Genomic DNA, 67646 nt, shown 5'->3' on the forward strand with positions numbered 1-67646 from the left:
GCATATTAACATTACTGTGCCAGTTCCGATGAGGGAGAAAGAGTGTGGTGTCATTTAGAGTCTTCTCCTTGCCTCACCTCCTCTCTTGGGGGTCTGGGAGGTACCCTCTGATCTTTAATCCATCCAGGAAGGGGCAGAGTGGAATGGAGCAGTCTTCTCTCGAAGCTGTTGTGGGCCTTGCTTTATGGTCCCAAAGCAAATGCCATTCTCACGGTAGGGCAGAATCTGGAAGCAGAACAGGGTGCTCAAAGGGGCTTCCCAGAGATAGAGGGTGTGGGAACCTCACTTTTGCCCTGGAGATGCTCAGGCCTCAAATAGATGGGGCCCAGGGGGGCAGAGAGAGCAGCTATGCTGTGGCCAGCACTTCCCTGGAGGCATATGTGGACATGGAGGGGCAGTGGTTGTCAAGAGACTATGTTGGAGGGAAGACACCTGCTGCCCAGTATATATCAGCTTGTTCCAGACACTTTTATTTCCCTTATAACAGGCTCTTCACACTCTGCTGCCCACAGTTTGCATGGGAGGAAATTGCAGCTCAGAATGGTTAAGAGACCTGCTCAAAGTCACACAGTGGCAGAGCAGAAACTACTTAGGATTGTCTTACTGCAGTCTGCAGTTCTTCCATTAACCTAGTTCCTAGAAAGGTTTCTAACTTCACTTTCAAAGCAAGTTCCTATCAGCTCCTCAGTGGGCAGGGTGGGGCTGCTACCCATTCTACAGATGGAGCCTCCAAGGCCCCAAGGGGTGGGTGACAGGAGTTACATAGTAAGTCTAAGTGGAGCTGGGGCCGAGTCCCAGGCATCTGCTGCTCAGCAAATCAGCTCTGAGTTTTCTGAAAGTAGAGACTAGGGCACACCCCTGGGGAATCAAAATCCAGGCCCGGTTTTGCATCAGGCCCTCCTGAGAAGGTGTTTCCTCCTCCCAGCAGGGCAGCTACTCACTCTGCAGAGCTGCGGGTTGAGTCAGCCTTAGTCCCTCGCTGCTTTTCTCCCGGTCCCTGAAACTGAGCTGCCAGGGAAGCCAGGGCCGCCCTACGAAGGTGTCCCCTCCGTATTGGACCCCTACAGGTAACATGCCTCAGGTCGAAGGTCCCCTGCCAGTGTCCCGAGAGGCAGGTACTGCCACCTGGTATCCTGAGCGCTCTCCGGGACCTTGGGATGGGGGAGGCAGGAGTGTGTCTGGGACTGCAACAATCAGACAGATGGCTAGACCCTTGTATTGATCAATGGGTCTGTCCCATAGTGTTGAAACAGAGCAGGGAAGACCAGATACTTGATTCTGCCTCTGGAATGAGAGGGGACTACAGGAAGGCCCGTGCTGTTGAGGACTCTGGGCTTAGGTGCCCACAGCCCAGCCCTAGGCAAACCCTGCAGGACAAGATTATGGTCAGTTTTATTGACTGTCCCCCACCTACACACACACACACACACACATGCACAAAAACACACCCCTGGTGACCCTTGGGTAACAGAGTACACGGCACAAGACACATACAGCACATAGGAAATGCACAGCACATACACCAGACAACAGTGTCACCCAGAAAGGCACTGAATACATCATACAGACAAGTCACTCATTCAGTATCACACAGTGACATGACGCACAGACACACATGCAGTGATATGATATTCATGCTGGCAAAATGTACAGGCTCATAGATCTTCGGTACGCAGTTGTACCTGCTGGACCAACTCTCAAAATAGCACAACTCAAAAGAGACATCACCATGGGCTTGCACCTACAGGAGAGCCCCAAGCTGCAGTACCAGGACCCTGAACACAGTAGGTGTGCAGGAACTGGTGTTAATATGGAGCATGTGGGCATTCCCGCAGGTGATACACAATGCCTGGTGGACATATGCAGGAACCCCAGGCTCCCAGGTGAGGGTGGGCCAGCAGGGGAGGGGCTTGCTTGGGCTTGGACGCTGACTCAGCAGGGAGGACACAGCGCAGGCAGCGGGCACAAGCCAGGACCTGCCTTCCCATGCAGCCCTGCCCAGTGTCCTGGCATGGGAGGCACAGGAGGGACGGGGAGGAGAGACCGCCCAGTGGGCTCAAGCCATGGCTCTGCCCTGCCCGTGGCCCAGTCATGGGCCCCTTGCCACGTCCACACACCCACACGCCCCTCAGGGCTGGGCAAATGTTTTGCTTCCGGTGTCACCATGGTACCTGAGTGGCCGGAGCTGCCTTGTCAGCACTTGGCCTCCACCACCGGGACCCCAGCCAGATCCTGGGTCAGGAATGTAGGGGACTGATGTGGCTCAAGTAAAAGGCCCAGGGCATCTGGGCAAGAGGGCAGGGCTGGCAGCCAGGGCACCCCCAGTCTGGAGGCCTGTGGGAGTGGGTGTGACAGTTACCTCAGGGGTGGGGGGTGGGAGGAAGTTAGGAGTGTGGGCTGGGGAGGAGGTTGCCTCAGACAGGAAGGCCAAATGGGCCAGGGCAGGGTGGAGGTGAACGATGGAGGGAGGGGAAGTTCCAGGGCAGGAGGGTGAGCAGATATGGGTGTGTGCCTGTATGTCTGGGTGCATGTTTATGTGTGTGTTCCTTCCCCAGGTATGTGCAGATGTATTTCTGCCTTTAATTAATCAAGCTTTTACCCACCATCTATTGTGTGCAAAGTACTGACTTTGGGAGTAAGGGCCTGTCTCTACCTTCAAGGAGCTCACAATCCAGTTGGATGGGGCGGGGGGGGGGGGTGGCACTGTATGTGTGCAAAAGTCTGTGTGATTTGAGTATATCTAGGGTTTTGTCCCAGCACTTACTCTTGTACTGGTGAACCCACCCTGGGGGTCCTGCCTCCCTTTGTGTGCATGGGTCTGTGTGCAGGTTTAAGAATATGTTAGGTCCATCTCTTGGTTTGGGCAACGGTCTGGGCCTATGATTGCATAGTGCCGTTCATGGAGAAACAGGTGTGCTTGTCCTTGTCTGTATACAGGTATCAGTGTGCATATGTGACTGGGTATACATCTGTGGGTAGTTGTGTTTACACCTATCAGTGTGTGTGCATGTGTGTCTCTGTTTATGCCTTTAAGTGTGTCCCTGAGTGTGTCCATGGGCACATCTCATGCCACCTTGACCTCAGCCTTCCTGGGGTTGTACCCTGCCCACTACCTAGCATATATTTGGGCAGAAAGGGGCAGTCAACTCCAAGATGTGCCCTATATTTGTGCAGGGCTTGACCTGACCTGCAGTCTGCCCCCAGGGAGTCATGTGTGTCCAGTGGGGGCGCTATCCCAGATGATGCCCCAGAGCGGCCACCCATCTCAAGAGGGGTTCTGGGCCCCACCTTGCCCCCTCATGGCACATGAGCCAGAGCCCAAGGCCAATGCCAATGAGCTATTGGACCTCAGCTTCCTGACGGAGGAGGAGAAGGAGGCCATTGCTGAAGTCCTGAAGCGAGATACCTGCCTGCGCCAGCTGGAGGAGGGGCGGGTCAGGTGAGGCAGGGCCGGAAGCCCAGAAGAAGGGGACCTCAGTCACTGAGGGGCTGGGTGGCCCCACCCTGCCCCCACCAACATTCAGCCTGTTAGATATCTGAGTAGTTCTTGTTTTTGCTTTTTGGTTCCCTGTACCCCTGGCCAGCTCAGCTTATCACCTCTCCCAGGGAGGCTGCATCAGCTCCCTGCCAGCCTCCCCCACTCCAGGCTTGCCCGCTCTGGCCAACCAACCACACAGCAGCTGGAGCTCCTCAGATCTGTCCTCAATATGCCTTCCTGATCCCTCTCATCACTCCTCAGCATCTGTGCCAGGGGCAAAACCCTAAGCATGGTCACAAGGCCTCCCTGATTGGTCCCTGCCAACCTCCCACATCTCATCTTCCACCAGTAACCACTACCCCTCACACCCACACACCGAGTGTCCACTACAACTGTTTAGGTACTCCAGTTCCTGAATACATGCCCCTTTCACTTCTAGGCCATTCCTTATTCTTAAAAGAGCACAGTGGCAGATGAGCATGGGACTTATAAGTAGTGCTTGGGGACAGACACCTCCTAGTAACCTTGGGCAATTTACTTGACCTACCCAGCAACACTCCTCATCTGCAAAGTGAGGCTAAGGAACCCTTCCTCATAATACTAGGAGAGATTATGCAGAGTAGTCACCTTAATAAATAATAAGTCTCCTTCTCTACCTGGAGAACTCCAATTTGTCTTTTAAGAAGCAATTCAAATGCCACCTCCTCTGGGAAGTCCTCCTGGATTCCCACAGGCAAAGCTGACCCTCCCCCTTTTAATAGGCAATTCAGGATTATAACAATTTATTGTAGAGTAAGTTACTTACAAGAAGACTGAATCAGACTGGAAGGTGACCCCACAGTCTGCAGAGATAATACCTGCCACTAGACAGTAGTTACAGTAAATGTTCTATGGTATAGCTGAACTACTAATGATCGACAAGACAAAGGAACCATCATACCTCCTGGTGGTCTTATAATGGGTAATTGCTTACAACTGACACTAACACCTACTTTGATATTTATCTCAAAGTTGGCCCTTCTTACATCCATCATGGCACCTACCTCCCTATAGTGTACTTGTCTACTCCAGACTCAGTCTCCCCACCAGCCTGAGCTCCTCCAGAGTAGGGATCAAGTCTGATTTGCTGTTCTGTCCCTGGCCCCAGATCCAGGGCCTGCCACAGAGTGGGTGTCAGGAATGTTGGTTGAGTGAATGGTAACAGCCATGACCTCCCCTATCCTCTAGGAAGCTCCGGGCCTCATTGGCAGACCCTGGGCAGCTGAAAATCCTGACAGGGGACTGGTTCCAGGAAGCACGTGCCCAACGGCACCACCATGCCCACCTTGGCTCTGACCTTGTCCGAGCCTCTATCCGAAGGAAAAAGAGCTCCAGGGGTAAGAGGTGATCCTTAGGGCAGGGCAGGCTTTGAGCAGGCCGGGGTACTCAGTATATGTGGACAGGTAGAGGGCTCCAGGGTTCCAGTCCCAGCTGCCCCATGGTACTGTGCCTTTGGCTGGGTACCACCCCTCAGTGGGCCAGACTTCCCATGGAGGGGGTTTCACAGAACTTCTCACCTGAACACAGGTGACCAGGCTCTGGATAGCAATAGGGAAGCTGAGGCTGCTGGGAAAGAGACTGAAGAGGAGTTGGAGCCCAGGTGAGTAGGGCTGGCAAGGAGGGGAGGGTGCCTACAAGTCATCTGGGTCCCATCCCTGACAACCACCTCTCCCTACTCCTAGTCTCCTCATAGACAAGACCCCCCAGGAGAGGCTCAGTGAGGCTGAGGTAAGTAATGAGGGAGCGAATGAATGAATGTATAGTGACATGGAGGTGGGATGTGTTGGGGAAAAGACCCAACATGAGAATTGGGAGACCCTGGCCTGTGCCTTCTGTCAAATGGGAGTATGGACCTCTAAGGAAATCTCTGAATCTGGCTATTACAGGGCGAGGTCCCGGACTCAGATATTACTGTGGCCCACTAATGGGACCTGGGAGTCAGGCAGCGCGGGCACTGGAGCATGAAGGGGTGTGAGGTGCAGGCCCAACTGGTCCTGCAGCTGGTTGCTGGCCCTGCCCCAATGGCTGTGCTAAATGTAAAGCTGGAGCAGCCAGCTGGAGCCTCTGACCTATGACCCCATCATAACTTTTTAATCCCTTCATCGCTAGTCCCCGCTGTGACTTCTACCCCTTGCTTCCTTCAGGGACCTGACTTCCCCTCACCATATGTCCCCCCAAAGGCTTCAGATCATGAGGAGGAGTCCCAGCCCCTGGAAGGTAAGTGGGAGGGTGCGTGTTTGAGGAGCACAGAGAGGTTGTGGGGATCAGAGGCAACTCTAAGTGGCTCCAGCCACCTGTGTTGACTTTGCTCTTCCAGCATTGGGGTTGGGGGGAGGCCTGTGGTCTCTATGGACGACCCCAGGGCAGCACTGGGGCCCCCATCTTCAGATCATGGGGGTTGTAAACCAGTCCCGCCAAATTAGCTCTGGGCGGGCTGAGAGGGGCTGGCTCTGCAGCTTACGCCCCACCTTAGCCCCTGGCCCAGGGGGTACACAGGTCTACGAGGAGGAGGCGGGCCCAGAGCCAGAGCCACCACCCGGCGGAGAGGAGGCACCGCAGCGCAGCCCAGCCCAGGTAGGCGGGAGCGGCCCGTAGCTGCTCTCAAGACCCGGAGCGGATTGAGGGCGGGGAGCGAGCCGTTGGGACCCAGCGTGGTCCGGGAAGGGGCCGGGAATAGCGGAGTCCCGTCACTTCCCCCCTCCCCAGATCCAGGCGGTGTCCGAGATCCTGGAGAACGGGGAGGAGGCCCCGGGCTCCGGCCCCTCACTCGACCGCATGCTCAGCAGCAGCTCCTCCGTGTCCAGCCTCAACTCCTCCACGGTGAGGGGGAGAAGGGGGCGCCTCTCCTCCCCACATCCCTCATGCCACCCCCAACCCCCGGCCCCGACACTTCATCCCCTAGGAAAGCTACTTCCCAATGCCCTTTACTTTGTCACCTCGCTGTGCCCCCATATCCCCCATCTGAACCCTCCGGTCCCCCCAGCCCCTACGCGAGCCTGCACCCCGCCCTGACCTCCCGACCCCCTCTACCTGCCCCCAGCTGAGCGGCAGTCAGATGAGCCTGTCGGGGGAGGCGGAGGCGGGTGCGGTGCAGGTGTGCGGCTCTGTGCACTTCGCGCTGCGCTACGAGCTGGCCGTCGCCGAGTTGCGCGTACACGTGATCCAGTGCCAGAACCTGGCCGCTGCGCGGCGCCGCCGTTCCGACCCGTGAGTGCCCCACCCTGGCGGCCGGGGGGCCAGGGAGCCGCTCCCTCTCCCCGCCCAGTCCCACCACCTGGTCTTCGAAATGGGGTTCTTGGGAGGCGTGGGGTTGAGTGCGATGACTGCTATAAAGCGCTACGCGAGGCCTGGCACGTGAAGCTGTGTCCCAAGCTGGGGCTGGGGAAGCCCCCGGCGGGGCAGGAGGTGCGGAAGGGCCTCCCCTGCCACACTTTGCTTACCTGGTCCTATCCTCTCTCGCTCCAGCTACGTCAAAAGCTACCTCCTCCCGGATAAGCAGAGCAAGCGCAAGACGGCTGTGAAGAAACGGAATCTGAACCCCGTCTTCAACGAGACTCTCCGGGTAAGGCTGCGACGACGGGGCAGCCCCCCATTCATGAATCGGACGTCCCTTCCTATGGGCCATTAGGATCGTCCTTGCCTGTCGCTCCAGCCCTACATTATGCCGAAAGAACGGCAGGGAGTCTAGTGGTGGGCACGGCGTTCCGACTCCAATTAATGCCCTTCGGGGCTTCCCAGGAGTCCGTCCTGCAAGGAGCGTGGTAGGACAAGCCCCAGCCAACACTCCCGCCGCACTGAAGCCGGGACGTCAGCGGTGCTCCACTAAAGCGCCCCTCCTGTCCCCCAGTACTCCGTCCCGCAGGCCGAGCTCCCGGGCCGCGTGCTGAGCCTGTCTGTGTGGCACCGCGAAAGCTTGGGTCGCAACATCTTTCTGGGCGAAGTTGAAGTGGCCCTGGATACGTGGGACTGGGACTCCGAGGCCATCTGGCTCCCCCTGCAGCCTCGGGTGAGGCAGCTGACCCGTGTGGAGGGAGGACCCCGCTGCACAGATCTCCGGTTTTCACCCCACCGAGCTTTCCCCTAGACCCTCCGACTCCGCCCGGGAACCTTACGCTTGGCCCCCCGCCCCCTGTTAACCGAGCCCACCGGCGTCTGGAGACTCCACCCCGTGCGGCCTCTTTGCGTGGGACCCTGTCCCCGCAGCTCCTTGACAAACCACCTCTCGCAGGTCCTGCCCTCTCCTGATGACCTTCCCAGCCGCGGGCGGCTCTCTCTGTCCCTGAAGTACGTCCCCGCAGGCTCTGAGGGTGAGTGGCCGCCCACAAGAGATCGAACTGGACGGGCCCCAGGGGGACGGGGGACTCCTGTCCCACAAGAAGGCGGGCTCTGTCCACGGGGCAAAGCCTGAGCCGAGGCTTTCCGCAGGCGCAGGACTACCCCCGAGCGGGGAGCTGCACTTCTGGGTGAAGGAAGCTCAGGCCCTTGTGCCTCTTCGTTCAGGATCCCTGGATACTTACATACAATGGTGAGGGATACTGGGACCTCCCCACTTTCCTCCCTGTTGTCTGGAGTGGAGCTCCCCGCTCCCTTCTAGTCACCCACCCTTGATCCCCTCAGTCTGGGCTTTGACCATTGAGCAGGGGTAAACGGGACAGCTTGAGTTCGGAGAGTTGAGGACACCTTTGAGGAGCTGCATTTCAGTGACTGGCACCTTTAAGACTTGGAGAGTTGAGGCTGGGACCTAGGAAGTCGCGGGGGCCCTTCCATGGAGGAGCTGCAAGGCCAGGCTAGGGGTCCTGCAGTTCAGTGGTTTTCAAAGTAAGCTCCAGGGGAACACCTGATGGTGCCCCATGTTCTGCCCCACCCTCAGAGAGTGAAGTGGAGGTAGGCCTAACAGATTCTGAGATCCCAGCCCTGATTCAACCAGACATTGTTTTTCTCTTACGTTTTGCACTTCTGAGCAATATTTTATCTTGCAGAAGGGGCTCCAAAACTTTAAAACGTTTTGAAAATACTCTGGCGGACAGCAGGGAATCAGTGAAGGTCACTGAGCTGGGAGTAGCAAAATTCCATTTCAGAGCCATCACTCTGGCAGGAGACCTGGGTAGTGAGGGTTTAAGGCCAGGTCTCAGGCAGGAGCCAGAGGACATGGTCATTATGAGGGAGTATAGGTAGAACTCAATGACTGGTTGGTTCTGGGGAGTGTGAGAGAGTAGCCACTTGATGCCAGCCCACCTATCCCATAGCTCAGTGCTGCCTGATGACAGTCGGGCCAGTCGCCAGCGGACAAGGGTCGTGCGAAGGAGCCTCAGCCCCGTGTTCAACCACACCATGGTTTATGACGGCTTTGGGCCTGCTGACCTGCGCCAGGCCTGTGCTGAGCTCTCCCTCTGGGACCATGGGGCCCTGGCCAGCCGCCAGCTGGGGGGCACACGCCTCAGCCTGGGCACTGGTGAGTGGGGCAGGACCCTAGGGGCAGCCAGTGTTGGGAGGCAGGGGCTTACTGTGTAGCCTTGGGTACTTCTCTGCCCTTTTGTGAGCTTTGGTGTCCACAGAGAACTGGGATATAAGTGCATAATCTGGGATCAGGCAGGTATTCCTTGGGACCTGTGGTGTCCAATGTGATCATGCCCTCTACTCTTGCCCAGGTAGCAGCTATGGGCTCCAGGTGCCCTGGATGGATTCCACACCTGAAGAGAAGCAGCTGTGGCAGACACTCCTGGAGCGACCATGTGAATGGGTGGATGGTCTTCTGCCCCTCAGAACCAATCTGGCCCCCAGGACATAGCTGCCTGACAAGCCTTACCAAATCCCTCTCTGGACCCCCATCTCAGGGCCTGCCCTTGAAGAAAGTCAATAAAGTCTATTCTAAGGGCAATAAGGGGCTAATGTCTGCTTGAGGTTGGCGGAATGGAGTGAAAGCAGGAAAGAACCAGGATAGTGGGGGCAGAGAGGAGGGCAGGTGAAGGCACTTTAGATTCAGACATAAAGATCTTAGCGAGCTGGTCCCAGGACCCTCCCATACCTCAGAAGTTGTCAAGGACCAAAGGTACAAAAGTGTCCTGTTTAATAGTCTTTGGTGGTGACCAGTGAGCTTGGGGCACCTCTGTGGTTGGACTGCCTCCCGCCCACTCCTGGCCTCCTCCAGTTGACCCTGAGTTCTGGGGTAGGTGTTTCATAAGCTGCTTGTGTCTTCTCCATTCACCCATCCTTGGATCTGGCCTCTTGCCTCTGATGCCATCCTTCAGCCTCCTGGGAGCCAGAGGTAACAGCCGTGGATCCTGCTCGCTGTGCCAAGATGGCTCTCCAGATGCGGCATACCATCCCTCCCCTGGGGGTAGCAGGCTCAATGTGGCTCAGCCCTGGGCATTCTGTGGTACTCGCTGTCTGCCTAATGCCCCCTCTGTCCCCAAGGGACCCTGGAGTCCCTATAGTTTCCAGAGAGGAAACTAGGCAAGCCTGTAGCTGGGGGTCAGGATCTGGCCAGCATGATCCCATATGCATGGGTCATCCTGGAGGGCCCGACATACCTGATGCATGTGTAGGTGAGGTCATCTCTAGTGGCACAGGTCAGTAGGGAATGGAGGGTGAAGCTGTGGTTCAGCAACTGGTTGCAAACGAAGACCACACACAGAAACAAAGAGAGATTAAAAGCAGAGGATGTGTCCAGAGAATCTAGTTCTCTTTTACTACCAACATGCTAGGGCAGTCCCACCCCTTTTGGGGCCTCAGTTTTTTCATCTGCACAATGGGGTGGCTATACTGAGTGCTTCTCTAATGTTGAAATTCCCTGCAGCAGAAGAAAAAAGTGAGAAGAGCTGAAAGATGGGCAGAGATGGAGTCTTGGTTGGTAGAAGTCAGGGGTAGCCAGCACTGCCCCCCCCCCGACCCCACTTACTGTCTGGATAGTGCCTGAATCCACGTGCAGTTCATGTAGCCACTGCACCAGGGCCTGGTCCACTGTTTGAGCACCTGTCCAGGAGGAGTCAGGTAAATCTAGGGGTGCCTCCTGCCAGAAGCTGTCTCACACCACCATTAGTGTTCTCCAGCCAGGTCCCGCTCACCTAGGGGCTCTGAGGTCCTGGCCTCCTCATTCAGCCGCTGTAGAGCTTGCTGCATCAGGGCTTGGCACTCCCGTTCCTTCTCAGCCAGGATCTCTCGAAGTCTGTTGGATGGCAGAAGGCCAGTAGAAGGGAGCACAGAGTGGGGGTGAAGCTCACACAGAGGCCATAGATGGGTCCCAGGGGCCTTACCTATCAGTCTCTGCTCGCAAGAGGCCCAGCTGCACCATCAGAGGTGGTGCGCCCTGCTCAGGTTCCCTTGGGAGCAGGCTTGGCTGAACCGGGGTCTCCTGCTGCTTCTGCTGGGACTCCTCTTTACTGGACTCTTGTGACCTCGGTGGGACTGCATCCTTCTTCACTTCTGCCAATCAGAGTGAGGTGAGCTCAGGCAGGGCAAGAGCGCCCATTTGGAACCCCCAGACACTGGCGGAGGATGCACAGGGCTCTTCTCAGTGGCAAGGCAGTGTCAGTCTGGCACCTATTTGGTCCCGCCCCCACCCACTCCTTCCTGGTCAAGCCTGGTGACCACAGCGCCTTTAGTGTTCGCCACCCCTCCAAGGGCCACACCCTCGCCCGCAGGCAGGCAGGCGGGCTGGCTCCACTCCCGGCCTACCTGGGCTCAGCACTGCCAGGGCTACCCCTACCGCACGGCCCAGCAGCGAGTCTAACACGAACATCCAGTGTGGGCGGATCTGGCGCCGGCGGAGAATCTGCTTCACCTGGAGAGGGAGAAGGGCGCAGCTGAGGCTGCTAAGCCTCAAATAGAGGTCGGGTTTGAGTTGGAAAGGCCTAGAAAGTTTTCTGCCTGCAGCAAGTGGGAAGGGCAGACTTGGAGTGGAGGGAGGGGCTGGCTAAGAATCTAAAACTGGGCAGATATTCCTTCCCTAATAGCTCTATCTTCACTGAGAAGACACAGAATCGTTCAACATCAAGTCCTTGCACATTTCCAAGCACGGGGAGTTCATTAGCTCCTCTTGGGCAGCTCTGTGAGAAAGCTCCCTTACCGCATCGGAGAAAACAAAGAGCGGTCCATGCAGAAGCGCAGGTTCAAGGCCTTGGGCCCGCAGGTGCTCTTGCAGCGCTCGCAGCTCCTGGGCCAGCTGCCGGCGGTTAGGAGTGTGGATGTGCTCCCTGAGGCAGCGCAGTAGTTGTTCCACAAGATTCCTGCCCAGACAGGGACTCTGAGAAGGAAGAGCGGGGTCGTCAACGGGTATTCCCGCTTCAGCCAAGATATGCGGTGTGGGCTGCGGTTGGCGGAGGCCAGCAGTAGAAATGCAGTCGGTGCTTGACCACCAGGGGGCGCTGGGGCGGGCCGCCCACCTGTTCTTGCTCCAGGCACAGACTCTCCACCAGTGTGGGCAGCTCCTGCTCCAGCACTGCGGCCAGCATGGCCCGGCGCTTGCTTTCCTGGTGCAGCAGGCTCAGCCCCGAACTCTCCTCAGGGGACGTGGGCTCCTCGGCCCCAGGCTCCTCGGGCACCCTGGATGCAAAGGGGAGCGGCCATTAGAGTGCGAGCAGCAACACCATCCAGCCACCGCTACCCCGGGTTTGAACGCTGGCTCTCTCTTTGATTTTCAGGCCTATTGCACAGGGATAAAAGAGAGAAACCTGCCACAGAGGGGACACCCTAACTAAATACAAGGAAGAGCATTTGGGAGGTAGACACCAAATGCCATCCTTGCGGGTGGTGAAGGTGCCCAGATTCCCAAAGAGGGTTTATTCTGGAGGGAGTACAAAGGCAAAACCAGATAAACTGAACCCCCCCCCAGGACCCTAGGCTCTCACCGAAGCTGGCTGGTGTCCCCATAACTGAGGCAGCGCTTCGGAGGACTGGGAAGGTGTTGAGAGGGTGCCTGAGGACATGGGAATGTCTGGGACTGAGTGGTTGAGTCAGCCGAAAGAGGAGGGCTGGATGAAGGGGCGTCTGAGGGAGGACAAGGCTGTCAGCCTGGGCCCCCGTCAGCCCTCACAGCTCCACAGCTCCTCTGCCCTCAGCCCGCTGTGCTCACTGTCTTCACCTGCACAGTACCTGAAGGCTGTGGAGCATGTCGGGGGGAGCCCGGGCTTCGGCTCCTCTTCCCAGGCTGCAGGAAGGGGTCCCCAAGCAGTGCTTGTGCACTGGCTCGGAGGCGGGGATCTGGCTCAAAAGTTCGCAGGAGGAAGGCTTGGGCCTCGGCTGACAGAGAACTGGGCATCGGTGGATGGACCTTATACATGCCCACCTGGGAGGGGGCAAGGAGGGTAAACAAAGATTAAGTTTAGAGGTGTTAGGGCCATGTATGTCCCCATACCACCTCATGAACCGGGGCCTAAGTGGTCTCACCTGAAACATGGCAGCCTGCGGGTTCCCTAGCTCGTGGAAGGGTGGGCGACCTGTGGCCATTTCAATTACAGTGCAGCCCAATGACCAGATGTCAGCCGCCTTTCCATACCCTCGTGGGCCCTGGTCAATGATTTCTGGGGCCATATACTGTAGGGTCCCTAGGACAAGAGCAGTAGCAATAACACTCATCTAGGCTTTATCACAACAAAAGCAGCAGGGGCTCTATCATGCACCTACCCTGAAAGCTTTCATCCAAAACAGTTCCCATCACCTATCCTGGTCGTCAAACATCTGAATTTCCTCCCTCATTTTAGGCTCCATCTCACTCATGGACTCTATCATCTGCAGTAGGTCCCATTCTATATCCTGGATTACATGATCCGCTCAGAATTTTATCACCCACTTTCGTGGGAGAAACACAATAAAAACTCCAGGACACAGGACTTTAGCAGTGACGGAGGCAGCTGTTTGTTTACCAATCTGCAGTTCTGGGTGCAGCCAAATCAAAGGTGCACACTGACAAACGGAGCAGGCTGTTTTTATCCTAATGCAAGTAAACCTCACTCTTCCCCCCTCCCCTTCCTCTTACTCCTCCTCCTCCGTTTTTCCATGCTGGATACTCTGGAGTTACAATCTAACATGATTAGCTAAATTAACTGAGGGTGATAATTAACTAAGGATGATCTGGTTATAGGTCTGTCTCCAGCTCTCCTTTGAAGTTTCCCTAACTGGTTTGCTGGGCTGTCTAGCTACATTTTCCCATTTCCCTGTGTTTAGTGATGAATATCTTTCCCCTTTGATCTTAGAGGCAGGCATTTGTGTTGAGCTGTGGAATGTCCCTTCCTGACTTGTAAGTGTGCTAATACTGTTAACTCTGGCTTGGAGAGCCCCTAATTCAAGATTACATTTGTCCTTTGCTGCTAATTATTTTCTACTGGTTTGAGAGTCACCAGTTTCCTTGCCTCATACAGGTCCAACACTTCTGGGTTCCATTTCAGGCACGAAACTCTATGTCCTCAGCTATCCAAGCCCCAATTCCAGATTCCATCACCTCACCCCAGCTCAATCACCTGCCCTTGGCTCTATCCCCCATTAGGACCCTTAACTCCATGCCCAGGAGAAGCTCCATTCCCTAGAAGGCTCCAAAAGTTCTCTCTTAGGTCAGCATCCACACTCACCACCGACACCCCATTACCTGTGAAGGTCTCAGTGCAAGGTGTGATGCCTGCCAGCCGCTTGGAGGTGCCAAAGTCAGAAATCTTGAGTAGCCCACTGAAGGTGTTGATCAACACGTTGTCCCCCTGAGTAGAGCATACATTACAGTGAACATCAGGATGTTCCTGATGACAGAACAGACCCTATCCCGGGATCCCATCTCCTGGGAATCCCAGTCTGACCCTGCCTCCATCAGCCTCCTCACCTTGCCATCCCACTATGCCCCTCTGGGAGCCAACACCTGGTTTGGCTTCAGATCTGAACTTCTCTCCTTCTCTAGGGAAACTTTTTGATGAATTCCCCACCCTTTGCAAAGGGTCTGCCCACTAAGTCTAAACTGCCATCTTCTATCTGGGGCCATATGTCCTCCTTCCCCCCTTACCAACAAGCCAGAGTGGGCCGGCTACAGGGCTTACCTTGATGTCGCGATGCACAATTCGGTTGTCATGTAGGTAGCTGAGTCCCTGCAAGATCTGACGGGTATAGAAACTGATGGTGCTCTCGTTGTCCTGCAGGGGTCCCCACACTGACCGCAGCAAGGAGGACAGGCTGCCTGGACAGGTACAGTCCAAGGTCATCATTGCAACCCACTTACTCCAACCCACAGTTCTCTGCCCAGACACACCCATGCTATGGCCCAGACTCCACCACTCAACTGCAGTGTGTCAGCTAATTCTGGGCTACACCACCCACACACGCTAGGATTCATTTTCCCCGAGGGTTCTCCGGCCCTGCCTGGCTCCACCCCATGATCCACACCTCCAGTTCCATTCCCATCCCAGCAGAGCAGGTACCTCCAGGCACTTCCTCCATGAAGATCTTGAGGTAGCCGCCCTGGCTGGCTGAGCCCAGATAGCGCACGATGTTCTTGTGGCGCAGGCGTTTGTGCAGAGCGATCTCTTCATGCAGGGGCTGAGAGAACCTACGAGCAGTTAGGGAGACAGGTATAGGCCAGATTTGGACAGAGGTGCTTAGCGAACTCCAGCACCAGCCAGGCCACGCCCCCAGGATCTGCTCCGCTCACAGTTCCCTCTCTGACCTTTCCCCCCTTATCACCCAGCCCACAGGCCCCTCCAGGTTGTAGCCCCACCCCCTGGTCTCTGCCTTCTGCTTACAGGCCTGGGCCCACTGGGCTCGGACTCTCACATCCATGAGCTCGCGCATCTGGGTCCAACCAGTTGAGCATCAGTGTTCCTGCTGCCACGCTCACCTCCTCGCCCACATGGCCCTCTCAACTGTGGTCCCATCCAGTTGACCCGTCTACCGGACCCCTGAGGCATTGGCCCCGCCCACACGCCCTGCCCAGCACACCTGCTGTCGCGTTCTGGGATCTCCTTGATGGCGATGCGTACCCGCGTGTGCCGGTCGCGGCCTGCATACACGACCCCATATGTACCCTTGCCCAGTACCAATCTCTCTCCCGTCTCCGTGTACTCGTAATCAAACTGCGGGGGCAGGTGAAAAGGGGGTTCAGTAGGCTCTTAGCCTTTTCCCCTCCCCATCTCCAATCTCCCAGGTCCTCCTCACCTCCAGCACCTCACCCACGCCCTCCGCCTCCTCCACTGGTGCTATGGAATCCGGATTTGTCACCAAGGCCTGGATTAGGCCGCAGAACCTGAGGGCAGCAGAGGTCAGACCGGTCAGAGGGATACCTTGGGCATAGTGTTCCCCTTCTTCGCCAAAAGCAGCTCTGTGCCACATCCCTTCCTTCCCCTCACTCCCCTGGGCATCGCAGCTCTCAGAGTACCCTGACCCAGAGAGGCTGCGCTCACCACTGGCAGTGCCCTACGCTGGGGAAGCACAGCTGGATGTCCTGAGCCGGGGGGAGCGCATAGAGGAAGCAGCAGCGCTCGTCCTGTTTGGAGGTGCTGGGAAGAGATGAAGAACACAGTGAGCGCCAGGCCAGCTGGCAGTGCTGCCCCAGCCGGAATGCCCCACGCCTTGCATTGTACCTGACACCGCAGATGGAGGAGACTGAGAAGGTCCAGCTGGAGGGACCATCCTGTGAGACGAAAGTGAGTCAGAGGAGGGAGCCAGGGAGCAAGAGGGGGTCTGGGGATGGAAGAAAGGCTAGAGAGGAGGGGTGCTTAGCAGTGAGTTGGGGGACTCAGTGGCTACTTCACCTGGGTCTCAGGCTCCAGCAGGCTCAGAGTCACTGCGCTCACTGGGTTTATACCCTGAACCTCCAGCCTTGCGGGCAGCAGCACTTGGTTCATCTCCAGGACCAGAACCTGCAGATGACAAGGGAGTGTAGGGGCATCGGTTAGAAGGGGGCTGCCCTTCTCCCAGGTGCCGCACCACCACGGGCCTCACCAAACACTGGTCCCCTTGGGGACTGGCAGTTTTGAGCAGCTGGCAGGACTGTAGTAAGAAGTTGAGCCAGAAGTGGGCACGGCATGGGGGTCCTCCAAGGGGCTCTGGTGTGGGTCTGAAGTGCTGGTACAGCAGGAAGGTTTCCATCATGGACACCAGGTACCTGCAGGCACAGCATTATCTTTCACTCAGCCCAGGCACCATTTAGCCAGGGAAAGCAGACTGAACATGGGCATGGGGTGCAATGGGCACGGGGAGGGGCCAGGTCATTGACTCAGGGCTCAGTGGATGTAGGTGCAGGAGATGACAGCACAAGCCAGGCCAAGACTGAAGAGGAAGCCACATACCATATGGGGGCATTAAGCTTGTATAGCTTCTCTGCAGCCAGTGCCACCTGGGTGGGATCATTAGCAAGGATCTGAGCTCCCAGATAGAAGCCTACATCCCAATAATATTGCATCTTCTCCACACAGCCTTTTCGGGCCAGCAGGCAGCCCAGCTTCATACCTGGGAGAGAGCAGCATGAGCCCTAATCAGTGTGGTCGTGGTTGTGGGCAGAGCCCAGGTGAGGGCCACAACATTCATGTAGGCTGGGACACAGATGCGGGTGAAAATGTAGGTGTGACATGATCTCAGGTGGGAGTAGGAGCTCTGGGAACAGCGTATGTGGGAGGAATGCAAGTGTGAGCTTAGAAACAAAGAATCAGGAGCAGCCCTGGCTGGTGTAGCTCAGTGAATGGAGTGCCAGCCTGCAAACGAAAGGATTCAGTTCCCAGTCCGGGCACATGCCTGGGTTGTGGGCCGGCCAGGTCCCCAGCTGGGGGTGAGCGAGAGGCAACCACACATTGATGTTTCTCTCCCTCTCTTTCTCTCTCCCTTCCCCTCACTCTAAAAATAAATAAATAAAATGTTAAAAAAAAATATTGAGGGCTTAAGGGTTCATGAGGGCCTAGGATAGGTATGAGGACCCAGGTGTGGGTTCAGGCAGAATAGGTCCAAAAGGGGATGAACCTAGTCCCAGCTCAAACCCAGTGTTTTCTCTCCCTGACCTGAGCCCCTACAGGGGGAACAATGGTACAGGACTGGGGCTCACCGATGAGCTGGAGCTCGTTGGAGTCCTCAAAGCGCTGCCCAGCAGCAATGAGGAGCACAGCAGCATTGATGCCTGAGTGGAGGCTGGGCTCGGTATCAAAAGCCTTCCGATACCTGGGGGTCAGGCAGAGGGATGTCAGGCTGAACTGATGCCCACAGCACCCCCCCAGCCGACTGTCCACTTGCTTGCGCCACTTACCAGTGATAGGCCTGCTCTCGGTACCTGGCATCCTGGAAGCCAGAGCTGAAGAACATGTCCTTGTAGACACGGCCACACATGCAGTATAGGTCAGGGGCCACAGAGCCCTTACACTGTACCAGTGGCAGCAGCACAGCCAATGCCTTCTCCCGGTCCCCAGGACTGTTCCTCCTACAGGAAGGGGAAGATGGGCTGGGGACCTGCCTGATGGCCCTGTCCCATGTCTTGGGACCCCCAGATGCTGAACAGCAGAGACCCTTCCAGGAGCCTGACAGAAATGAACCCAGAATGGCAGTGATCCTGGTCAGCACTGACCTTTCTAGAGGGTAGTGGTCCCAGATGGAAGTGATTTCTAGCTGTAATGACTCAGAAGAGAGGTGACCTTGGACAGCTGTGACCTCTTCAAGGGCACCACCTCACCCCACCCTGGGCAGCAGTAATAGAACAACAGGACCCTCTGACATCAGTGTGACCTTAGTCAGTAAATTCCCTGAACAGCACTGATCCCAGACAACAATGACGTCATATAGTAGGGACCCATGTTCCCATGTGGCTATGACCTGAGTGTGGCTTTGCCACTCACCGGTTGAGGGCAAACGTATAGTGGAAGCAGACGTTGTGCTGCTCAGCCACATCACAGGTGGGCAAGGCCTGTAGCGTCTCCACCAACTCAATGATGGCTGAGTAGTCCTGCAAGAGGGAACAGCACGCACTCACACTATGGTCTCTGGTGGGTCCCACTGGACCCCAAACCCTGAGGAACACCTTGAGCTGGGGGTCCCCCCTACCCCTGACATGCTACCTCCTGCCACCACCTCTGCATACCTCCGTCAGGCCCTGCAGGTGGTGCAGACACTACACTTTACACAGAGAACTCCCTGTGTGCCCCAGTCTCACAACTGCCCTGGGAGACAGTGACATGATCACCCAGCCCCATTCCAAACGGAGGCTCAGAGACATCCGATAATCTGAGCAGCTCATCCAGGAGCTGAACACGGATTTGTCTGACACCTAATGCTGAGTCCCACCTGCCTCTCTGAGCACACCTGCACATCACGGTAGGAGAGCAGCAGGTTCATGATGATGTCGGGGCTCAGCAGCTCCACGCTGTCCAGTCTCCGCTGCAGGCGAGCCAGCTCCTGCCGCAGCTGCTGCCCGCTGAACCGCTCCCGAGCCTGCCGGATGTCCTGCCGAATGGTCTCCCGGAAATAGCCACTGATGCACCCCGCACGAGAGGGTGGAAAGAGAGGAAAGGGTGAGGCCTGTCCCTCAGCCCAGGCCACTGCACCCTCTTCAGCCTCCTCCCAGTGCACCTTCTCTGGATCCCCCTTACCAAGAGTCCGTGGGCGTGGCCTCCAGAAGGCGGGCAAGTCGGCCCACCAGCGGTGTGAGCAGGGCTTCAGTGCCCACTCCTGGCTGCACTAGCCCATCAGCCAGGCCTCTCAGTAGGCCCACATCACCACACAGCACCCGACCAGTGGCTGTCACGACATAGGGTATCAGCATGTAGCTGCCAACACAATCCTGGGGGGAAGAAGGCAGAAATCAGTAGAGGTCAGAGGTCAGCACCAGGTTAGAGAGGGGCAGTGAGGGAGTCAGAGGTTAGCACCAGTGGGAACTAGAATAGCAGGGAAGTGGCACACTGTAGGAAGGGAAGCAATAGGGAGAAGAGGGTCACACAGGTGTTAGGGGGTATTAGGGAGGTCAGAGGTGACGGAGGAGGCCAGGAAAGGTAGTGGGGGTCATAGGTCATAATGGAAGTCAAAGGGCACGTTGGAATGAGGGATGGTTTCAGCTCACAGAGTTCTTCTGGAAAATGTCCTCCTGCAGGGAACAGACAGATACTGATGTTCCAGGTAGGTCCCACCCCCACCCTGCGTCTGCCTCCACCAGCCATCTGGTTACCTACCCGAAGGGCCTGGAGGTCAGGGATGTCAGCTTGGGAGCAGAGAAGCACGTTATTGGTCATGCTGAAGCTCTCACGCACACCAAGGTGGTAGAACAGGGAAGGCTGTGCCAGGGAGCTGCTCACCTCCAGCACCACCACGTCTGCGAACACACAGGTGGAGGCCCTGAGCCCTGGAGCCCAACTTGGGCAGGCAGGAGGCTGGAGATCCATCCTGGTTCAGCCTGCCTTCCGTTGTGACTCCAGCAGGATCCAAGTTTGCTCCTGGTCTCAGTTTCCCCCTTTTAGGGTCCTTTTGGCTCCTACACAGAACTAGCATCTGTGGTGTTGCAGGAGAGGAGTTGGGCTCAATGGGCTAGGACCCTCATCCCACTGTTCAGAGCCTGGGGACACTGGGCACAGAGAAGAGAAGGCTGTGCACCGGCCCAGAGCCTGTTCTAGGCCATTTAAGAAGCAAGAGCAGAACCAACAAAGTCACCTTCCCTGGTCTCCAACCCAATCTCTTGAAAGGTACGAGCATTGTGTGTAGATGACGCTGCACTGTATGTGTGCCTCTGTGTGTGTGTGTGTGTGTAGCTTATTGTGACTGGATCTCTGTGTGTGACAGGGTCTGTGAGGGCCTGTGTAGTGACATATGTGTCTGTCTATGACTCTCTTCGTGTCCTGGAGACTTCGTTTTTTAGGTTGCGATTTTATGGACATCCAGCAAGCACTAGTGTCCAGCCACTTGGATAAACAAATAACTATTGGACGGCGTCAGGGCTGGCAGAAGGAAGAGGCTACCCTCCCTGGGAAAGCCTTCTTCTGGCCCCACCCACAAGCGATTCTGCCCCACCTCCCGCGCCGCCCATTGTCTCCAGGCTACGTGGGCTTTGTAATCTAAACTCCCTTCTCAGAATCCAGGTAGAGTCCCATCGCTTCCCTTCCTGCCTCTCTAGGCGGATCCTCGGAAGTAGTATGCTAGGACACCTGAACTCCAGTCCTCCTTGTAGAGGCCCTTTCCGAGTCCAAGCTCCACCTTCCAGGATCCACCCTCATAAACTCAATGTGAAATCATCCTGAGGCGGAGTTCTCCAACGTCATTCCCATTCCTGTATACAGCACACTGCGGGGCTCCCAGAGGTGGCCCAATCCTAGCCCTGCTGCTTGCGCAGGGTGCCGACTCCAGAGTGCTTAAGTCCCAACCCTGAACCCCGAAGCCCGACCTAGATCCGCTAAGTCCTAGCCCGATCCCGGTTGCGCTCCAAACCCCCTAAATTCTACTTTTGTCAGAGTACCGCCTCGAGCCCCTAAGCTTCTGTTCGCGTTACACGCCCCCCGACCTCGCACCCTTCTAACTCCCTCCCGGCAGTCGATGAGCCACTCCCCCTTCGGCCCCGCCCAAGGCCCTAAACCCGCCCGGATCCTGGCCCCGCAGCCCAGCACGCGCTCACCCGCGTTGTAGAAAGAATCCAGCGCTGCTGTATCTCCCAGCGCCAGTGTCCCAAAGGGCAGGCTGCGCAGCTGCGGCCGCGCCCGCGGCCCGGGGAGCTGCGCACAAGCCTCGCGCAGGCAGCGGAGGGGCAGCGGCTCCGCCTCGGCTCCACTCTCCCTCTCCACCCCGGGCTGCGGCTCCCGGGTCAGCACGTAGACCACGCTGAGCGGCCGGCTTCGCGCGCAGCCCCGGCCGAGGGGCGCTGCGATCGACCGGCCCTGACTCAGCGCCTCGGCCAGAGGGTCCTGCCAACAGCTGCCGGCGCACTCCAGGGCCCCGGGCTGCGGGCAGTGCCCCGCCATGCGGGGGCACTCGTGCGTCGGGCGTACTCTGGGCGCCTGGGACGGGGCAGGAGCCAGGGGGGATGTATTCAGGGATCTGGAGATTGGGAATCCGATCGGGACCGGGAAGCTCCTACGGGATCTGCAGACCGAAGCCTCGCCAGAGGTCCTGTGCCCGGAATCTGGAGTCCAGGGCGAAAGGCGGTCTCCTGAAGATCTGAAATTGAGAATTGGGTCCCGGTAATCTGGAGCATCCAGTGATCCACGGCTCAGAGTCACGTGGGAGATCCTGGGAATCGGTCGGACCCTGTCCGCCACCCAGACTCCGCAGAAGAGTGTCCGCCGTCGTTCTGCCTGCCCTCACATGTAGGCTGGGTCCAACCCTTTCCCGGCCAACCCGGAAAGCTCCACCCTCAGCCCTGGGGCAGCACCGCTCCCTAGCGGCCCGGGACACGGCCTCTCGCCCCCCTCCTCTCCAGCTAAAACCTGTGGGTCCTGCTACTTCCGGAACAGCCTGTGCCACTGTGCATACCAATCACTGCTCACAGTACATGAGCCCAGGCCCAGGCTAGGGAAGAGGTGTGAATTAACAGGCCCGGCCCTGCAGGGATCTGTTGAATGAACGGATCTCCAGAGACATTAGGGTGTTCTCCAGGGACAGGCTGGAATGGGGGAAGTCTGCCCCTCCACCTGCCTGGAGGCCATCAGCCCTAGTACGGGACTTGGCATCTGAGCCCCCCAGTTTACCCTCGCCAGAGAGACTACTTTCCCCAGAGTCCAATCTGCTGGCCTTTGACTTCCACTCAGAACCTCACCATGGGACTTCAGAAGAGTCTCCACACAAACATTTCTCTACCCACCCAAATAAGAACCCCAAAGCTCCAGTCCTTCTCCAATAAGTGAGTCAGCAACCTGGTGTAAACCTCAGTGGACTCTGAAATCAGGAACTGGGGACTTAGGTTGAGTAACTTGTCCAAGATCACTCAGCCACATGAACAGGATGCAATCCCCAGGACTCCTTATCAGACTACAGATACAGACTCTTAACTACTTATTGCCACTTTCTAGAACGTGGCTCAGGCAGATTAACTGTTTGATAAGTGCTTGCTCAATAACTGCTGTTTCATTACCTGTAGCCCCATGGAAGAAAATGTACCTTCCTTGCTTTGACCCTGACTTTAAACCAGCCCCTAGTGGAACCAGAGAGAAGTAGCCAAGGATAAGAACTTGGCTAACAATAGAGGCTGGGGTGGAAAACAAATGACCTATAAAAGACAGTCATGGGCAACAGAGAGGGTGAGAAAGATGTGCAATTTGCACTGCAAAACCACCCACTAGCAGGACCCAGAGGGCCCAAGAGCACTGTCAGTGGATGCTTGAATCCTAAGTCCTTCACTAAATGTTCCCCTAGACTTACTTGCATACCTCCAGACATGGAAACCTTACTGCTTTATGAGGCTGACCCTTTCATCTTCCTGACTGAAAGAGAAGTCTTCCTTGAATGGAGCTAAAAACCTATGTCCTTACTCTGCCCTCTTGAGGTTTTCCCAGTAACTGGAAGAGTCCTGCAGGCCAGGAAAGGGTTAAAATGATTTTATTTTTTAAAGTGGACAGCAGAGCAGAGGCAGTTAGCAATGGGAAGGAGTAGCCAAGGGTCCGGAAGCTGCACAGGACAGATAAGGGTGCTGGTTGCCAGCGTGCCCTAGAGAAGCATTATGCGAACCCCACGGTAAGGGTGGCTCATGCCAAGGCCTGAGGCCCAGTCAATGCCATACTTGTGGGCAGTGGTGTGCGATACTGCATAGTGTCCACTGAGATTGGATGGATAGCAGGCTCTGTACCTCCAGGCACCGTGGACAGTCACCACGCTGTTGGCACTGCTGCTTGCACATGGTCAGCTTTGTAGGTGGTAAAGGACTTCCCATTGTGATAGCTGGCAGGGAGGGGATGGGAGGAGTATTGGTGCCAGCACCACACCTGGCACTCTTGAAGAGACCTTGCAGGAGCCTCAGCAACCAAGAGTGGGTGTTATCGAGCCCCATGGGAAAATGGTAGGACCAAGGAGCTGGCGTGTTTGCCCAAGGTTACTCAACTAGTCACAGAGGCACTGGGACTTGAACTCAGGACTGTGGCTCCATAGCTACCAGCTCCTTCCCCTGCCTTGTCCCCTCCCAGAATCCCCAGCGTCTCTCTTGCTCCTTTGTCTCTTTCCAGCTCCCATTGGCAGCCTGAGCAACTCTGTCAAGCGAAGCCAGGAGGGACTTCTCAGATGCCTGGGCAGGAGAGGGGCTCTCTTGAGGCAGCTCATCATGTCACTTCCCTCTTTCAAGTCTTTCCTCAACAGCTGCTGTATTTCTGAAAAAAAGGCTTTCCTACCTAGTTCCTCTTCCAGAGCAGATGATGCTAACACTCAACAGGGCCTCAGATAGTTCCCACAGCCACCCTCCCTGCCTCCCTGCCCTTTTCCAGAGTAGGAAACTGAGGCTCTGACACAGAAGGAACTTGCCCAGGGCCGCAGTTAGTAAATGACAGAGCTGGGTTCAAACTCAGGTCTGTTTGCCTCATGGGCCCAAACTCTTTACACCTGTGCCACCTTGCCTCATAATTGCCATTTCTCAGATGAGAACACTGAGGCCCACAGAGGAGAAGGAATGATCCTGGGTCATAATGGAGGCAGTGGCAATGCTGTGCAAGTGTCCAGCCTCCCTCACCTTTGTCTCCTGCTCCAGGGCCCCGCTTTAGGGTCACTCACCTGCAGTGCCCTCTAAGAACTTGCCCAGCACCAGCTAGTAGTGATCTGCCTCCTCAAGGAGGTGGAAGGACTCGTAGTGGGTAAAGGTGCTGTTGCCATTAAAGTCCTCCAGCTCCACCCGAAGCTCCCAGGTAGCCTGGTGGGGGTGAGGGGAAGGGCAGGAAGGAGGAATCCTCAGACCCCGGAATGCCAGAGGCATGCCCGTCAGGCTCCCTGGACCCTGCTGGGAACTTACCCTGGAGAGTCAGCTGGTGCAAATTCTCATTACCCAATCAAAATTCGGAGTCTTGACTCCCAAAACCTGCTTTGTAGGAGGACCAAGAGTGGAAGAAATCCACAGAACCAACCATCCTGTCACCTCTGGAACACCTAATGGGGCAGGGAAGGCCCAGCTGAGCTGCGCTCCAGGCTTGGCATGAGATAAGGAGCAGCGGGAGGCAGCAGCAGCTGAGAGCGGGCACACTGTGGGCATGGCAGACATTCCCTGCCTCTTGGCACTGGGGGCTTGTTTGTAAGGTGTGAGGTCAAGTGAACTTTGCCTGTGAACATATTGATGAACTCTATATTCTCATTAACTTTTAGTGTCAGTAAAACAGTGACACTCAACTTCACCCCAGAGCCTTGCAAGCCTTGGGAGAGACTGAAATGATAGAAACGTTGCTCCTGCCTTCTGGGAGTGGTCAGTCCTGCCGGCAGTCAAATTCAAAATAACTCACTTTAATGTACTATGATAAGAACCAAGATATCAGAGCAGAGAGGGCACCTCCAGAGGCCCAAGCTGGACTCTTGGCCTGACCCTGATACTTCCTCCTCAAGCCAAGCAGTCCCCAGGCTCTGCAGAGTTTCCCTCCTAAATGTCTTTCAGGCTAAGTGCCTCTATTTCCGTTGCTGCCACTGCCCACTGTCTTCTCTGCCCGGAACCTCTGCAGTCCTCCTAAACTGTATCCCTGTTTCCCCTCTTGTCCCTCACTGCAATGCACCTTCCATGTTGTCGTCTTTCTAAAACATAAGTCTGACCTGGCCATTCCCTGCTTAAAACCCTCCCGTGGTTCCCCATTGGCCTGCATGACCCTCAGCCAGTCCTTCAGTGCTCTCCATGGGCTGGCCTTTGCAGAGGCCTTCGATCCACGCTAGACCCACACCAACAGACCTCAGCCAGCGACTCACAGCTGCTCTCAGCTCACTCGCGTGGTCCCCAGCTCCCCACACCCTCTTGTCTGTCCTGTCTCGCTGCATTTGTCCATCCCTCTACCTGGAATGGCATTCTGCACCTCATCTGTCTTGAGAACTTCCACACAGCCTTCAAGGCCCTGTCAGATGGCACCTTGTGTCTGAAGCCTTCTGAGAGGTCAGGTTCCCTGGGAGCTCAGTAAACTTTTGTCTGTGAATTACTGTAATAAACACCTTGGCTCCAATGGGCTCTGGCTCCCCCTGGGGGCCAAAGGGCAGAAGTGGGCCTGGCCTGTGAGTCCTCCCTCTGACACTCACCAGCCATCCACCCCCGAGGGTGTCGATGTCACAAAAAACTGGAAGGGCTGTGCCTTCAGGTAAGCACAGCTGGTACCAGCCGCTCAAGGTGGCACCTGGTTCAGCATCTGGTAGCTCCTGGGGCCTGGGGAAGGGAAGATGGACTGAGAGGCCCCCCAAGTTATTACCCCACCCCTGCCCCATGGGCAATGGAAGAGGCTAAGTTGTGGGACCTCAGGAGCCCTCTCTGCTCCTTGAGGCCCCTGAAAGCAGCTCTAGGGCAGGACCACCCCTGGTAGTCCACAAACACCCCAGCACCGCCTGCCTAGTTCCAAGTTCCTGGCTCCTTCGAAGGCTGCCTCGCCCTCCTGGCACTGGAGCAGGTTCACTGGATCTCCTGCCCCGAGGAAAGACTAAATTTTAGCTCTGAGGTCTGAGTATTCCCGAGGGGATGCCCACAAAGCATGAGAGGATAGGGTGCCCAGACCTTTCTCCTAATCCTGCCCACTCCTCTCAGCCTTTTATCTCCCTGCAAGAGGGCAATCCCAGCTAATGGTTGAGCAGCAACCCAACAAAGCCCTCCCCCTTTCCAGCCCAGGGACAGAGCAAAGAAAGAAGGGGCCTGGGTTTCACTCACTCATCTGGCTCACCCTTGGGGCCCATCTTGCCTGGTGGTCCAGGTTGCCCTGAAATCCCAGAGACAGAGAGGCTGTAAATTCCACCCCACACCCAGGGCCAAAACAACAGGGATTCAGAGACTGGAGTCGGATTCCAGCTGCACCCTTCACTGGCTGTGATCGTGGACAAATGACTAATCCTCTTGGAGCCTCACTTTCCCCCTCAGTAAAACGGGGGAAACTCTCCACCTACCTCATAGAGGTGATCTTTGGATACTGGGTGCTCAGCCTGGAGCCTGACACACAGTAGGTCCCTGGCCCCTTCACCATTGCCTCTTAGCACAGTTATTGCAGGACCACCAGCCTCCCCAGTTCACCCCAGTCCCTGCCTGCTCCCTGGTATTGCTCACCTTGAGGACCTGGAGTTCCCTTCTCCCCAGGACTTCCTGGGGCTCCAGGACAGCTGGGCAGGAGGACAACTTTGCTGGCTTCCAGTTCCCTGGGTTCTGCAGGGAGACACAGGGCCGGGTGGGCACAGAGTGGTCATAGGGGGAGTGAGCATGTCTTTCTCCCAGATGCCTCTGCCGTTCTCTCTCCATCTCCCAGTTTCTGGTTGTCGGGATACTTGCCTCCAAGAGCGTTCAAGGCTCTGTACTGTTTGCATCTATTGCAGAGCCCGGATGACCAAACTCCCACCCTGCTCCTTGAGGCTAGTGAGCCTGGGTGGGAGAAGGACACCCAGGAAGGGAATGAGGGTGGGTTGCTGGGGAGGGCACCCTAGGGCCATACCTGGACAGCTAAAGTGGCCCTCAGTCCTCAGACAGGCAGATTCCCTGAGCAAGAGGAGCAAAAGGGAGAGTGGGGTCCACAGGAGGCCCATCTTGTTGGTGCCCTTGAGAGAAAATGCCAGCTTATAAGGGGGCCGGGCTGGTGGAAGAACATAAAGACGTCCATCCATTGTCCCTCCCCAGGGATACCCCACCCAGGTTGGAGCCAACAGGAGATGAGGGCATTTCCTCCCTCAGCCCCAGAGAGGATGGGCATTATCGCTGCCCTGTTCAGCTGGGATGGAGGCCAGCTTCTGATCCTGGCTGCCAGGGCTCCTCAGCCATCTCTCTAGACCTGTGCCTTCACAGGAGGTTTTCTCCCTTTGAACCTTAGCTCATTCTGAGCCTTCCATCTGGAATGCCCTTCTCTGCATCTCTGCTGTGAAGCTCCGCCTGTCCACGAAGGTCCAGCCCTAATGTCATCTCCATGAGGAATCCTCTCCCGATCCTCTCAACAGTATTAATGACCACCACTACCATTTTTTGGGCACCCGCAAGTCACACTCGGTGCAGTTTGTACATCGCCTCTGACCCTTACACATCCCCACTCACAGTCGTTATTATTGGTGCTGGATTATAGGCCTGGTACAAAGTGGGTGTTCAGTAAATATTAGTTAAGTGAAGGAATAAACGAGGAGAGACTGAGACCCAGAGACAGGACATGACTTGGTGCTCTCTCTGGCTCTTACATGCCCAGAGTCACAGAGATTTTGCCCAAGCCCCATGCCTCCCACCAGGGAGAGGCACCCTTACCAAAGTGACTTCATGATCACCCATAAGTCCCTTGGGGAACCCCTGGCAGGGCCTAGGAAACAGCTGCTAATACAGGCCAATTGCATAGGCAGCTCAGGCAGGCAGCCCTGGAGGGTGGGAGGCCAGTAAGGTGGCAGTAGCCATGATCCAGATGTGACGAGTGAGGTCTGAGCTGGAGAGGGCCCTCAGGTGAGAGAGGAGGGGCGTCTCATTCATTCAGTCATTCATTCATCCATCAAACCCTCCCTGAGGGCCTCCTCTATGCCAGCCCTGGAGCTTGTGGTGGTAGGGAGGGCTGAGGTACAATGGAGCATCAGGGAAGGTGGAAGCCAAGTTTACCAAACAGAAAGGATCCACGAGATGGTTCTCTGAGGCCCTGCAATTCCAGTTCTGGGAATCTGTCCTCCCCAAACTCTGCCACAGGTGTGCCAAGATCTGTGGACAAACCCGTTTCTCATGGAGCTGTTTATAATGATCAATGTGGAAATGACCCAACCAGACATTGATAGGATGAAGGCAAGTAAGTCATCACCATGTGGACAAGTCATAGGGCAAATCTGATCAATAATGAAAAGGGAAAAGCTACAGAACAATATGTATAGCACAGTCCAACTTTGTACTTAAAAAGCTAAATGTAATTTCATAGGAAATGGTCTGAAACATACTGTGAACCATAGTTACTTTGGGGAGTGAGACCAGTGGCACAGCAATTCTTACTTATAAACTTCTCTGTGGCCCTTTTGTTCCTTAGAGGCATTTAGTACTTTTGAAAAAAAGAAAACATCCAATGAAGAAATTTTCTTAACCAAGTGGAAAGCCGGCAGGAGGTGGGGGCATTTCCTCCCTCAGCCCCAGAGAGAATGGGCATTATCCCTGCCAGCTCCTAAGAGCTGGTTGGAGAAGCCAGGGGAGGGTGATCCAGGCAGGAGAAATTGCATGTGCAAAGGCTTGGAGCAGAGAGAGCGAGAGCAAGGCAGGCTGGGCAACAGGAGGCAGATCCAAGTATCTGGAGGGGTGGTTCAAAGGGAGGCTGTCTGAGAGGACGGTGGGCGTTGATAAAAGTCTGTAGGGGGAGGGGAGGGACTGTTGGGCACTTTGTCGATGATGGCGTGATGTGTAGGCAGGTGGACTCTCTGTGAGGCCAGGGAGTAGTTGGAACTACCTGTGGACTTCCAGCGGCAGCTGAAGAGCCTGCAGGGAGGCTAGGCCTGGAGAAGAGGTGCGCAAGGCTCAGCGGCAGGCCGCGCAGCTGGAAGGGTGGGTGGGTGCCCAGGCACAAAGCGCACGGAGCACAGGCGCCTGCTCCGACCCTTCCCCACATCCCACTGAGACGGAGACTCTGCTGTGACCCCACTCTACAGATGAGGAGACTGAGGCCCAGAGCTACTACATGACTTGCTCCAGTTCACACAGAGCAGTTAGTTTCCACAGGCTGAACTCTCAGCCATCGCTTTACTGTTGCCTCTCACTTCCCAGAACAGTCCTGGGGTTATAGATCAGACTCTCAGCCACGTGCCTGGTTTCCAGCACAGGCCGTCCTCAGTGAGGGATGTTATTAGTCAGAGAAGACTTCCGGGCCCGGGACAGGGTGGGAGTGAGGGTGGGGGGAGGGCCTGAGTGCAGCAATGGCTGTTGAGAATTGCAGGGATGTCTGAGTCTCTGTACACGCACCTGTAAAGGGGGTTAAACACATATAACAGACAAAAATATTTTCAAAGATGACATCAACAGTCCAAGGCTGAACTCTAATTAAGGAGGGGACAGTGGCCATATCCCCACCCCACCCAGTCCACACACAGCCCATGACGCAGGACACAAAGCACAGTGCTGGAGAGAGTTCTTTTATTCAAATGGCAATGCCCACGCCAGGTCGGTGGGAAGAGGGCAGGCACAGACGCAATGCCGAGCAGGGGGCCTGCAGGGGGCCAGCAGGGATGACTTATAGATAAGACAGGAGGTGGCTGAAGGATGCTCTCAGCTGCAGGTGCCAGGCCCAGGACAGGAAGGAATGTCAGGTATTGGACACCGAGACTGCTCAGTGCCACAGTTTCTTCCCATCCCCAGCTCCCACAAGGAGGCCAAGAGGGCAGCCTCTTCGTCCTCCTTCCCCTCAGTGCGGAATCCAGGCCTGAGGGGATCAGATTCTGCAGAGGCCAGACAGGGAGGGTGCTCAGGGCGGCGGCCTTACCCCAGCCAGGCTGAGGACGCCCCCCTCCCTGAGAACAGGCAGCAGCTGGAAGAGCAAACACTTTAATGGAGGCCGCAATGACCCACCCCACAGCACACACGGCACACGGGGACCTCCAAGCAGCTCCCCTTCTCAGAGGAAAACCAAACTGCACACACAGCCAAGGTCCTGCCCAAGGCCCCAGAGCTGCAGGCCACAGTCTCGCCTGGGCTACCACCTACTGGTTCTCCTCCCTGCCGGCAGCATGAAGGGACAAAGACAAGTAGGCTCAGCTGGGCTCTTAGACACCAGGCCCAGGCTGAGTCCTGGTCCCAGCCAGTACCTGGCAGAAAGAACCTCACAGCTGGGGGAGGTAGGAGGGGTGTAGCTCACATGGGGGACACTGGGAGGGAGTCATTGCCCTAAGGGCTGCCCCACTGAGAAGACAGTACACTGTCACTTAAGGGGACCCGAGGAGCAGGACTGGGGTAGGGGAAGTGAGCCAGTCTCCGCTGGCTGGTCAGGTACTCACAGTGTCTGGTAGGTGCTGTCCTTGGCCTTGAGGAAGCGCATGACGAAGAAGGCCACTGCCTGCAGGCTCAGCACCAGCACGATGCCTCCAATGAAGCTGGCCCCATCAAAGCCAGAGTTGTGGGCTTCAGGGACAAGGGGGCTCCCTGCAGGGTGCAGGTCATACATAGCAAGCCACTGAGGACCAGAATCCCAGGCTCACCCCAGTAACCTGTGAGGACCAGGACCTCAGGCCTACCCCAGTAGCCTACACAGGTCACCTGGAGGCCCCAGTCCTCATTATGGGAACCAGGAACAGCAGGCTTAAAAGGTTCAGTCGAGTCCTGTGGGCAGTTGGGTGGTGCCTGGTGGGAGGGACAGTGCCCAGCTGGGCAGCGCAGGGCCTTGGCTCCAGCCCTGGTTCTGCCCCTGAATTGCTCTGTGGCTTGATGCTTCTCATACCTTCTCTGGGCCTCCTGCTCACATGGATCAGAGGACACCTGAGCTCCCTTCCAGACTCCCTCTCACACTGGTCCAATAGGATGAGGATGGACCCAGAACCCAGGCATCCAGACCCGTTTCAACCTTGGGTCTCGGGGTTCAAAGCCCAGATACAGATGATGTGGTCCCCTATCAGGACTCCGGAGACCCTGGAACTACCCTGTGTCAGAGCCCTTACTTAGAAAGGGAAGGAGCCGAGGAAAAAGCGGAGGCCCACCCTGGGCCTACCCTAGGGAGTGGCTAGATGGAGACTAGATGATGTGTGCCAGAGGAAGAAGCCGTGCTCTAAGGGCCAGACCTTTCCAGAGTCAAACTCACACAGTGTCCCCTAACCCCTTCCCCCGCCCTGCCTTAGGGCTCATGGTTATCAGACTGTGCCTGGATGGCTCCCAGCTGTGCCACGTTAGCCATCAACTCTCACCAGGGATTCGATTTCAGGTCCTGGGCCCAGTGCCCAGGGCAGCGCAGGGCTGGTGGTGGGAGATCATTCTGGGGCAGTGGACTGGGCCCCAGCTGGGACCTGGGTCCGCCCCCCAGAGACTGTAGCTTGTGTAAGGAGTTCTGAGAATATGAAGGACAAAGGGTGGTTCCAGCCGCAGCTCAGGGAGCCGTTTCTGGGGAAGAGGAGAAGAGGGAAGAACTGAGCTGCACAAGACCGATCTGGGGCTTGAGCTGGAGGGAGCTGAACCATCAATAATTCAGCCTCTGAGATCACGTTTCTGGCTTTAATTAACCAAGAGCCTCTTCAGCCATTCCTGCCAAGTCTGCTGAACTCCAGGCCCTGAGGGGCCGTGGGGGCCAAGGGGTGGGGTTCTTGCCTCTGTTCTGCCAGGAATCTGCTTTGTGACCCTCTCTGGACCAGTAGGTGGTCACAGTGGACATCTCATTGGCAACCTGAGCCATCACCCTCAAGGTCCTTTAGGGAGTCACCCTGAGTTCTCAGAAGCGGTGTTGGGAAGAAGGGATTAGAACCCATCATTTCTTAATTGCCTTCCTTGCATCAGACACTTAACTAGGTGCTATACACCCCTTCATAAAATCCTCACAGCAACAATGTGAGGTGGTATCCAACCCATGTTACAGATGCAGAAACAGGCTCAGAGGCAGAAGTCACAGGTCTGGGGTCACAGAGCATGTCAGTGCCTCAGCCCATCTGTCTTTCCTTGAACCTCTAGTCCTACCACTGCCCAGTTCCCCCAGGTAGTACCTACCTGTTGTGATTGTCTTTGGTTCATAGGTGGGGTGGTGGTGGGCAGCTAAAAAGACAGGGAATCCGTAAGAAGCCAGCTCTCCCACCCCTTGAGTCCCATCAAGACCCGGGCCTGGCCAACACCTGGACTTCTGACTCAGATCAGGTCCTCTGTCCCAGGTTCAGACCCACCCAACATACTTTCAGGCCTTAGTTCACACGGTTCCTTTCACCAGATGTGCCCTCTCTCCATTGCAACCTTTAAAAGTCACCTCTGATGCCACCTCCTCCAGAAAGCCCTCCCTTGTTCCCTTCTGAACTTCCACAGTCCTTACTATGCTTTAAATTAGAGGAGCTAACTCCCCCACCCCCTCCACACGCCTTTCTTGTATCCTCCATCGGTACCAATTTACAGATAAGGAAACAGGCCAGAGTTCTGGGTGAGCTAAAGGCAGAACTGAAACTGGACCCAGGTGTTCATAGGTATGTCCTCTCCTCAAGAGAGAGAGACAGATTCCTCCTGGGGACACCTCAACCCCCTCCCCCACCTTAAATTCAGCCAGCGGGAGCCCCCTTACCCGGACATGACTCTGAGTGGTTGTAGACAGAGCAACCTCCCTCGACCACCTCAGCTTGGTCCACACAGTGTCCTAGTGTGAGAAGGTGCAAGGGAGAGGTTTGGGGAGAGGGGCCAAGGTCCCGGGGCTCAGAATTGAGGGACTCAACTTGGGGAGGACCAAACTCCATACCTGGCTCCTCGGGCCGACATTGCTCCCACACGCAGCCAGAGAGATTGTACGTTCTGTCCCCCTCCACACAATGCTCACAGAGCTTCAGCTGTTTGCAGGTCCCTTGGACAGCTGGCCAGATGTTCATTCGGAGCAGGGCTCCCCGCCCAAAGCCTCGAGCTCCTTTACCTGGGAGTGGGGTGGAAACAACTCCTTGAATACAAACAGCAGCTCCCCTTCCCCACTACTGCTGCTCTCATCCTCTGCACACACATACACTCACCTGGATCCCCTAGTCCCCACTACACACCTGGAGTTTCCACAAACACATGATTACACACCTAGAATCTCCTGGACATTCACCCAGAGTCCTTTCCCTTTGCACATTCCTGGGGTTCCTAGATACATTTGAGTCTGCTTCCCCCAGACACACCTGAAGCTTCCTACTATGTTATACATACACGGGGCTCTACACACAGCTGGAGCCGCCTTTACCCACCCTTGGAGCCGCGCACACGTCTGGAAAGTCCCCTTCTGCTCCCCCACTACCCTCCTCAGCCCTGACTGCTCCTGGACAAGGCGGCTGGGTAAAGGGCACACTCCACCTGCCCCGGCTCCTAACCAGACCCTGGCCAGCATTACCAGCCACAACGAGTTGGGCACACAGGAGGAGGCAGCAACAGCCGCCACAGAGCGCGGCCCGTAAGGCTCGGGGTCCCGGCAAGGCCATGGGCGCGGGGGCGGGGACTGGGGTCGGCGGAGAGCTGGTGTCCCACGTCCCTTCTGGACTCGCTCCGCCAGGGTGTGGGAAACGAGACTGGACCCATAGGGGCGGGGCAAGGTGGGCGGAGCCAACGGTGCAACCAGAGGGGCGGGGCTTGATGGGCTGGGGTCGGGCCAGACAGGGCGTGGTTAGTGGGCGCGGTCAGGTGGGACTGGGTTCGGGGGTCTGGAGCCGGGCTCTGACAAGAGGGGGCAGGGCCCAGGATTAGTAGCCAACCAGGTCCCTGGAAATCCCCAGAGGCAGTTTCATGGAAACTGTTGAGGAGTGAGTTAGTTATCCCTACTTCATAGGTGAGGAAACTGAGGCTCAGAAAAGGTGAATGGCTAGTTAGAGGTCACAGAATTAGTAGCAAAATCTGGATTTGAAGCAAGGTCACTTTCCTGCCTTCCAGGCTCGGCACAGGCGGGGCCTTGCCAAGTGCATCCTCTGACCAGGCCCCACGACTGCTGACGAGCTTCAGCTGGCCCCTAGGCTCTGGCCGCCCACCTGACTTCAATCTTTGCACCCTCCTCTCTTCTGTCCCTCAGCCCATGTCTGTCTCCAACCCATAGCATCCTCTGATCAAGCCACCAGTCTCATTGCTACTGGGGCAATTGAAACTTTTCACAGCTTTCCCTCCTGCCTCAACAACCACCCTGGTACCCGCCTCTTCTGGTTCTTCTCCCACTACAGCCACTTCTCGGGTTCCTTAGGGGGTGCCTCCTCTTCCTCGTTCCCCCTCTTCCTTTCCTCTTCCCCTCCCTCCCTCCGCCCTGTTTCTCCTTTTCCTCCTTCCCCATCTTCATTGCTAAAGGCCCAGTTCAGTCCTGAGCCCTAGTCTACTCTGCAGGGGTAAGTTTGGCCATTCCTCTGCCATCAGTTCCCATTTGAAAGCCAACAAGTATCTCCCTCTCCAGTCTAGGGCTCCGTTCTCAGCTTCCACACCTGTAACTAATCATGCATAGTTAACAATGATGGACCCCTTACTATTAGCAGAATGTACATTCAGCTAAGAGCTTTGACTTGCAGCTTCTCATCTAATGTCCATACTACCCTCTAGGTATGGGTTTTGTCATCCCCAAATTGCAGGTTTCAGATGTACCATCATGTCCTGACTGGTGCGGCTCATAGGTTGAGCATCATCCACAAACTGAAAGGTCGTCGGTTCAATTCCCAGTCAACGCACATGCCTGGATTGCAGGCCAAGTCCCTGGTTGGAGGCATACGAAGAAGCAATGTTTCCCTAACACATCAATGTTTCTCTCTCTTTCTCCCTACCTTCCCCTCTCTCTAAAAATAAATAAATAAAATCTTTAAAAAGAAGAAGAAGTAGCATTACCTGCCCAGGGGCACGCAATTATAGTGAGGGGGTGGGAGGCAAGATGTAGCTCAGGATCCAGTGAGGCCAGAGGCTACTCTCCTCTCTGCTGTGCCCCTGGGCCCATCTGCTTCCTGGGCACCTCCACCTGAGTGTGCCTCAGGCCCTCAAACTGCCTGGCCCCTCTTCCCCACCCAGGAAGGCCCCTTCATCTCCAATTGGAAACCATGGTCTCATCCTCACCCCCTTCCTTTGTCTCCCAGATTAAAATCCTGCAGCTTCTTGCCTGTGCATATCTCCTCAGTCCTACTTCCTTGTCTTCTCTTTGCTGGCCTCACTGCCTCCCAGCCTCCTGCCCTTCCCCAAGCTGGCCGGCACAGTGCAGGGCTCTAGTGAAACTGTGTTAGTAAGGAATGGGTAGGCCTCCACAGCCCCTCGACTCCTGGCTCAGTAAGTCTCTCCAGCATGTCTTGGGCTCACCCAAGCACCTTCCTATCCTCCAAGAAGATATAACAGCCTCTCCTGCAATACACCTTGCCTTTTATACCCCCTTGTCTTTATCCTACAGCTGTTCTGTCGCCTGGAGGCCCTCTTTCTGTTGCCAGACATGGACCTGGCCCTGAGTGGGTCTGCCTAGGGCCAGCTGTATTGTGTGGGTTCTTGACTTTGTATAGGAAAGATTTCACAACACAAGTCCAGGTGACTATGAGGATGTATTTATTAAAGCTGCGGGCAGTAAGACAAGGAAGGGCTTAGCATAGAGAAAGCAACAGGAAAGGCTTGACTGGCCTGCCTTAGCTCACTGGGAGGTCAGAGAAAAGGGGGACAGGTTCAGGAGATTAGCCTGAGACAAACTGCCAAGTGCCCTTTGCCTTAGAGGTTAAGAGGTGCCTGCTTGTGGAGAAAGAAGTGGGGGAAGAAGAAGGGAAAGGAAATGGCTGCAGCTGCTCCCCTTTGTGGAGGCTTTTACCTCCTTCTTGCAGGTGGGAATCTTACGGGAGGTCTCAGGGGAGGGTTTTGGTAGAATAGTCATCAGTTCTCCAGGTGTGCCCTTTCAGGGTCATGGTCTCCACTGATTGGTCAGTGACAGGGCAGGAGGTCTTTAGTCACTGCAGTTGGTTCTAGCCTCACCCACCTGGTTTTGCTGCTTTTCTGGGCCTGGAGCTGAAACACAACTGAGGCCTAGATGTTCTCTCCAGGAAGGGAAGGCCAGGAGAGGAGAGGTTACTCTGAGGGTGAGGTCCTTGTTTTCCCAGTTTTGCCCCCTGCCAGGCACTGGGGCGTTCCGCCCTGCTGACCATCTGCACCTGACTATAAATTGCTCGGCCATTGTGCTCAGCTGTCTGTCTCAGTTTCCCTATTTCACTTGCCAGGAAATTTTCCTAGCTTCTCATTTCTTCCCTGACTCCATCTGTCCAGCAAACTAATCCTTCATGACACCACACTAAAGGGCCACCTCCTGCAGGAAGCCCTCTGTCACCGTCTCAGAGAAAGGCTGAGCTGCTGCAGCACTTGTCCCAGCGGGTAGATCTGAAGCCATCTGCTTTCCCACAGCAGCGCCCCCACCTCCTTCCCATTTCTTGCCTGGGTGACTGTGGCCTCCCACTAGGGCTCCTGCTTCTGCTTCCCCACTTCAGTCTGCTTTCCAAGCGACAGTCAGAGCAATCCTGTGAAAATGGAAGTCAAATCTCCTGCTTACATCCACCAATGACTCCCATCTCACTGTTTTCCATGACATATATGATCTCCCCCTCCCCCCTGCCAGCCTCTCTGAGCTCAGTTCCTACCCCCTTTGGCTCCAGTCTCCTCTCTGTTCCTCAAACACATCAACTCTGCCTCCTCAGAGACCTTGCACTTGCTGTGCCCTTTCCTTGAAACTCTTCTATTCTCTCTTCAAACGACTCACTCCATGGCCTCCCTAAAGAGTTCCCCTGGTTATTCTACATCATGACACCTTCTTTTTTCCTTCAGAACATACATCAAATTACTCTTTTGTTTCCTAGGCTGTAAGTTCCATGAAGGCAGAAACAATGTTTATCTTCTTCCAGAGTTAACTCCCTACACACATAGGGCTAAGTAGGTGTATATTAAGTAACAATACTGTACCATGTTGTGACTGTTTGTGGACATGATTGTCTGTCTCACTAGTCTGTGAGACCCTCAAGGGCTCCTACTCAATAACATATTAAGCATCTATTTGTGGATTATCCTTCTCTCCCCATTCGCATGGAAGCTCCGTGAAGAAGGCAGCCATTTTTGTTCATTGCTGTATTCTCTGTGTCTAGAACAATACCTGGAAAATAGCAGTTGCTCAATAAATAGTTACTGAGTGTTGAAATGCAGGAATGTGGCCAGATTATCTCTGTCCATAGACAGCACTTACTCAAATCCAAGCCCAGGAGAACTGTCAGTGAATATTTAATTGAATGATGAATGGGTCTGTGCTAAGAATGTGCGTGCTGATGGTGCCCGGATTTGTGGGGCTTGGACAAGGAGTTTGTGTGGATCTTATCTGTTTCACACACGCAAACCTCCCTTGAAAGCCTAGACCCACACAGGAAAGAAGTCTTACCTGGAAGTTATTGCTCATGGCCATCTGGTGGTCAGCTAGGGAAGTGCAGGTATTGTCAGTCTGGGATGAAGGTGAGGTCTAGGCTAGAATGGGAAGGCACACTGGACTTGGGTTACCAGATAGCCCTGGCTTCGGATCTCAGTTCTGTCGTTTACTGTGTGACCTGGGCAACACTTTCTACTTCTCTGGGCTTCACCTATGAAATTGGAATGCAGGGCTGTTGTAAGGACTGGGCTCTGGTTTGACACCTGTAGGTGGGAAGGATTGGAGAGGGTGTTGATGGCGCAGAGAAGCAAGGAGGTAGGTCAGAGGGCATGAGGAGGAGTGAAAAGGCCCGGCTGCCCCTTCATCTAGAAAACAAATCTTTGGGGAAGAGAGAGCTGGTTGGCAGTGATGGCCTCAATTGTCCTGTTGGCATGGGGCAGTTTTGGAGCATGAGAGTGTGCATGTGGAAATCCATAGGCTCACTTGAGTCTCTTGGGGCTCAGGATTTCTCAGGGTTGGAGATATCACTGCTCTCTTTTCCTTCCTGGCTGCCTGAGGATCTCCCTCCACCATGAACAACACAGTCACTCTCTGGATCAGGAAGTTCTGGCCAACCAACTACTTCAGTGGCAATATGGTCATCAGTGTCCTTCCCCCTGGGAAGGAACCGTACCTAAGACATAAATTTGGGACACACTAGCCAAAACGTACAAGACCACACCAGATGTCACCTTTATATTTAGAGTCAAAACCCATTTTGGTGTTGGCAAAAAAAAAAAAAAAAGGCTTTGACATAGTTTGTGATTTCTTGGATTATGCAAAGAAAATTGAACCTGAACAAACTTGCAAGTCATGGCCTGTATGAGAAGAAAAAGACCTCAAGAAAAAAGCAAAAGGAACACAAGAACAGAATGAAGATGGTCGGGGCAATGGGAAAGGCCAATGTGGGTGCAAAAAGGAGTAAAGATTCTGCAATGACTTTGTCTGTGGTAATTGGGCAGATTTTTTAATGAGATAGTCAACTATGAAAAAAATGTAAAAGCTTTCACTGCCACTCAGAAGAGCAGAAGATAGTCTATTATACACCCTTTCATGCCAACCTCCCAGCAGCTTTCACCCCTCTCTGAGACCAGCTGGACAACTGTTGGGACCTAGCTCTGAGGGGGAAGAAAGTGGGTACCTATGTCTGGGGCACTGCTGCCCCTGTCTTCTCTCTCTTTGACACCCCCACCTTCCTGGACTTCCTTTCTCTAGATGTTGCCTTTTAGTTTAATTATCTAGTCAACAAATATTTGTTGAATATCCCCTACATGCCAGGCACTGTAGGCGAGCACTAATCTGGGATAGAGGTCAGGGAAGCCTGCTTCAGAAGAAGTAAGTTGGGTGCAGAGACCTTAATGAAGTGAAGGGTTCTACTGTAGACAGAGGGAACAGCCAGCGCAAAGGTACAGAGACAGGAACACTTTCATCCACAGTCTGTGCTCTTTATCCTGAGGCTCTTCACTCTCTGCTCACTCAGTTACTACCTGTGTACCTGTGCCCCCTGGGGTCCTCCTCCTGCCAGATATACTATCAGGAGCCCACACAGCCAAGGCTGACAATGTGCCAGGCCCCTCCCAACGATCCTATGAGGTAGATACTAACATTATCCCTATATTGTTGATGAGAAAACAGGCACAAAGAGTCTTAGAAACTCATCCAAAGTCACGCTGCTAGGAAATGGAGGAATTGGGGTTTGAATCCAGTCTACACTCCTGATCAACTCCACCTGCTAAGCACCTTAACTCACTGTATCCTACATAAAGTGCATTATCTTCCCTAGTCTGGTCATCTCCTCTTCCCATGTACCCTGCCACTAGCTTGTCACCTCCTTCCTCCTTCCCTACACTAACTGTGGGAACTGCAGTGGTGCCGTGTTGGGGGAGAAGTCGGGTGGGGCCTGGGGATCTGGCCCCGCTGGCTTCCTAGCCTGATCTCTACCCCCTTTGCCCCCCATTCCACAGGGCCTGGGTGATTCCAATGAGGATCAAAGCTAGAGACAGGGAGGGAGAGCAGCCAGCTCCTCTCCCCCAGGACTGGCCGTATCTGACCCAACTGGAGAAATCTGGGACCAAGGACAGACAGAGTTGGGGAAGAGGGAGCTCCTTCTCCATACCCAACCTACCAGGATGCCTGAGACGGGAAGTTGAGGGGCACCTGCCCTGGGATTGAGCTGCCGGGTGTTCTGCTTCCAAGTTCTTCCCGGCTTCCCCTCTCCAGCTGCTTCAGGGAAGTGGCCCCCATACACACACCACGCTGCTGGCTTTCCAGATCCTTGAATAAATAATGCAGGTTTGGAAATCTTGCCAGGCTCAACCCTCCTGTGCTGGGAGGGTGCTGTTGGGCTGACATGAGTGAGGTCACCCAGCTTCTTATCCAGCCAGCCTCAGCATCGCAGACCTGTCCTGGCAGCAACGACCTGCCTGACCACTGTCAGTCCAGACCCTCTACCCTGCCCCACTCACCCTGGGCCCACTCGCCACAGTCACCTGGAACCTTCATTCCAGGACTCCACAACCCTCCTCACTTCAGTAGCTTTGTCACCTCAGTATCTCAGCACTTGTGACAGGGTTATGGTGACCCGAAGTCTCATCACCTGCACACCCCATCTTCCCTTGACACTGCCTCTGCCAGCCTGGGGTCTCTGAATCCCATCATGCCACAGAGTCACCCTCACACGGTATGGTTGCCCTGGGGGCTTCCTTCTCTACGTCAGCGTCCCTCAGCCACCATCCCCCAAGATCCTGTCACCGTGCTCATACCGTCACCGCCACCCACCTCCCTGCTCCCTTGTGCTCCTGTCATCATCACCTCAGAGCTCCGTCATCTTCAGCAGGGACACGCATTTAGCCCCATCACTCGGTCTCCATCACCTAAATTTCGTCAGCCTGTCCTTGCCACTCGGGGGTCCCATCACCCCACAGCTTATTCGGGTCCCCATGTCGTTGCCCCCATGTCCCCCACAGCCTCTCTGAGACTTCCAAGGCTCACCCACCTGCGCCCTCAAAACCCCCGGCCCGCAGAGGGCGCCGCGTCAAGGACAGCGCGGGCCGAGTCGGGAGGGGCGGGGCCGCGGCCGCGGTCGCTTTTTATGAATGGGGGAGCAGGCGGTGCGAGACCTCATTACTATGCCGCGCGACGCGGTCTGCGCCCCAACGCGACGTACCCATTGGTTAGCCGAGGCGCTGACGTCACCAAACCGGTGGCCGGGGGTGGAGCGAGGCGGGGTGACTCACGCCGCTTCTCCCGTGGCCGCGGGGGCTTGTCAGGGTCCGCTCACACCCTGCGCTGCCCAGACCTGAGTGGAACCTTCCCGTGCGGCCCGGCCGCCCCCAGCCCCGAGAGGTGAGTAGTGGTCCCCGCCGCGGTCACCAGGCGTCCCGGAGGGCGTGCAGGTTGCTGGGGATTTGGGCCGGCGGTCAGGCTCCCAGCGGCGGACCAGGGTCTGAGGTCAAAACCTGGAACTCAGATTCTGGGCTAGCAGGTGGGACCCAGTGTCCCGGTGCTGAGCTCCATCAGCGGGGTGACCCGGCGGGGGTGGGGTGGGGTGAGCGCTCCTACAGGGACCCGAGGCCCTGGAGGGACTGATGGTCATCTGAGGCTGGGTCGGCAGGAGGCAGCTGGGACAGGGACCTAGTCGTCCGAGAAGGAGGTGATTTACTTAAGGAATCCAGACATCCGGGCAGGAGGAGTCTGACTCAGGAATCCAGGCTTTCAGCAGCGGGTATCTGTTCCAAAGACCCAGAAAGAGGAGTCTGGCTGAGGCAGAAGTCTGGGGGTTTTGTGTTGGGGGGGGGGGGGACTCTGAATTCCACGGTGTTGTTATCCCAGGAGTGCAGATGGGGGCGGGGGGCTGGTGGGAGCTTCACGTGCACTACCTGGGGGCGGGGTCTGGGGCTAGCACTTCTGAGAATCTTGAGGGGTCTGGTGAGCCTCAGAAACTGAACGTCATCCTTCCAGATAGGCAGGGAGCAGAGCTGCCCTCAGTCTTAAGACTGTTTCCCTTCCCCAGTCCTGGCCTTTCCCAGCAGCTCCTGGATCTTACTGGGCCCATCCGCTTATGACAGTCCTTCATCTGCTTCCCCTATGGTCACACATGTGGGTGGAAGAAGCCTGCACGACCCAGGGAGTTGGAAGGGTGATGAAGAGACCTAGGATGGGGATCCCCAGGCAAAGAGACTTGTGCTGGCCTGGGGACATGGGAGAGGACAAAGGTATCCTGGAAGGAGTCCTGGGGCCTGAGTGGGGGACAAGACATTGGGACATGGCTAGGTATACTGAAGAGAGACTCCCACCAAGTATACGGATAGACCCCTCTGCCCAGCACCTAACCCTGCCAACTTCTCACAGGGCTTTTCTCCTACAGGTACCATGCTGTGGGGTGCAGGCAGCCCCCTGGCCTGGCTCTCCACCGGTCCAGACAACGTGAATGTGAGCAGCCTGGGCTCAAAAGAGGGGTCCACAGGCCCAGCTGCACCGCTACCCTCGCCCAGGGCTTGGGATGTGGTGCTCTGCATCTCAGGCACCCTAGTGTCCTGCGAGAATGCGCTGGTGGTGGCCATCATTGTGGGCACGCCCGCCTTCCGTGCCCCCATGTTCCTGCTAGTGGGCAGCCTGGCCGTTGCAGACCTGCTGGCAGGCCTGGGCTTGGTCCTGCACTTTGCTGCTGTCTTCTGCATTGGCTCGGCAGAGATGAGCCTGGTGCTGGTTGGTGTCCTGGCGATGGCCTTTACTGCCAGCATTGGCAGCCTACTGGCCATCACCATAGATCGCTACCTTTCTCTGTACAATGCCCTTACCTACTATTCAGAGACAACGGTGACGCGGACCTACGTGATGCTGGCCCTAGTGTGGGGGGGTGCACTGGGCCTGGGGCTGCTGCCTGTGCTGGCTTGGAACTGCTTGGACTCCCGGGCCACATGCGGCGTGGTATATCCACTCTCCAAGAACCATCTGGTGGTCCTGGCCGTTGCCTTCTTCATGGTGTTTGGCATCATGCTGCAACTCTATGCCCAGATCTGCCGTATCGTCTGCCGCCATGCCCAGCAGATTGCCCTTCAGCGGCACCTTCTGCCTGCCTCCCACTATGTGGCCACCCGAAAAGGCATTGCCACACTGGCTGTGGTGCTTGGCGCCTTTGCTGCCTGCTGGCTGCCCTTCACTGTCTACTGCCTGTTGGGCGATGCCCACTCCCCATCCTTCTACACCTATCTCACCCTGCTCCCTGCCACCTACAACTCCATGATCAACCCCATCATCTATGCCTTCCGCAACCAGGACGTGCAGAAGGTGCTGTGGGCCATCTGTTGCTGCTGTTCCTCTTCCAAGATCCCCTTCCGATCTCGTTCTCCCAGTGATGTCTAGTCGCCTACTGGTGACCCTTCAACCCTGATCACTACAGAATTCCAGAATGTTAGGTCCTCCAGGGCTATGTTCCAACCCCTGAGCTCCACACCCCTGAGACCCAGCTGGTTCTGGAGTTCTAGGACATTGGGTGTTTCACAGGATTCTGTTCAGATCCCTGCAGGGCCCAGCTGGCTCCATGGTTCTAGGATGTTCAGATGGTCAGGGCTCCACTCAGAAATGTCCCACAGCCCAGCTGGCTTGGAGTTCCAGAACGCTGCTGCGCGTTTTACAGTGCCATTCAAGTCCCTGGGCTTCTCCCTCCCTTGACCTTGACCATGTCACTTTACTTTTGAGTTTCTGAGCTAGAGTCAGCGATGTTAGCCACTCAGTTGCCTAAGATAGGAGAAAGAGAAAAAGATTTATCTATATATATGTGCACATACAGAGAAAGTCTCTATTTATAATTTATGTATTTATGAATTTATTTATGGGTATAAGGGGAAAAAAGAGACCAACACCTTTAAGTCCAGGCCATACCAGGGTACCCCCAGTCCCCACACCCCCATTTCTGACCTCAGTTCCTAGAGGGGGTAAAGGGAGAAAGAGAAACCGTGTATTTTGTTATTATTTTTGCTTATTTTTTATTGAGAGATCATAGAAACCAGAGCCTTCTCCCCAGGCCCGTCCCTCTGGGGTTTGTGAGGGGAACACACCAGCCTCTGGTTTTTTATTTTTTTAAGAAGCCATCTTACCTGAACAACCGATAATTCCTCTGCGCTAGGGGCCTGCTGCCCTCTGGTGGCGGTTTGGGGGAAACCAACCTGGCCAAGCAGCCAGGACCAAATGTGGCAACCCCAACTCCACTCCAGCCTGGCGTCCAGCTCCACAGCCATGGCCTGGAAGCCAGGCCTCACCCTGAGGTGCCCTTGAGGAGGCAGGAAGCGAGCCAACACCTGACCCCTCTGCCAATCTGGGTATAGCCCCCAGTGCATTCCCTATTCCTGTCCCTGACCCAACCCTCAATAAAAATGATTTTGTAATATGTTTCTCTCTGTGTGTGTGTGTGTGTGTGTGTGTGTGTGTGTGTGTGTGTGTGTGTGTGTGTGGAGGGAGTGGAGTGGGGTCTGACATGGGAAAGCATGGAATGGGAGGATTAACCCACACTGGGTGCCTGTGAGGGAACAGGGGAAGCTGGAGATCCAGAGTGGAGTGTGGCTGGCAGGTGACACAGGTGATACTCCCATCCCAGGATGCCAATCTGATGGACCCCTCTGCTCAGACCAGGGCACCACCAGATAAGGACCCCATCTTCCCCTGGAGGACAGGAACCAGGATGCTAGGCCCTTCTTGGGTTGAGGATGCCCACATTCTGCCCACACTAGCTTTAGTTTGGGGCTTTGGCATGAAGTACATACTCAAAGCATGTCAATTTCCTTAACAACAGCCCCTTCTAATCATGGGTATGTACTGTGTCCTAGGCACTGTGCTAAGTGTACCACATCTGTTACCTCATTGATGCCTAACAAGCATCCCAGGGCACAGGTAATATCTTCTCCATTTTACAGATAAGAAAATTGAGGCTGAGGGAGTATTGGTGACTGGCCCAACGGAACATGTTTCCAGAACCTGAGCTCTGTCCACTGGCTAATGGCCTCTCATCTCCTCTCCTCCCAAGCCTGGGGCCTAGGACATTCTGCACTCCGCTTTGTGTTTGGGTTCTTTCTCAAAGTCAGCAGCCACATTTGGGAGGTGATTGGAGGAAGTCTGGTCGTTCTGAAGCTGGAACAGCTTATTTTTCATACAAAGGTGAGTGGTGATAAGTATGTGCATTTGAAGACGTAAGTGTGCAGGACCCTGAGTTAGGGGTTTTGGAACCAGAAATGATGTATTCACCAGGCAAGGGCAAGAGCAGGTGTGGGGTATGGCTGAAGAGGAAGCACTGACTAGCCACACCTCCCAGCCTCCCAGGCCTCTGAGCATTCTGGCCCACCTCTACATTGTACAGCTGGGGAGACTGAAGCCGGAAGAGGAATGGCCATTTGCTCCAATTTACACAGCTGTGCCAGCCACGGACTCAGGTCTTTCTCTAGTTCCCTACACAGAGCTCTTTTGCCTGGTGTTCAAGACTCCTCCCCATTAGTGGCCGCAGGAATCCAAGGGTGTAAACATGTCAGCCAGCAGGGGCTGGATCAGAGCTGGTGGAGAGCAGGCCTGGCTGAGCTACACATGGCTCCAGTCCAGGCACAAAGTGGGGAGGCCCCACCAGGGCAGATTGAGCCTTATCTTCTCTCCCTACCTTCCTGGAAGGTCCCTAGGAAAAGACCCCCACTTGCAAGCTCTGGGCCAAATATTTCATACAGTATCACAGGACCCACTGGGTGGTACTGTTGCTCTCCCCATTTTACAGAAGAGTAAGTTGAGGCTCTGAGAATAGTGGGTGTTCATATACTGCTGTCCTCGTGAACAGCTTACATTCTAGCCAGGGCACAGAGTAATAAAGAGCTACATTTAAAAATATGATAATATCAGAGAGTGATAACTCCTCTGAGAAAAATAGAGAAGGGACATAGGCAGTATGTGTAATCTTTAAATGAGGGTTCCCAAGAAAGAACTTACTGAAGCTGACATTTGATTTGCCTGAAGTTACACAGTTCATAAGAAGTTGAGCCCTGGCTGGTGTGGCTCAGTGGATTGAGCGCCAGCCTGTGAACCAAAGGGTCGCCGGTTTGATTCCCAGTCAGGGCACATGCCTGGGTTGCTAACCAAGTCCCCAGTTGAGGGTGCACGAGAGGCAACCACACACTGATGTTTCTCTCCCTCTCTTTCTCCCAGGTTCTTCAGATACATCTCAGGATCTCCCTGCACACCACCCCCAGGAAGCCTCCATGGTTAAGCCCTTCTGTAGCTTTGAAGATGTGGTTTATACAACACACCTTGCTACACTTCTCTTGAGTAAACATTTATAGAGAAGTCTTGCCTTCTTTGTGAGAAGGGGGCCCCTGAAGGCAAGGCTGTGTGTCCTCCCTCTAACTGAGGGTCCCTGGGAGAAGGGACATGTCTGCCACCTCAAACTGAACCGTTCTATTTCTTTTTCAGCCTCAGACTCATCTGGTGTCCAGACTGGGACTGCTCAGGACAGCATGCCCGTGTGTGTGTGTGTGTGTGTGTGTGTGTGTGTGTGTGTGTGTGTGTGTGTGTGTGTGTGTGTGTGTGTTTTGAGGGTGAGTAGCCAAGCCCTCCAGCCTTTGCCTCTGCCAGTTTTCCAACCCCATGTGCAATCCCCACCCAGCTACAGAAGACTGGGAGGGTGAACTGGGCTCCCTGGACTTGGGGAGGCAAGGGCTGGGGCACAGAGCCCTGCCTTCCTGCTGGAATAGGCCCTAGGGTGGAGGTGGGGACCATATCTCCTCCTCTTCTTCCCAGGTCCTGGGTGGGGAAGGGGAAAAGCCCCCAGTGCTGAGCTCCTGCTGGGACCATGACTGCTTCTCCCTGCTTTAAGTGAGAAGACAGCAGCTATTAATATAAAATGAGTTCACGGGCTCACAGCTTCCACAGGCTGGAAAACAGGCTCCCGGGGCCGGGGGCTGCGGCAAGTCTCGTCTGTCAGATTCTCTCCTGGAGCCCAGAGCCCTCCAGCCCTGCATCCCCCAGCTCCCTACACGCACAGACCTGTGTGTACACAGGCACATGCATAGCAACACATGCACGCAAACACACACAGGCATACATGTGGGGGTCCAGGCCCCTGGCTGTTCAGAGAACACACACATGCATACTCATCCAAACATGCATATGTGTCTGCACAGTGAACACACATTTGTACACATAGCTATATTATTGCACACATGTATACAGACCATGTCAACTTCATGTGCACATGGTTGCATGCAGGAACAGATGCCCTTGCACACACATGTGTTTACACACAGACACAGGCTTGGCCTTATATACATGTGTGCACATGGGTTCACATACACAGACCCACTTGTACACCATTGCATACCCACATACATACAGACACGAGACTGCACATATATACAAATTGTATCAATAGTCATGTACAGTACACACTTTGCATACAGGACCCCATTTAGTGACCTGAAGGCCTGTGTGTGCCCTTTTGCACACAGTGTACACAGTTACACAGGTTCCCACTGCTGTCAATGCTCAGCAATCATGAATTCACTGGCAGACCCTTGGTTTCTAGCACCACCGAGCTGGTTCAGCCTCCTCTCCCTGCCTCTCCCCTCCCCCAGCCTCATGACAGGCAGCTCCAGCTCCTGCCAACCCCAATGCCTGCCTTCTGGCTTCCAGTCCCGCGGGGGTCCCCAGATCCCTGATTAACCCCTTCGCTAATTGGCCACCAGCCCCTTGACTTTGCTGCAGGCCTTCTCAGGAGCTGGGAGCGAGAGGCTGCAAATTGGCCAAGCAGGATGGGTCTGGGGAATAGAGGGCAGGGGCAGGGTGGGGGTGCTGTGAGCCTAGTGCCTGGCTGGAACCAGGCAGGGCACCTCCTACACCAGGACTGGGGGAACATGGACATTTACTTGGGAGGTCAGTCCTCTGATTCATATGTATACAGTCCCAAGAAGCCATCCCTTCGTACACATCTACACACACACCAGTCGTGTGCATGGATATGCCCCACCCACTTCTTCACACAAATGAATGTGAACATTTGCACATACCAAAGTACACTCATGAACAAACTCAGTAGGCACGCAAACAAAATCTTACATGTACATAAATGCACCTGCCAGATATGCTGAGACCATTACTATATGTACATCCAAACACACTTCACATAAATGCGCAAATGCAGTCATGCGTACAGGCTTGCAAACACATACATGTTACACATGCCTATGAATGTTCTAAGTATACTTGCAGGTATGAACAACCATACACCCACATATGTGCACCCCTCACATGTGTGTAAATACTTGGATGAATAAGGTACCAGGGGACCGCAGCATAGGGGGAAAACCCCTGTAGCCTGCCTCTGGCTTTGCAGAGGAAAAGCTTAAAGTTGGTGTGGTCTACCGGTGGGGGTGGGGAGTAGTGGAACCCACCCAGGTTCCAAGTTGCCTTTCCTACCTCCATGTTAATGCCTAAGCCTGGGCCCTTTTCTGAGCTCTCCTGAGCCATCACGACTCCCAAACAGAAGGGCAGAGCTTCTGGCTTTAGCCTCTATAGTTCCTGTCTCCTTGGCTCTGGGCCCAAGCCCACAGGGTGTTCTATTCTCATGTAGGCAGCCTGTGCATTGGAAAGAAGAAGGTTTCTATTTCCATGCTTGATGCCAACTTGCTGTGTGACTTTGGGCAAGTTGTTGTGCCTCTCTGTGCCTCATTTCCTAAACTATAAAATAGGAATAAAAGCTTTGTGTTGGTAATCCTCCAAGAGAATGGACTGAGGAGTCCATGCGGTCATGTTTATGGATGCTTTACTCAGGCACACACATCGCGGGGGAGGTGTTAGTTCCCAAGATGGTAAGATGCCAGAGCGATGGGCCTGCCTGCATCATCGTGGTCAACTCCTCACTGAATAGGTGAGAAGCAGAGGCCTAGAGAGGGAGCAGCAAGGTGGGAGCTAAAAGACCTGACCTTTGGCTTCAGCCAGTAAGTCTGCTCCTCTTCACGAATGTAGTGTGTGCACAGTTGCTGAGGGAAGGAGGAGGTATGGTACTGACAATTCTACCCTGAGACTTCTTTGAGTATGAAAGACTTTTTTTTGTCCTCCAGCTTCAGAACCCCCTCTAGACCCCCTCATCTCTTGCAGCTGAGGTGCGGTCCACAGTGAGCACCTGAAAATGCTCTGAGCCTCATGATCTGGGAAGGAATTAGTGAAAAACACCCCCAGAACTTGAGGGAGAGAGCCAGATTGCCCTGGCGGCTGGGCGGCCAGGAGGGGGCAGTGAGGAACTGGCAGTGCAAAGGGAGGGGTGGCTCCCAAGCACTTTGCCTGCGATTAAGTGTATTCCTGTAACTGTGTGCGGATTTGTGTCCTTGTTTGCCCAAGAGCAGGGCTCTGTGTACAGTGTGCAAGTGTCCCTGAGCCTGGGCTCTCAAGTGTGCACACTGACGTGCATATTTGTGTGGATACAGATGAGTGTGCATGAATGCGTGCATCTGAATAGTATGTGTGCATGCTCTAAGCAGGGTGTGTCTGTGGGAAGACCCAGACAATACCTCGGGGAACATTAGGGTACTTTCAACTCTGAAGGTCTACAATAGCTAGGTCCTCAGTCCAGATTGCTTGATTTTAAAGCAAAAGTAAAATTAACCACTGCTTGTGAAACTTGGCACCAGGAGCTGGGTATACAAGAAGGGGAAACCTTTAACTTGCCCAACGACACTCAAGACCATGATTCTGGGTGGAGAGGTTCCGAAAGCTGTTTAAGTTGCACGGTGAACAGAGTACCAGCTCTGGCTGGAGACCCACATTTGACTGTGGCTCTGCTCCTGACAGTTATGGGATCTTAGGAGGCAAATTCATTTTACCTATTTGAACCTGTTTTGCTCAAGTGTAAAATGGGGGACGCTTGCCTCATAAGGCTGAAATAAAGTATATTGCAGTTTGGGCCAGGTAGTAGGTTACTCAGTAAATGCTCATTCTTTTCACAATTAGCTGAAGAGGTGAAGCAACTTGCATAGGCTCACATCTCCAAGTGGAGAAGCCGGAATTCAAGTTCAGGCCTCTTGCTTCCCAGAACCACATTCCTTCCCTCCAATTCCCCAGCAAGGGCGGCTCCAGACACCACCATTTTGTCTTCTCCCAGGGCGGGCGTCTGGCTGCCTGTCAGTCACCGGCCTTGGGAAGCCAAGTGCTGACTAAACACAGGCCTGAGCAGGAGGGTGGAGCGAGGGGCTCCACAGGGGCGAGCCGGCTCCCCCGCCCCCTCCCCTGCACCCCCATCTCCAGCGATGAGCTCAGAGCTGCTGGCTGGCGCAGCAGTTGCTGACAATTCAAAACTTCTGCCCCCTCTCCTGAGACGCCAGGGGGTGACTCCCTGAACAGGAGACGTGACCAGCAGTCACCAGCCCTACTCCCGCCCCACTCCCAGACCACCTCACGCTTCTGCAGCGCCTGGAACTGGGTGTCTGTTTGTAAATTACCCCCAGGGACAGTTGGCCGTAGCAGCTGTGCTCAGAACAAGCCACAACTGTTGCTTCCTGGGTAAGTCATTTTTGGAACCCCACCCCCTCACCTGGGAGAGGGGCTTGAAGCAGCCTAAACCTTTTATTGGATTCCATTGTAAATCGTTCAATTTAAGGTAAGTTGCTTGAATCTGAGAGGCAGACAAGATGCCGGCCAGATGTTAGGAAGCAGCATCAGCATTCAGCCTGTGCTCCTCCGCTGCCTGACTCAAGGAGTTACCAGCGCTCATCTCTTCTGGTCCCGGCACACTCCCCTCAGCTGAGGGGTGCCTGGGGATCTGCGCCTCTAGGTCCCCCAATCTGGGCTTCCTCCTAAATCAGAATGGTTTCCGGCCTTCACCCCCATCTTCTGAACAGGGTGCACCATCCACACCCAGAGGCCTCCTGCCTTCTGAGCCCACCCACATCGGACCTCCCTCCTCCAGAGCTCTGGACACCACCTGCAACTCAGTGTTGCTCCCTTCTAACCACTTCTCCCATTAAAAAAACACACACGCACCAGAGGCTGAGTGGCTACAAAGACTTTATCAAATTATTTAAAATATTGGCATGTATACAGTTACGTGGAATCTTTAGGTCACTGGGGAGCTAATGTGGTATACACATGAGCCTGGCAGGGAAGTAAATGAGACCAGGCTGGGAGCCACAAGGCTTTAAAAAACTGGACATTCTTCTGAGGACCTGAGTAGTAGGGCAAAGAAAAAGGGTCATTTAGGGGTTTGGCTTAAGCCCACTGCTCACTCTAATTGAAGCTCCTTCCCCATCCTTGGGGAAAAGGGACCCATTTTCAGACTGTACCCACTACCTATACACTCACTCCCTAAAATCTTGATGTGGCAAACACACCCAAGAATCCACTGGAATAGGTCCTTATAAATATGTTTATATCAAAGAAGGCACTTCGGGAGCATACGGCTCACTCTCCTACATGTACATCATTCTAGACAGTAAGTAAATATTGGTTAGTTTCTCAAGTGAGTTAACTGAGTAAAATTAATATAACATTGTTCCCTAGCACTCACTGAAACACAGAACAAGGCACGTCTCTGGGCAACACCTGGTCCCCAGGTCAGTTGGACCCCAGCAGGGCTCAAAGCCTGATGCCCCTAGGAGGCCCGACATGTCTCTGGAGAAGCCCCCCGCTGGGGCACTTGCCCCATCCCCAGGCCCTCGGGTCAGGTGAGGGGGGTTGCCGTGGGAGGCACGCCAAGAGCAGCGCTAGGACAGGATGGGAATGCTTAAGCAGGGTCACCAAAGCCACAGAGACTTCAATCTGTCCAAGCTGGCGCTACAGAGCCAGAGAATCGGCGCCACGGGAAGAGATTTCACATTAGCCCTGACAACACCGCCTCAGCTCTGCAGTGACATTGGCCAGGGTCGTTTCTGAGGGCGCTTGAGCTTCTAGAGGCAAGCTGGAGCTTGAGTTGGCTGCTCTGGGCTTCCAAGGGATCAAGAGCCTGCCCCTCCCAGAGGCTGCTCTTTTGGAATGTATTCATCGCATAACCTGGGCAAAGCCACCGTCACTTCGGACACTGCCTACACTGCCTATCGGTTGGAAGCTGGGCCCTTGGGCCACAGGAATGGGGGCATGACTCCTGGGCTGACCAGACCAGGAAAGGAGATGGCTCATTGATTTCTGCACTTGAGTCCATATCAGCCCAGTTCAAATAATCACTAAACTTTGTATTCTACAATTACAGGATTCCAAAGACACAGGATTACCTGCATAGGGTCCTTTATCATCTTAAAGGGCTCTGGGTTTAAAGAAGCATTTGTGTGTGTGTGTGTGCACATATGCATAAGTAGAGCCCAGAGGGCCTCTCAGCTGACTGGGCCCCAGCCCACCCCCCAGCTGAGGAGGCTTCCCAGGGCCGGCTGCTACAAAGCTCTGAGCTTGGCTGCATAGATTTTAATGAGAGCGTCAGGCAGAGCTGTGCTGTTGCTCTCCGGGACTTGCAGATCATTACCAAACCAGCTGCAGGATGAGAACACAGCACATCGAAACCCTAGGAGGTCACTGAGCTAATGATCTAATCCTACCTTCCGCAAGCAGTGCCCCTCCCCACCTCCTTCTGCCCCCAGACCTTTCCATCCTGGACTGTCCATTCCAGAAGGCAGGCCAACACCGCCCCCTCCAAGGTCAGAGTGGCACTGGCTCCCCCTTTTTCCGGAAAGGAGGGGGATGGGGGTAATTTAGTCAAAGCCATTAGGCCCAAACCCTGGCCTGGCCAGGCCCCAGAACTCCTATTTGGGAGAACCACTGCCCTCTGCCTGTCTCTCCAGCCACTCCTGGGCTGCAGCCAGGGGCACCTTCAACAGCCATTTTAGGTTCTGAAAAATGTACCTTCAGCTTCCAAAGTGCAAGGTGGGAAACAAGGCGGGGGCACACAGCCCAGTATGCTCAGCCCCAGAGCCAGGTGCTGGCCCTGTGCCAGATACATCTGACCTGGGGAGGGGGAGGAGGGCACACGCCGGAGCAGTCCCAACAGGAGGGCATGCTGGCCCTACAAGCTCAGTCTCGGCCCTAGTTCAAGAAAAAAAGGCAGAGGGGGAGCATTCAGCCAGGGCACAGCGGCAGTACCCATGATTACACACTCCCCTCAAGCCGGAGGGGTTTATGAAGGCTTTGGCAATTACTACAACCATTTGCTGTGCTGGGTAGAGACAGATCCTGTTTCTCTTTGTTTCAGGGCTCTGAAAGCAGGAGCAGCCAGGAGAAGCCGGTTTCAGCCTAAGAGGCTACACAATAGTTAGGGCAGAAGAGAAGAAACCTCACTGCTGGCCAAAGCTGACCAGTTTTTTTCTGAATAATAGCACCTGTGTATTAGCTCTGGGGGGAAATAAAAGGGGGGGGCATCACTGTATGTAGTGAGGGGGGAGCTGGAAACAAGATCCAGAGTCCCTCTGCTTTTCAGTCCTCACGGCTGCCAGGCCCCCCAGGCAGCTACCCCGCAGTGGCTGCCAGCGTGAGGGACTGAAGTTTCTACAGTTGGCAGAACCTATGCTTAAATTGGGGAAATAAAAGGGGGAGGAGTTGCAGAGGAATTGAGAACAGCACCTGTCAAAGCTGCCCACCCCCTTCCTTCTCTCACTACCTCTAGTCCCCAGAAGGGCAGCTCCCGAGGCCATGTGGTTGGCTGGTGATAGCAAAGGGGAAGCAAAGAATTACAAGAGACTATATATAAGGGTCTGAGCAGCACTGACAAGCCTGGCACAGGCCCTGAGCCATCCTGCTGGGACCCCCACCTAGGGTGAGGTCTGGAGCAGCAGAGTCAAGACTGCTCTGCCCAGGCTCCAGCAGGAGTCCACTATTTGGTCCCAGAAAGCACAGGTGACTTGGAATCGGAAACCCTGAGCTCTAGCCCTGTCATGATCCAACTGTGTGACCTTGAGCGAGTCACTTCCCATCTCTAGACCTCAGCATCATTAAAAAGGTAGGACCCAACCAGTCCCACCGTTCTTCCAGCCCTGCAGTTCCAAGTCTCTAAGCTTGGCTCCTGATATCCGGCAGAGGCCTAGATGCCTGGGTGTCAGGGCTATTTTGGTCATGGGTATCAGAGGTCATAACTGGACTATAGTGCCCAGAGGCACCTGATGGCGAGAAAGGGGCATTTAACGGACACCCAAACACCACACTCAGGAGAGGCAGCCTGGGAGGGAGGCAGCCACACCTCAGTCTTCAGAAAGGCATCACTTCTGGGCAGAGGGGTTGAGATTTTCTTTAGGGGCGTGATGGCTCCTGGAATAAAGGGGATCCAGATACAGAAACAGCTTAGCAAAAGGCAGCCTCACCCCGCTGACCGGGGCGAAGGGTGTGGCGGTCAGGCTGCTGGGGCAGGCAGCCTGCTCTGATGCCAGTGCACAGGAAAGGGGCCAGCTGTGTCCATGCAGGCTTCAGGACCAGAGGTGGCCGGCATTATTCGAAGTAGCTGAGGGCAAGGATTTTGGGAGAAGACCACAGCTGAAAATGATTCCTAGGGAAAGGCACCAACTCCAATTTAAACCCACTCAAAAGGATTAGCTTTGGGGTTTTCCCTTCTCTTCAATATGCAATAGTCACTTGAAGGGAAGAAGTAACATCTCAAGAGCCCCACAGGGCCTGACTATGGGAGGTGGGAAATACATGCTGATTTGGAGGAAGCACTTGGATATATCTTTGGTAGCTTCAGGGAAGGCTTTGGCCCCTGGAAAATTATTTTTGTCCCCCATGGGACTGTTGGGTTAGGCATCAAAGAGGGCAGGTAGGAAGAAAAGAAGTGGGCAACAGGCAGAAAGAGTTAATCCGACCAGTCATCCTCATCAAACTCAGAGGAGTCATCTTCTGAGTCACTGTACTCAACAGCAATGCGACGTGACAAGATGGTGGCCACGTCGTTGCCCACAACGTCGCGCTTCTCTTGTTCCTGCTGCTCCTCAACCTTGCGCAGCTGAAAGCCTGGTGGGAGGAAGAGGGTTAAGAAGGTGAGTCAGTCTCAGAACCCACCCAGGACAGAGGAAGGGGGAATGGCCACTGGCTGGCAGAACATGGGAAAGGAGAGCAAAAAGGAAGGATCTTCAGGGAAGGAGGAAGCAAGAAAAAAAACAACAAAGGTTCATGAAATGGTGGCCCTGGAGCCTAGGTGTGTCTGAAGAGAAGCCTGTCATCCCTCCCCGTTTCCAGCTCTCAGGCCGGTGAGGATGGTGCCTCTCACGAGGCTCCAAGCGGGGCCCGGCCAGCACAGCCCACCAGGCAGCACACAGCCTGACTCATCGCGGGCCACAGCGCTCGGCTGCCCTAGGCTGTCTCCTCTAGACAATCCTCTCATTCCTGGAGGATCACGAACAGAAGAAACCACTCTACCACGTGGTATCAGATCTGACCTCGGACAGGAAGAATAAATGCTCCATGAGGGTAAGATGATGATGAGGGAGAGGAGGAAGGAGGGGAGAAAAGGAGACAAAAGAGGGAAGGGCTAGGGGAAAAAGGGGAGAAGGGAAGGTGTGAGAAAGAGGGAAAGAGCAGGAAGGAAGGGTGTGAGAGGCAAAAAGGTGAAGGACACGGAGTGACTGAGTCCAGTGGAAGAAGTGTCTTTTAGGACAGTTATTCTTGTTTTTCTCTAGGGCACGAAATGGACACAGACAGACACAAAGCACAGGTTTCCAAGGCATTCAAAGATCCCAGGTTAACAATTCTTTACTTTAGAAACCAAGGTGGAAAGAAATCTAAATCCCCATATTTTTAGGGTAAAGTCTCTCTTCAGGTTGATCCGAGGCCCGAGGTCCCAACCTCTCCCCATCCAGTGAGAGCCGTTCCCTGGGAAGGGCGCAGAACTCCCTTACCCACCCTCAGTCAGTCACCCAGCTGCAGAAAGACAATGCTTCACGGTCCCGCACCCCCACTGGGATTTACCTTGACGGATGGCTGAAAGCAAGTCACTGCGGGCATCGCTCACAGGAGGCAAGGAGGACTTGGACTTGGGCGTGTCAGAAAGTGGTGGTGGTGGCGCAGCAGGCTGGCCGTCAGCACCACCGGGAAGGAGAGGAGGTGGCCCAGGAGGAGGGGGCGGAGGGGGAGGAGGAGGCGCCCCTCCAGTCGATTGGGATAAGGGAAGCATTGGCAGAGTTGGGTAGTCAGCTGCTGGAGGCGGGGGAGGAGGTGGAGGGGCAGCAAAATCAGGGTGAGGTGGGAAGGAGGGTGGTGAAGGTGGTGGTGGGGTCACCGGGGATCCAAATCCTCCAGGTGGTGGGGGTGGTGGGACGCTTATCATTGGAGGGGGGGGCGGGGGGGCGGAGGGCGGAGCAAAGCCGGGTTTGGGACCCGGTGGAGTGCCCAGAGGAGGAGCTGGCGGTGGATGGCTTGGGCTGACCAAACTGGATCTTTTGGGTCCAGTTAAGCCAGACCCCCTTTGGTTGTTGTCTGCTGGGTAGCTAAAAGGATAAAAAAAGATTGACCATCACTTTCAGGATGCAAATATCCACATATGGTTAAGCTAATCTATAAGTCTAGATTCATTCTGGTCGACTGTATCATTTCACTTTGGCTCAAATGGGAAGAAAAACATGGAAATGGTCAGAACAGACCAACAATGAAATGGGCAGCCTTTAAGGTAATGAGCTTCCCATCAGCCGAGGAGTCCAAGCAGAAACTGAGAAAAACTACCTGAAGAAGTAGACTTGGAATTCCTGTATCAGATAAGGGCTGGCCAAGATCATCTCCTAGGCTCCCCTCAAACCTTTCAGCTCTCTGACAAAAGGTACTATCCTGAACCCTCCTCCAAAAGGAATAGTTAAGTCTTTCGTTTTTAAAAAATTATTTATTTTTAGAGAGAGGGAAAGGGAGGGAGAAAAACACTGGTGTGTGAGACACATGGATCGGTTGCTTCTCGCACGCCCCTAACCAGGGACCTGACACGCAACCCAGGCATATGCCCTGACCAAGAATCAAACTGGTGACCTTTTGGTTTGTGGGACGACACCCAACCCACCGAGCCACACCAGTAAGAGCAGGAACAGTCAGTTTAACCCAGGATCGAGGACTATGAAGGCATGCAAGAAAGAACTACCACCCATCCACCCTCTGTTTCTCAGGCCATTAACATTCACTAGATCTTGTAAGGGCAGGAAACCCAGGCCAAACTGACCAAACCTGAGTGGGGTACAGATTTAGGCAAAGGCATTTTCAGTGTTCATGTGTAAAAACTTGAGCAAGAATGGAGAGTCTGAGGGTCAGCAGAGACAGGAAATGAACGTGCCACCAGACTTGAACTGGGTTGGGAGAGGATTAAGACAACCTCTCCTGGGCCACGTATGCTCGGCTGCAAGGTCTCAGGCCATGTGTGAAGCCGAGGGCTTCTTTTCCCACCTTTGTATCTGCCCTGCACTGACAGCTGCAACTCAGAAAAGCATCCATCTTGAAATTTTCCACAGACCTTCAAACCTTAGCTACATCTGACACAACAACCGGCAGGAAATGATGTGGGAGGCAGATGGAGATTTGGGATTAGTGGTTTCAAGAGCCAAAAAGCATGGGTTTGTGGGTAGGGGGGATGCTTAGAGCATTGCTTTAGGTTTCCATCCGAGGGGTTCCCAACACAGCCAATCCCTGATAGAACAGCATCCAAGGAGAAAAGTGTACCAGGCAGCAGAAAGTTAAAAAGAAACAGATTTAAGTTTCGTCTCCTCTCCCTTTGTTTCATTCTTTCTGGAGAGTCTATCCAACAGTGAAATGAACCAGAAGCAATAGGAGGAAAAGGTGACTGTCTGCTAGGTTCCTACATAACTGAACAAGGTGTCATAAATATTTTATAGACATTAAATTATACGACTTCAATTCATGCTGAGTTAAAGCTAAGTAAAACACAAGAGATAAGTTTGGTGACTTTTATTTTTTCAGGTATAGCTAGTAGTAAAGAACACAGGCTCTGGGGTCACTGAGCTGCCTTCCAATCAGGTTGGACTCTGCCTCTAACTGGCTCTGTGACCTTAGGTAAGTTCACTGACCTTTCTGTGCCTTGCCGTTTACTCATCTGTAAAATGGGTACCTATCTCAAGAGGACTCTGGTGAGGAGTTAGTAACATATGTACTGTTTGGTATAACACCTGGCACCTTACAAACACTTGATAAATGTCAATTATTTCTATTACCTAGACAGACTTGCCTGAAGTTATCTTAGTGGCCCTGGCATGGCTTTGAAACTCTTTGTTTTGTTCTTGAGTTTTTATCTACCCAGAGTAGATGGAAAAGGTACCACCATTTACCTGAATTCTGCTGGTGGTGGAGGCAAGCTGTCCTCAGAGAAGGAAGAAGGCGGAGAAGCGGAGTCTGACTGTGGCGGTGGTGGGTAGTTGCTTGCATCCATATTTTCAACAGAGCCAATGCTGCCATTCTGGTACACCAAGGTGGGTGGGTACCTGACAATGAACCCAAGGGGAAAACTCATTTAAAAAGTCAGAGTGATACTCTCATTTCCTTAAAAGACCCCTCAAAAATGTATTTGATACAAAAGCTACTAGGGAGAAATAAAGTAAGTATATTCCCCATATAGTTTTTGTTATACTAAAATTTTATTCTAGGACTAAATACTCAATTGTAACCATCTCCCAGGTATTTCTGCTGGATTGTTTGTAGGAACAGGATTCAACCCAGATTATCAAGACTATGCTATCCTTTCTCAATGTTGGCCTTGTCACAAACCCAGTAGTCCTGCCCTGGCCAGTGTGGCTCCTTGGCTGGAGCGCCATCCTGTACACCAAAAGGTCATGGGTTCAATCCCGGTCAGGGCACATACCTAACCTAGGCTGCCATTTGGCCCCTAGTTGGGGTGTGTACAGGAGGCAACTGATTGATGTTTCTCTCTCTCCCCCTTTCTCTAAGAGCAATAAATATATCTTCGGGTGAGGAGTTAAAACAAAAACAACCCCCACCCCCCAGCAGTTCTTTTAAATTCTCTCCCAAATGTTAGAAGCAGCCTATACCCAAATCCCAATGTCTGGCTTGTGGCAAAGGGCAAAGCCAAGCCCCGAGGCTAGTGAGCTATAAACTCATGATGGCACGCAGCCTGGTTTTGAGGTCGGCAAGCCTCTGGAGTGCTCAAAGGCCAAGGAGGCATCTGACTGCAAAACCGAACTGAGGACGAATGCAAGACGCTGTGTGGTGGTTAGACGTGGTCTCTCTGCCAGGACTCTTATCAGTAACAAAACGAGCTGCCAATTCAAGTGGGGTGCTCCGGCTTGGTGCTAGGGCTTGCCTCCTGAAAACCTGCCCTCAGAGCACTGGGCCTTGGGTGAATTTGCTCTGCATGAACAACGAACCTCCAATAAGCAAAAAGAAAACACCAAGCAGCAGCTAGCAAAATGTGGCCTGCCCTGCCCCCACCCCCTTCTTTCCACTCTTGTTGGGTTCTAAGGAACATATTCAAAATAGACCCCAGGAAGAAGAGAGTTGGAGGGAACTAACTGAATTACACGATGCTCTGATGCAGAAAATCCCCGAGGCCTGGAGCCCTCTAGGCTTGGCACATCTCCTTACAAGTTCTCCAGCAAGCATGTCCAGGTAGACAGCCATGCAGCCCAATTCCAAATATCTTCGACAACAGGGAAGTGGGAGGCAAAGCCTTTATTCTCACCATCCCCATTCCACAAAAAAGTAAAAAAAAAAAAACCAACCCACAAAACAGTTGGCATATAGTAAAACATGCAAGCTTCTGGCCTTAAGAGTCACTGAACCTATGACAAGGGCCTGTCTGAACAGGATGGGACACCTCAGACTAAAATGGCCCTTTTACTGGGAGGTGAAGATAACGGAGGTACCCTCAGGGCTGATTTCCCTGTAGAGAGAAAGGTTCGTTTTTCCTCTCACCATCTTCATCACTCTTTAAAACAAATCTCTTAATCCAGGAAGAACAAGTGTCAAAAGTGTCAAGATTTTTAAAAGTCAAGATTTTCATGGTAGAGTTATTTCTAAAAGCAAGAACAACTCAACTCTTTCCTTTTATCATTCCTAGACACCGGAGTTGGCAGGCATGGCTCTCTGACAGTCAGGATGCGATGTATTTAGGGGAAAAACCAGGGCGACACTCACACCAAGCAGTCGTGGTGACTTGACTTTGAATGTCACACAGGCTGGACACTAGGATAAGCATCAACCGAGCCTTAAAACCAATTTTTTTCCCTTTTAAACCTCTAGTGTGAGCTGGTATTGGGAAATGGGGTCAGACTGACATCTACTATTTCTCAATGGAGATATATAGCCTCAGTGCTGGCTGAGCGACCTTTCCCACACTGTCTCCGAGGTCTGCTTTCAGTCCCTTGGCCAGCCTCTCTCCTGAGACTGACAAAGGCTGACTGAAAAGTTGCTTTGGTGATGTGCACAAATTCTCTGCCTGGCCCTCCCCACTCCTGCGAAAGGCCCAGCTCTTAGGCACTACCTTCAAATCAATGCTCTGAAGGCAAAGGGCTCCCAAGACCACTTTCCTTTCCTTTCCAGTCTTTCCTTTGAGGACCTTAGACAACCAGTATCTGGCAGTCAGGGCACAAGAAGCCATGGACTTTCTTTTCCAGACCACTTTGGTCACCTCATTTAAACTGCTGAATCTTGAGTTATTAAGCAAATTTTAATCACCAGATGGATGCACTTTAAAGTAGCTGATTAACAGTGGTATTGATCTAAGTCATACAGGCAGACTTCGGGGCTGTGAAAGGCGTCACGCCAAAGCTGTCAGACGGATGTTTCTAGCCCCTTCAACGAATGCTGCCAACAGTACAAAAGCATCACTTACCCAGAAGGTCCCAGCTTTTCTTTGGATTCCACAAATTCCTGTCCCATCTTCATTTTCTCCCATTCTTCCTTACGTGTCTTGATTTTACGTGGGTTTACGTTCCCTCTGTTTGGATTATCTTTCTTTTCTTTCTATAATAAAAAGAAATAGAAGATCCTTTGTAAAACATTTTCCGAAGTTCTTCTCTACAATTCCATCCACCTTCATGGATGCACACCCAAGAGATGATTTGCCTAGACAACATATAGTCGTCGTCGTCGTCGGCAGCCGTCCGTCTCGAGAGACGATGGTGTAGCTTCTTAAGAGTCTATCTGCACCGCCGAGAATGGCTGTGCAGTCCGACTCGGGAGTGACATGGTATCTGTCTCCTCCCGTGTTGAATCGACATCTTGTGATGACGCTGAAGCTACAGAGCCTGGGCAGGGTAATATGGAGGGTCTGCTGTTGCCCATGCAGCAGACTCCCCCTCTCTTCGCAGCTGAAGGGTCCAAGGGAAAGACGGAGTCGATACAGCTTGGGTTCAGGTGCGCCGCAGGAGTTGCCGGTGTTGACTACAACGTCAAACCGCCTTAGGGACTCCGGCTCCGGATTTTCTGTCGGGGTTTACTCCCTTAGCCTTTCCCCTGAAGAGGTATGCCGCAAGGCAGCGGAGGTTTTTTGGAGTCAGAGTTTTCCTTCTCTGATGTACCCTGACTGGAAGATCGAACCAGCGACACTTAGCTCGCAGGCCGACGCTCAATCCACTGAGCTAAACCAGCCAGGGCACAACAACATATAGTAACTACAGAATTTATAGGATTGGATTGAGTGTCGGCCTGCGAGCTAAGTGTCGCTGGTTCGATCTTCCAGTCAGGGTACATCAGAGAAGGAAAACTCTGATTCCAAAAAACCTCCGCTGCCTTGCAGCATACCTCTTCAGGGGAAAGGCTAAGGGAGTAAACCCCGACAGAAAATCCGGAGCCGGAGTCCCTAAGGCGGTTTGACGTTGTAGTCAACACCGGCAACTCCTGCGGCGCACCTGAAGCCAAGCTGTATTGACTCCGTCTTTCCTTTGGATCCTTCAGCTGTGAAGAGAGGGGGGGTCTGCTGCATGGGCAACAGCAGACCCTCCATATCACCCTGCCCAGGCTCTGTAGCTTCAGCTTCACTGGAGAGGACACTCCAGCGTCATCGCAAGATGTCGATTCAACACGGGAGGAGACAGATACCGTGTCACTCCTGAGTCGGACTGCACAGCCATTCTCGGCGGTGCAGGTAGACTCTTAAGAAGCTACACCATCGTCTCTCGAGACGGACGGCTGCCGACTGGATTCTGAGTGACATAGAAGTCACCTAATCCAAATCACCTTCTGGGCTCAAACACATTCGCTCAATTCCACACTCAAACACCTCTAGTGATGGGAAGCCCACTACGTTTTTAAGTAACTCATTCATGTTTTTGAGCAGCTCTATTGTTAGCAAGTAAGCAAATAGCTATTTATTACGGCTCTGCCACAAAGGTTAGTCAAGAGAAATGAGAAGTAATGACAGCTGTAGATATCTGGGGCAGATATAAGGAAATAGTTAAAACAAAACAAAACAAAACAAAACAAAACAACCAATGAGGGATTCTTTAGCCTGTGTAGCTGCACTAGCCCCTGGCACTCTCTTGGACCTCCTGTCGGCCATGCTAATGGGATTGTAAGGTTGCAACTGGTAGGTCATATACGCTTACACACATCCCTGGGAGTCTAAGGGGAGAGAAGCATCTCCTGAAACTAGGCCTGTGACCCTCCCCTGCCCCGCCCATCCGTAGTGAAGGTGTTAAAAGTGCTCCTGTTGCAAATCAAACACCGTACAGCCTTGTGCTGATCTCTGAGAAATGAGCTGCAAAACTGGCAGGGAAGGGACTAGTCTAACTTGAGTGTCCAGCAGAGTCAGGTGCAAATTGCAAGAGAAATAAATGGTGAATAGAAAAGTCAATTTCTAAAACTCAGCCTGAATATACTCAATTGTTAATAGTGCTGGGGGGAACAAACACATTTTTGGTGTGATTTATACTTTCATCTTGGTTGTGCTTGGAGTGGACACATTCTTTTAAAGAGTTTCACCTGGCATCCAAGCAAGCAGCCACTCGGAATGATTACTTCACATAAGACTGGCTTCCTTTTTATCCCCCCTCCACAATCGTGCCTACTGATGTGTAGAACAGAGGCCCCTTTCCCCTCACCCTATGCTTTCTCTTCTCTTTCATGATATCCTTGGTGTCCTGCAGCATCTTCTCCTTCCAAAGATCAAAGAAGTACGAAGGGTCTGTGTAGAATTTGAGTGCCTCCTTCCCATCATCCCTGGGATAGAAATGAAGATAAGTAGCTGTCAGTAGACAGATGAGCTCCTAACCAAATCCAATATTCCAAATACCTACCAGTTAGCAGTTTTTACACTAAGGAATCAAGAAGTCATTCAAATCAATTGCATACTTCCTCTCCCATACCAGCATGCCAATGCCCCTTGAATGCCACCTCTTTATTTATCTGGCTTGTAAAGAACCTTATCCTTATTTTCAATTCATGAAAGAGGAATCTGCATGGTCAGGACAAAGAATGGGCAATAGCAGCAGGGACCCTGATTATTTCTAATGGTCTACATGGCCACAGCGATCCCCCCGAGGATGTCCTGATACCCTGGCACATGAGAGGGGGATTTCTGCCACTGGTTCCCTTCCCCACACCAATTCCCCTGGACTCTTTAGAAAGCATTTGTGGCTTCTCACCCACCTGATATCTGTGCACACATGTGTAGGTTCACCTGTGTACATATGTATACATATATACACATCAATATGTATATGTGGGCAGCTGTTATTCCTCTGTACAAAGAGGTAACCACAGCACCCCACCTTCTGGCTCTCTTCTAGCATAGCTCAGCATCTGCCCCCAGCTCCCCAGCCACAAGAGGGCCCAACTGAGAAGATGGCATGGTGTTTTATGACAGAACACAAGATTTAATTACCATCTCTCTCTCTCTCCTAAAGATTTTATTTATTTACTTTTACAGAGAGTGGAAGGAAGGGAGAAAGAGAAAGAGAAACATCAATGTGTGAGAGATACATCGATTGTTGCCTCTCGCACGCCCCCAACTAGAGACCTGGCCCGCAACTCAGGCATGTGCCCTGACTGGGAATCAAACTGGTGACCTTTTGGTTTGCATGCTGGTGCTCAATCCACTGAGCCACACCAGCCAGGGCTAATTACCATCTCTTAGTGGCAATGACAGAACAGAGTGAGTTAGTGAGCGTTAAGGCAGGAGTTATCTGCCAGACTCGATGATACTGGATGGAATCCTGCATTTTGGCACAAGTCTCTCTCACTTTCCAGAAAGCATGTGTTTAGGACTGGACATTTATTTTAACACTATTCTGGACTAAAAAGAACCGGTCCTGACTGGTGTGGCTTAGTGGATTGAGCATTGGCCTGCTAGCCAAAGGGTCACAGGTTCAATTCCCAGTCAGGGCACATGCCTGGGTTGCAGGCCAGGTCTCCAGTTGGGGGTGTGTGAGAGGTAACCACACATTGATGTTTCTCTCCCTCTCTTTCTCGCTCCCTTCCCCCCTCTCTAAAAATAAATAAAAGCTTAAAAACAATAACAACAACAAAAACAAATTGGAAAGGCAATTCTATGCCCTGGCTTCTAATCCTGTCACTACATATAGAAAGCATTTCCAAATCAAACACTAATGATTTTTATATTAAATCTTGTTGATTTAGTTACACCTCTGCTCATTTCTGTTAGGCCAAATTCAGATAACTGAGAGGAGAATGTTAAAAAGGAAAATACCATTACCTAAAAAATATATTTGTTTTATATTGTTTGCTCATCCTACCCTACAACAACCTACTGTACTCCCTTCGATATTAATCAGGTATGTACTCCCTTCTGCCCCACAGCTCCTCTGCCCAAATCCAACTAAATGACAGAGGCTGCAGTCAAATCTCTGTCCTACTATGCTAGCTAGCCCCTTTGAAAGCCAAGAGAAAAACCTAAGTTCACACAGTAATAATATAGGACAAATGCCATATACTTTCTCAGTATCTGTGTGAGAAAGTACCATGCTTCTATTCCAGGCTTTCCGGATCAAGTGGGTGTCCTGGCTTTTCCCCACTACCACATTCTACTTTGCTGTGTACTCCTGTATCACAGAAGATATCTGCCTCCAGTTATCTGTAATTACTTTACCTGTTCCAAAGGTATTTATGGATGGAAGCAAGATAAATATTCGCTTTCTGCCCCTGCTCAGTGGTTATGTGCAGGATGGTTACTACCCGACCATCAGTGGGGAAGGGTTTGAAGATGTCTATAAGGCTGCCTCCCATTTTTAACATCCAGCCAGCAATGTAGGTCCTTTCAGAGGGGAATGCTGAAAGGATGTTCAAAAAGTGAACAATACTCATCTGGAAGAATGCCAGTCACTCCTTAAGCTTTGGAAGGACCCTTAGGGCCCAGAGCAGCCAGTCCACAGGCCGGCCCCACTCACACGCCCAAACATCTGGTAATCTAGTGGTTTCCGAATAAGTGGGAGCCTTGCTAGAATGTTGCCCCTGGGATGCATGCTATAGGACTGTCTTATAACAAAGTCCTTTTGGTTCTATAATAACTAAATTCCTTGGATGGAATCCAGGATGGACCTGGCTACACCAAATTAAACTCTGCAGCATGCAATGCTGTAGCAAGCTTCCAATATATATTACTATGAATTTCAGAAACCAGAACAATAATAAGTGACACTGTTTATGTGGTAAATGTTAGCTTCTGCTGCCACAAGCAACGCTGGGGTAGGTAGTAAGCTTTTTGATACAATTCTCTGATGTGCACAGTATCTTTAAATAAAAAGACAATCTAATATTGTTAAGCACAGGCCAAGAAAAGGAGGGGCTAGCCAGGTTACCTGTATGGGGTAAGATTGTTGAGAGGTGGAGGAGCATCACAGGTATTGTATGTTTCCAAGACAGGGACCGGGAGAGAGTCTCTGTCAAAGAGCTTCTGGTCCTGAATGGTAGAGCTTCTGAAGGCCTTGCGGGTGTTGATTCCTTGCAGGGACACTGAGAGGAGACAGGAGGTATTAGAAAATGGACGACAGGCTGTTGGAGCAAACACTGAGTCACACCAGTCGGAGAGGCTTCAGCTGCTACATTTCTTGGCTGCGGCGGTCTACAGCCAGGTTTTTTTCTCCCCCTCTGGGGAAGCCCCGCAAGGCTGTCAGCAGCCCAGCCATTTCACGACTGAACAGAATGAGGCAACACAAAGGTTTACTATGTGGCCAGATCTCGCAGGCCTCTCCTGAGGACGAATGAATCTTCCAAGTACTTTTATGGTAGCAAAATAAGACTGGGGGAGGGGAATTCGAGAAAGCGGGAATTGGGGGAATGGGAGAGAGGGAGTGTGTGGGAGTGTGGTAGAGCTAACAAGGTTTTTCTACACCACCCAGACTTGTGTCATTTCAAAGCAGAACTCCATAGGCCTCTGATTTCTCCCCTCACTTTTCTTTATAAATCAGGGAAAAAATTCTAAGAAACTGCTCAACAGAGCTTGCAGATGCTGAGCTCAGCTTCCTTACCTTCTTCTTCCTTGGGATCCAGCTGAGTGACTTTAACTTGTAGGCGGTCAACCCTCTCAGCAAGGGAGCTTACTCGAGAGGCAAAGGTATTTGCCTGAGTAAAGAGCTCTCCAAAAATGTCCTCAGCATATTTACCTGAAAGAACAGAGAAACCAAGTCATTAGTGCATAAAAGTGACATATATGGTCAGAAAAACTGGCTATTGAAGGTCATATTCCCCAGTTCCCCCCCTCAGGACGGTCTGGGTTATTTGTAGAGGCTTGCTCTTGGAGGTAGAGACAAAACCCCCTTAGCCTGGACACTGCATATGTTCTATAACTAAGGCTCTTCTTGGTAAATTCTGAACAGTCACAAAACTGAAAGCAGGCTGAACAGAAAGGTGTAATACCAAAAATGAATCCTGGAAGGGCAGACAATAGGTCTACACATTTGCCTAAAGTCCTTAGCCTCCTGCTACTCTGTAACAGCACCTTGTAAAATGGTTCTGGAAAACAGATGGGAAATTACAAGAACCTTCTAGGTGTCTACAATTAACATGAAAAGTAAGAAATTATAACCTCAGTGGAGTCTCAAAAGTATATTGAACAACCATGATAAGTAGTGATATCTTCAAGGAGCCATGAACTAACTTATCAGCAACTCACAGCAGAAACTTACATCTTTTCCTAAGAGATGAAAAGCTTATTTTATGTTTTATAACCTACAACTCTGAAAGTCTTGCTCTAGGTTATAGTCCTTCGAATCTACATCTCAGGGAAGAAGTGAAAAGCTGAAACTTTCAAGCCCTCCCTGAAAAACAATATACCAGTGGTCTCTTTCCATAGAAAAGTAAGAGTTCCGTAGATTTCTGTATTTTCAACCCTGGAATGCAAGGAGAATTTGCAGCCAAAGAAACATAACAGCAATTTGACGCTACCTTCATATTGTCATTCCAAGCCATGGAGCACATTCTTGCTAGGAATGAAAAGTAGTTCATACCAACAAATATACCATCTGAGTTTTTTACTTGCACGGTGAAGGCAGGCTTAAGTGACTGTGCTCAACCAAAAGATAATTTCTTTGAGAACTATTTAAAGTGGGCTCTGATTTTCAGCTTCTAAACTTCATTTATGCTTAGTCCACACCTGAAAGGAAAAAAATTAGCCCAAAAGGCCAAAACTGCACCTTCAGGGTGAACTGCAGCTCACCTTCCCAGTGTAACCTGGAGAATAAGGGTAAGACCAATCAACTGCATATTTTGAACTGCTGGTAAATTTAGTCAATAAGGAATTTCTAATCAAGGAGAGGAGCAAGTCTTTGCATACTGAATGGTTTTGTTATCAAAGCAGCCATGGGAAGCTCCTGGGCTCAAAGGACTCAAATTGGCTAATGAGCTGCATTTCTACTCTGCTGGCTGAGGATCCTATCTGATGCCTGTCCATAATATGGCTAAGTTCCTATAAAAACCACACTGCATCATGCTTGTCCAGGTAACAGAAAACTGTGAGTGCAAGGCTGAAGCAGAGGCACATGGAACATTATGTGTGGAAAATAAACCAGGCTCAAAAATATCTGTTGCCTATCAAGCTATTCTGGGGGAAAAGAAAAACCCAAATTAACTTGCCTCTAGGTCACCAAGAGAGTACCCAGAATTTCCTGCCCTCAGTGAAGGGAGCAGTGACAGTGGAGTAGAGGCGCATTGTGGCACAGTGGTTTTCAAGATAAAAGTCTTACAAAGAAGCCCAA

The 67646-nt window shown here is 53.4% G+C and overlaps 6 protein-coding genes across 7 annotated transcripts in view; 2 read left to right on the top strand and 4 right to left on the bottom strand.

Annotated features, from left to right (window-relative positions):
- The first annotated feature begins 2770 nt into the window (after nt 1-2770).
- Nucleotides 2771-9372, top strand: SYTL1 (synaptotagmin like 1). The gene is made up of 14 exons (XM_090268882.1): nt 2771-3439; nt 4706-4854; nt 5045-5117; nt 5200-5245; nt 5662-5734; nt 5991-6091; nt 6224-6337; nt 6558-6724; nt 6983-7079; nt 7365-7523; nt 7746-7824; nt 7943-8042; nt 8764-8969; nt 9166-9372. Exons 1-14 carry the CDS (start codon nt 3024-3026, stop codon nt 9303-9305), a joined length of 1920 nt encoding a protein of 639 aa, XP_090125008.1. The 5' UTR covers nt 2771-3023; the 3' UTR covers nt 9306-9372.
- Nucleotides 9373-9567: 195 nt separating this feature from the next.
- Nucleotides 9568-21402, bottom strand: MAP3K6 (mitogen-activated protein kinase kinase kinase 6). Its single transcript, XM_090268253.1, has 29 exons — nt 21060-21402; nt 19626-19769; nt 19521-19564; nt 19054-19244; nt 18767-18935; nt 18304-18410; nt 17721-17891; nt 17523-17635; nt 16777-16936; nt 16430-16592; nt 16240-16347; nt 16069-16118; nt 15889-15984; nt 15644-15731; nt 15428-15561; nt 14911-15038; nt 14533-14669; nt 14097-14202; nt 12902-13059; nt 12608-12800; nt 12364-12502; nt 11899-12058; nt 11583-11759; nt 11192-11297; nt 10771-10939; nt 10582-10682; nt 10416-10489; nt 10048-10124; nt 9568-9848 (listed from the first exon to the last, which is right to left on the bottom strand). The coding sequence occupies exons 1-29, from the start codon at nt 21400-21402 to the stop codon at nt 9719-9721; spliced, it is 3936 nt and encodes a 1311-aa protein (XP_090124379.1). The 3' UTR covers nt 9568-9718.
- A 1681-nt stretch (nt 21403-23083) lies between these two features.
- On the bottom strand, nt 23084-27097 carry FCN3 (ficolin 3). The gene is given in 9 exon segments (XM_090268254.1): nt 23084-23269; nt 23272-23314; nt 24130-24264; nt 24365-24477; nt 24479-24502; nt 25622-25728; nt 26203-26286; nt 26628-26723; nt 27007-27097. Coding segments are annotated over 9 exon segments (879 nt in total).
- Nucleotides 27098-29632: 2535 nt separating this feature from the next.
- Nucleotides 29633-33680, bottom strand: CD164L2 (CD164 molecule like 2). 2 transcript variants are annotated; one of them, XM_090271507.1, is made up of 6 exons: nt 33535-33680; nt 32914-33081; nt 32743-32814; nt 32187-32231; nt 30497-30641; nt 29633-29941 (listed from the first exon to the last, which is right to left on the bottom strand). In XM_090271507.1, the coding sequence occupies exons 1-6, from the start codon at nt 33620-33622 to the stop codon at nt 29935-29937; spliced, it is 525 nt and encodes a 174-aa protein (XP_090127633.1). In that variant the 5' UTR covers nt 33623-33680; the 3' UTR covers nt 29633-29934. The 2 variants fall into 2 exon arrangements, with proteins under 2 accessions (XP_090127633.1, XP_090127635.1); XM_090271509.1 differs by lacking the exon at nt 29633-29941 and having other exon boundaries at nt 30493-30641.
- Nucleotides 33681-40826: 7146 nt separating this feature from the next.
- GPR3 (G protein-coupled receptor 3) lies at nt 40827-43955 on the top strand. The gene is made up of 2 exons (XM_090271510.1): nt 40827-40914; nt 41936-43955. Exon 2 carries the CDS (start codon nt 41941-41943, stop codon nt 42931-42933), a length of 993 nt encoding a protein of 330 aa, XP_090127636.1. The 5' UTR covers nt 40827-40914; nt 41936-41940; the 3' UTR covers nt 42934-43955.
- Nucleotides 43956-50578: 6623 nt separating this feature from the next.
- The window catches only part of WASF2 (WASP family member 2), a 72577-nt gene continuing 55509 nt past the window's right edge, over nt 50579-67646 (bottom strand). Inside the window, exons 3-9 of the mRNA XM_090268883.1 lie at nt 65922-66056; nt 65253-65406; nt 62538-62655; nt 60329-60459; nt 57810-57962; nt 55462-55979; nt 50579-54507 (exon numbers count right to left, since the gene is read on the bottom strand). Of these exons, the coding sequence (XP_090125009.1) occupies nt 54350-54507; nt 55462-55979; nt 57810-57962; nt 60329-60459; nt 62538-62655; nt 65253-65406; nt 65922-66056 (1367 nt within the window). The 3' untranslated portion in view covers nt 50579-54349. The remainder of the gene's footprint in view (nt 54508-55461; nt 55980-57809; nt 57963-60328; nt 60460-62537; nt 62656-65252; nt 65407-65921; nt 66057-67646) is intronic.

This window comes from Furipterus horrens, unplaced genomic scaffold (genome assembly GCF_987537825.1).
Source record: "Furipterus horrens unplaced genomic scaffold, mFurHor1.1.pri manual_scaffold_3, whole genome shotgun sequence".
Taxonomy (NCBI): domain Eukaryota; kingdom Metazoa; phylum Chordata; class Mammalia; order Chiroptera; family Furipteridae; genus Furipterus; species Furipterus horrens.

Excerpts from the sequence above, each read along its gene's own strand:
- MAP3K6 (XM_090268253.1), bottom strand. The coding sequence starts at position 21,402 with ATGGCGGGGCACTGCCCGCAGCCCGGGGCCCTGGAGTGCGCCGGCAGC. Across the intron at positions 17,636-17,720 it reads CGAGAGCAGGCCTATCACTG|GTATCGGAAGGCTTTTGATA; the intron begins GTAAGTGGCGCA and ends CCTGACCCCCAG. Across the intron at positions 15,039-15,427 it reads ATCCCAGAACGCGACAGCAG|GTTCTCTCAGCCCCTGCATG; the intron begins GTGTGCTGGGCA and ends AACTGCTCGTAG.
- GPR3 (XM_090271510.1), top strand. The coding sequence starts at position 41,941 with ATGCTGTGGGGTGCAGGCAGCCCCCTGGCCTGGCTCTCCACCGGTCCA.
- CD164L2 (XM_090271507.1), bottom strand. The coding sequence starts at position 33,622 with ATGGCCTTGCCGGGACCCCGAGCCTTACGGGCCGCGCTCTGTGGCGGC. Across the intron at positions 32,232-32,742 it reads CCACTCAGAGTCATGTCCGG|CTGCCCACCACCACCCCACC; the intron begins GTAAGGGGGCTC and ends CTGTCTTTTTAG. Across the intron at positions 30,642-32,186 it reads ACCAAAGACAATCACAACAG|GGAGCCCCCTTGTCCCTGAA; the intron begins GTAGGTACTACC and ends TGCACCCTGCAG.
- SYTL1 (XM_090268882.1), top strand. The coding sequence starts at position 3,024 with ATGCCTTTAAGTGTGTCCCTGAGTGTGTCCATGGGCACATCTCATGCC. Across the intron at positions 3,440-4,705 it reads CTGGAGGAGGGGCGGGTCAG|GAAGCTCCGGGCCTCATTGG; the intron begins GTGAGGCAGGGC and ends CCTATCCTCTAG. Across the intron at positions 7,524-7,745 it reads GGCTCCCCCTGCAGCCTCGG|GTCCTGCCCTCTCCTGATGA; the intron begins GTGAGGCAGCTG and ends CACCTCTCGCAG.